This window comes from Pistacia vera, unplaced genomic scaffold, assembly GCF_008641045.1.
Source record: "Pistacia vera cultivar Batoury unplaced genomic scaffold, PisVer_v2 Contig713, whole genome shotgun sequence".
Lineage (NCBI taxonomy): Eukaryota > Viridiplantae > Streptophyta > Magnoliopsida > Sapindales > Anacardiaceae > Pistacia > Pistacia vera.
The window spans coordinates 149313-210260 of NW_022196572.1; the positions used below are offsets into that span (position 1 = coordinate 149313).

At 33.9% G+C, this 60948-nt stretch overlaps 4 protein-coding genes and 2 pseudogenes across 10 annotated transcripts; 3 read left to right on the forward strand and 3 right to left on the reverse strand.

The window, feature by feature from the left end:
- Positions 1–2318: 2318 nt before the first annotated feature.
- Positions 2319–10991, reverse strand: LOC116114552 (calcium-transporting ATPase 4, plasma membrane-type-like). The gene is made up of 13 exons (XM_031400697.1): positions 10821–10991; positions 10226–10284; positions 7632–7684; positions 7514–7543; positions 7160–7232; positions 6444–6571; positions 6234–6315; positions 5742–5874; positions 5540–5578; positions 5425–5457; positions 3221–3392; positions 2837–3135; positions 2319–2627 (listed from the first exon to the last, which is right to left on the reverse strand). Exons 1-13 carry the CDS (start codon positions 10989–10991, stop codon positions 2319–2321), a joined length of 1581 nt encoding a protein of 526 aa, XP_031256557.1.
- Positions 10992–26114: 15123 nt separating this feature from the next.
- LOC116114544 (uncharacterized protein At2g39795, mitochondrial) lies at positions 26115–34087 on the reverse strand. Of its 2 annotated transcripts, XR_004125568.1 has the most exons (4): positions 33900–34087; positions 32911–33242; positions 32528–32698; positions 26391–26504 (listed from the first exon to the last, which is right to left on the reverse strand). XR_004125568.1 is itself a non-coding variant. In XM_031400691.1 (3 exons), exons 1-3 carry the CDS (start codon positions 34011–34013, stop codon positions 26339–26341), a joined length of 612 nt encoding a protein of 203 aa, XP_031256551.1. In that variant the 5' UTR covers positions 34014–34087; the 3' UTR covers positions 26115–26338. The 2 variants fall into 2 exon arrangements, 1 of the variants encoding a protein (XP_031256551.1); XM_031400691.1 differs by lacking the exon at positions 32528–32698 and having other exon boundaries at positions 26115–26504.
- Positions 34088–35218: 1131 nt separating this feature from the next.
- Positions 35219–40407, forward strand: LOC116114565 (tRNA-splicing endonuclease subunit Sen54-like). Of its 6 annotated transcripts, none has more exons than XM_031400710.1 (5): positions 35219–35346; positions 37467–37588; positions 37663–37794; positions 38419–38835; positions 40138–40407. In XM_031400710.1, exons 2-5 carry the CDS (start codon positions 37467–37469, stop codon positions 40274–40276), a joined length of 810 nt encoding a protein of 269 aa, XP_031256570.1. In that variant the 5' UTR covers positions 35219–35346; the 3' UTR covers positions 40277–40407. The 6 variants fall into 6 exon arrangements, with proteins under 6 accessions (XP_031256570.1, XP_031256572.1, XP_031256571.1 ...); XM_031400712.1 differs by having other exon boundaries at positions 35244–35342; XM_031400711.1 differs by lacking the exon at positions 35219–35346 and adding an exon at positions 35380–36957.
- Positions 40408–42309: 1902 nt separating this feature from the next.
- Positions 42310–44238, reverse strand: LOC116114553 (annotated as a pseudogene).
- Positions 44239–50012: 5774 nt separating this feature from the next.
- Positions 50013–52108, forward strand: LOC116114554. Its single transcript, XM_031400699.1, has 2 exons — positions 50013–50110; positions 51349–52108. Exons 1-2 carry the CDS (start codon positions 50013–50015, stop codon positions 52106–52108), a joined length of 858 nt encoding a protein of 285 aa, XP_031256559.1.
- A 4515-nt stretch (positions 52109–56623) lies between these two features.
- On the forward strand, positions 56624–58052 carry LOC116114555 (annotated as a pseudogene).
- Positions 58053–60948: the final 2896 nt, after the last annotated feature.

A 60948-nucleotide genomic window follows, 5' to 3' on the forward strand; every position in this document is an offset into this window, starting at 1 on the left:
TGCGCACAAGTCTCTGAATGTCTTTAGGAGATTGACATTTCCCTTCAATGAACTTACTTTTGACAAATTGTCCAATAACATCAGCGGAGGCTTGCCGATGCTCACTTAAAATATGTCTCAAATCACGTGTGCTAAGAATATATTTTCCGGACTCCGCCAACCTTCTACAATAAACCCGCCATTTGCACTTTCGGCAACGATATGCAACCATCACAACCGATGAATTAGACTTTTTGGTGATGCACTCAAAATTACCTCTCAAGGCAATAAGCTTTAGCTTCCTCACCACTTCCTGTTTGTTGTCAAATAAATACCCTATGCGCAACTCATATCCATCTGTAAAAACATGAGCTGATTCACTACTACCTGCAATTACCCCCTTTGAACCTGCATAAAAGACCATAATATTTTCTTCCTCACAAACTACCCCTTCTGCATAATCTGTATATAAAGGAATCTCTACATCTGCGGGAACATATACGGGGTCCTCCTCCTCAACATTTTTATTCTACCACACATAACAAACCTCTTCTACAGTGTCCTCCTCACCACCTACTCTTGATTTTTCAACTAAGAAATCAATGCTCTCGTAGTTTAAATTAAAACCAGCATTCTCTTCGCCGACTTCCTTGTTATCCCCTTCCTTTGAACCAACTTCCAACGGTTTATCTACAAAAGAAACCTTTAAAATCGGCCTTGAACCATTATCACCCACATCAATCATATATAACTTCACACCTTCATCCGACTTTAATATAGTAGGAGATACCTTATAATGTTCAGGAACTCTGCTTAAAACATACTTCACAACGATATCACTACGTGAGCAACTCAAATCACCTCTTCTAATTATTTCATCAATCAACTCATCAAAACTAACCTCTATGCTCACAACAATTGGTATAACTTCTTTGCTCTTCCCAATCCACTTCCAACAACTTTCTTCCTCCACCCACTCACTAAAATATTCAAAAAAGCATCTATAGAGTCGCTTGAGCGATCTAGTGTATCGTTTACTGGATCGCTTAAGTGATATAATGGATCACTTAAGCGATCTTCTACCATTTACCTGATCGCTTAAGCGATCTGCTGCCATACACTAGACTTATAGCAGATCGCTTAAGCGATCTTCTGTCATTTACCTGATCGCTTAAGTGATCTGCTGCTATATACCAGACTTATAGCAAATCGCTTAAGCGATCTTCTGTCATATACCTGATCGCTTAAGCGATCTATGATCTGCTGCATTATACTAGACATACTAGATCGCTTAAGCGATCCATCATATCTAGAACACATTTTTAGTCATCTCTACCTATAATCGGTGCTACCACGATCAGCTACCCATAATGCAAGAAAATATTCAACAAATTTGACTCCTTTCAACTGGCATTACATCAAACAAAACCCAACAACCTAAACAACTAAATCAAAATCATAACTCAAACTAATCCATCATTAAATCTTTGTAAATCGAAATATAAAATGGAAATGGGAGATATACATACCTAGACGAAATGTCAAAAGGAGATGAGAAGGAGGATCTGTGACAGAGAAGATGTTAATGACGGAGGAAGAAGATAGTGTTAATGGCGGGAAGAATGAGATGTACAGGAAAAAGGAAAAAGAAGATGTGCAGGAAGAAGATGTAGACGAAACTTAGAAGAAACAACAACCAGGGGAGGGATGCGTTTATGGCGGGAGGAAAAAGAAAAAGGAATTTGGGTTTGCTTGCAAGAAATTTCACTCTTTGGGGACATATTATAATTTTTAAAAGATTACTCAATACTTCATTAGTCTTAATTAATCACTAATCATGTTTAATTAATCTTAATCAATAATAAAACTATTTACTTAACACTTTCAAACTACATGGTCTTTTAAATAAATTTGAACTTGATTTACCCTTTTAATAAAATGTCCCGTAAGAAATGTGAAAAACATAGCTTTCTCTTATCCACTGAAATTATATTTAACGAATTACATCATATTTATTCTTCTTACTCTCTAATATAACAAAAATTACCACACTCAATTCCTCAATCCCATCATCCAAAGGCAAATTTGCACTTTTTTTTTTAATTTATTATTAATTTGGTCCAAAAAGTTTACTGCAGTGATGGAAAAAAAATGTCTTCAGCAAATTTCCAATCTTCTCAATATTGTTTATAATTAGAGCATAGCCAAGAAAGATTCGTAAAACATACCAGCAGCCACATCAGTTGGGATTCAAGTTAGGATTCTAACTTTGTATATATAAAATCTGAAATATTTCCCTTTCAAGTTGCTTTCAAAAACTCTTCTTATGCTTCCCTTCTTCAAGCTAAATCTGGACCACTGGGAAGCAGATCATAGCCATTATGGTGTTGGCGTTTAGGTGAATTGTTTTTGACTGGGATGAACTTTATAACAACCGCAAGAGGCATGCTGATCGCTCCAATTACAACACTGAGTACCCATAGTTGCCAGCTTAGAGGTACAGTGCTGGCAAAAGTTCCCAGGAATTCAACTATGATAACTTGAAATGCCACTGTCACTACAATAATTCCGATGAACATCCAGCTACTGAAAATGCCCCTAAATACGTTTATCTTCTCCATCTCACGACTGTTTATTTCGTTAAACACCTGAAGAAAGGTATACAAAACTCATTAATGAAAATGGAACCATCATACATTGAAACATTGGTGTGTGAAGTAGCATATTGTACTCAAAACAGTTTCCTCTAAGAAGAAACAATATCAGGAAATTTTCAGATTAGTCAATATGGTGCAATTGCAGCAATCAAGCAAGAGGATATTAATTAGAGACAATAGGCTTAATTAGATATTTGCACCTGGCAGAACACGAACGAGTTGAATATCACAGTATTGAGTACATCAGTAGCATCAGAACCAGTAAGCCCCAGTAGCTTCGTCCCTTTGAAATAGAGAGCCAGAAGGATGATCAGTTGGTAAATACTCTGACCAATGATATTCCTCCACATAATGTTGGTGATAAAACTTTCACCCCTCCCCACCGGGGGTCTTTTCATTAGTCCATCATTTGGAGGTTCTGTAGCCAAAGCCAATGCTCCGAGAGTATCCATAATCATGTTGACCCAGAGCAACTGCACAGCCGTGAGAGGAGCAGATCCTGAAAGTCGGGTGGAAGATAATGTTGACAATGCATAATACTTGTAATGGTACTATATAAATAAATAAAAGGTTAGTTAACGAACCTGAGATGCATGCCGAGAAAAAATTGATGAAAAGTGCAACAACATTAACTGTTAGCTGGAACTGCACAAACTTTTGAATGTTTATGTATACTGCACGTCCCCATTTGGCCACATTTACAATAGTTGAAAAATTATCATCTAAGATGATAACATCAGCATTTTCCTTAGCTACCTGTAAATAACATCCATAAAGAGGCAACAAGTTTATGAATGATATGAAACCTGAAGACCATGAGATGAATGTAATACCTATTATGGCAGATTACCCTTATACAAGATCATATGTATAAAGAAAATCATCAGTTCTATTCATAGTTTATAAAGGTTTAGTAGCCTTAAAATACTTCTGGTAGACATTTGCCAAAACCGAAGGAAAATGAGTTCCTAGGCATGCACTTGAAGACCAAAATATGATTTGAGAAATTGATAGCGTACTTAAAAGAATTTAATAACAGTAATTACCAAATACCAATTATAATTGTTCAAGTTATTTCATAGAGCAAACGACATGTTCCCCTCAAGGTTTAGCGAAATCCCAAGTTGATACCCCTGGTTGTATTTATTCTAGTTCCTATCCTTAAACTAACACCATTTCCTTTATTCTAACAGTTGAAGGGTAAAAGCGTCAAAATAACCTCACATCTCAAATTTTTCTCAACTCACAACCATTGCCAATGCCGCCCGTTTTTCATGGATCCTAGCTGGATTTCTCACCCAAACTGATGGAAATCATCACCCTAAGCCTAATTCCTTTGCCCCCTAACCTGACCAACCGGTTTCTTGGCCAGATATGGTCTGTTTTTTCGCGAATTTTCCAATCGTGCGATCCACAACTCAAACCTGATTTGGCCTATTCTCGTGCCGTTGGCCTTCCCCGACCCCACCGCTGACATCCTCACCCTCCATTGACCAAAACCCCGAAGGTTCCCACCTGTCTCCTCCCACCGATCACCGACTTCCATTACGTTAGGGTTTCGGATTTCTCAGCCAAATTCCGGCCAATTCTGGTAGCCAAAACTCCCCCCGCCTCCACTCTTGGCATCAGCGGTGCCTTCTCTTCAAAACCCCCATAACCCCTCCTAGTAACTCGTTGATCGACGTCCACGATAGCACTGCCTGCAGCCGCATTTGGGTTGTTTTTCTTGTTGTTTTGGCTTTGATTTGACTAGATTTTGGTTTGATTTGAAGTTTGTTTGAGTTGTGGATTGATTCTACAAACCCCCTGGCCATTTTCCCGATTTTCGGACATCACCTCACCTACCCCCTGCACAACGCCCACCAACTGTTCAACCATTTGCCCCAACCAATCGCGCGAACACAAACCTAACGGCAACCAATGATTGGCTAGGGCAATGAGGTGGCCGATGGGGAATAAAGGAGTTTTGGTGTGGAGGGGATGGGGTAGCTAATGGTGGCAGCTGGGTACAATTGCGATGGAGTTAGGTCGGTTGGCCTAAAAGCAACAGTCTCAAGGAAGTGGTTTGGAATGGGTGGTTCAAGGGCATTTTGGTAATTGCAGCCACTGCATCTCCCAACAGTCACTAACCGCTAGTTTAAGAGTGAGAATCTAGAATAAATGCAACCAAGGGTATCAACTTATGATTTCACTAAAGCTCGGACGGGAATATGTCGTTTACTCTATTTCATATTATAACTTAATGAGAGCTCCTTTTACTAAAAAAACTGCTATACTACTGGCAGATAAGAGATCCTCTCATTCTGTGAATCATATCATGCAATTGATATTAGAATTGGGGAAAAAAATAAAATTGTAAATAAATGACTCCAAAAGGTGCTTACACTGATGATCACATAAATTTTAGAAAGAGAGTTGGGCACAGTAAGTGAGGAAGGGAGTATTTCTAGTTCATATTGGCCTTAAAATTAGTCAAAATAACAAATGAGGAACAGAAACAAAAAACAAAAAAAAAAATTAAAATTTAAAATTTAAATAATTGATTTGAATTCGTATACAGGAATTATTCAAGCTGTCCCCCGTTAACCTATGGATTTTGAAATAAAAACCATGAAGCTGCTTGGCCAAAAGCCAACCACATTCAGATACTACTGCATATTAAAAAAGTTTATACATCTTTTACTAGTAGGTAGAAAAAGAGATCACGAAGATCTTATACATATTGGAAAAAGAACTCAAACATGTTTGGTCAAATAAACACAAACAAGTTTTATAAAGGAAAACTAACCTCTGGTCCTGCTGCCCATAGCGAGTCCAATATCTGCTTCATGCAAAGCAGGAGCATCGTTAGGCATCACCAGTCACTGCAACAACATCTCTAATGTATTCCTTAATTGAGTTACCAAGGTGTGCTTGTCCAAAGGCAAAGAGCGAGCCATTACCTATATTTAGAATAACAGTTCATATGTGTTAGCATCTTCTTATGCATGTAATTAGATATATAACTGCTGCTGCCTAACATTAAGGAAAAAACCTGAAGTTTTGGTGATGCGCTTCATCTCATCAGGGGACATATTACGAAATTCTGGTCCTTCTACAGCTCACCATCTGATGTAAGTATACCGCATCCTTTGCTTTTGCTTTAGCTGTATTAATGTTGTCTCCAGTAACCATGCGAACAGTAATTCCAGCTGCTAAACAAGTTTGAACTGCTTCCTGACTTCGGGCGAACTGGATCCTAATTCCAACAACGTATTAATGTATAGCCACTTTCAGGGATGCTGTTTTCATCAGAAGATTCATTAGATCTTGAAAGCCAGGCAAAGAGTTCTGAGAGCCAGAGGAAAGCTGTTTATTACATCTGTGATATATCCTACTTGTTCTTCAGATAGAGTAACCGTTTCTCCACTTTCACAATCACTTTGTCACATCCCAAACTATTTCTGATGCACCCTTACAAATGCTCTCATTCTGCCCCCGGACGAGCCACAAGAACGACATCTTCTTCCTGACTGAATTAAAAGGCTCCACTTAATTATCTTATATTCTCTGCGTTGGGCATCAAAGTCGCCACCCAAAATCAAGCCAAATTCCAACAGTGCTGATTTGTTGGTGTTCCCAAATGGAAGTTTTCCTTCTTTATCCTTCACCACTTCAGAATAGTATTTTGAAATATAGCCTGCAAGAAGATGTTTAATACTCTCTGGATGTTTCTGATTGAAAAATGTCTTCATACTTGTTACTTTGAATCTTTTAATTTTAGGCTATCCATATCTTACGACTACCATATGGTTGTGGTTAATGTACCTGTTTTATCAGTGCAAATGCAGTTAGCAGAAACCATTGTCTCACAAGCAGAGAGATGTCTTACTAGTGCACGATCACATAGTTTCTCATTGCAAAGGCAAGGCTCAATGTAACTGCCAATGGCAATCCTTCAGGGACGGCAACAACAATTATAGTACTGAGACAGCAAAGTAGTTATAAGCGCAATGCATCAGTTGAAGACCAATCTGTGTTTTATGTTTAATTGCTTTCTCTACCAGAAACCTTCAGTCAATACCAAAAATGTAATCACAGCAAAAGTTAAACCGATTTACCAATAATTGTAGCAACGCCATTTAGCTTCACCTGTAATGGGGTCTCATCTGCCCACCCTCATCAGAGTTTCCATCAAATTCCCCCATTCAGTCCTCATACCAACTGTTGTCACCAGCATCTTTCCTGAACCATCTTGAACTTAGTTCCCGAAGAAGAAAAGGTCTCTCATCTATTCACAGGCTCACTTTCCCCTGACAAGCTTGATTCATCAATCACCAAAGATGTCCGGATATAAGAATCCCATCGGCTGGAACTTGGTCACCTATAGATAGATGAACAACATCGCCAACAACCAAATCATAAATGGAAATTTTTTGTCTCCGTTCATCCCTAGTGACCTGAATAATAATCTTTTTCTTTCCCATCTAAATCTCTAAATTGCAAGGACTGCTGTAGTCACTGATAGCAGTAACCATAACTACCAAGAGTATACAAAGTATGATCCCCAGTCATCATACAAACCCTTTGGCCACCCTTCTGTGGCAAGTCCTACACCTATAGATGCCACAGCACAAACCATTAGTAAATTAGTGTTAGTCTGAAGTGCATCCCACACAAACATAAAAATGTTCTGGAGGTTTTTCTGTATAATGGTTGATGCCATAGATCTTTTGCTGATAGGTATATCACTTTCATGAAAACCTTCATTTAGTGAGACAGAAACTTCTGAGCAATCCCTTCAACTCCATTATAGTGTTTCAGGCCTTAATATCATGACCACGAACAATAAACGCTAGTTCATCTGGGTCTATAGTAAAACGGCTTCTTAGCCTCACCTGAAAGCTTGTATTCAGTTCGTCCAGCAGCTGCACAAGAACAAAAATGAACTAAGAAAATGGGACCCAAGGGCATAAGACAAATTTTTGATGAAACTATGAGAAGTTAAAATCATACCATCAATGAACTGCAGAGCTGCTTTTTGAACATAAAGAGCTACTCGTATCTTCCTGGGTAAGATGAAACAAAGGTACAGAGACACGATAATGAGGTCAAAGAAATAAGTTACTAAATAGCCAATGGCTGTATGTGTTAAAAAGCTTGCCACTTAATTGCAGTATGTTAGATAAGCTTGACAAACGAGTTCATTCTAACCTCCATGCTAAATCTCATACAATCCACGTTATCCTTGTGTTCTAAGGTACCTAATTTAGGCTCGGGCTATAACTGATCTTCAAAGTGATCAAGCTTGTTCTTTTTCTAAGAAAAAAGATGCGTTCAAGCTGTTCACGATAAATTAAATATATAAATGCTACATCGTTACACCACTGACAGTATAATGTAACTGAAATTGACAGCTGAAAAACCAATAACGACTGGAATAACAAAAAGTCTTGATTTAGCTTATCCTTCACGAGCTCATCGATCAATTTTAGACAGAGGGGTTATGTTTTCACAACTATTAAAAAATCCAGTAATCAATTGTTATTTCAGAATACAAGGAGTTGGAATATGCACATTTATAACATCATGAGAAACACACAGTCGGCCTTGATAAGTTAGAGGTGAGTGTCTACCAATTAAATCAACATTCTTGGGGTCACGAGAGATCACAGAGAGTAAAATAAAAGTTACGTACATAACTTTCTTCGAGCAAAAGATATATAATCGCATTATCACCAACACAAAGTGGAAGAAAGTAGCTAATCCACTCAAAAATGAATGTTTTCTGTGTTCACTAATATGATATTATCTTAAAGAAAATTACATAAAAACTTATATCATTTACAGTCCTTTTCAATGAATTTTTAAAACGAAAGTAATTCAATGTATTATCTTAACTATCAAAAATGGGAGGTTGAAAATCAGCATTTCTGACAACACTTATTAACCAAATTAATCAAAATATGACATAAAATATTTTATTACAATAATAATCAACTGAAACCTGTTTGAAAGACATTAAATCAATATATTCCATAAATCATGGTCAAAACATTTTCTAATAATGGTTTGCTTAGGTGACCATTGAAATGATCCCATTAGCCAACATAATGAAGTGCGAGAAGGGCACCATTAAAATAAGTGAAGGGTGATGAGAATGTGCCAAGAAGATGAAATTTGTATTAATAATGCTATACCCATAAACTCTTTTTACTAACTTTCTTTCAAAAAATCAAATATAATTAATTAGCTCATAATGAGTCTCATATATCCAACAATGAGCCATACCTAACTAAAGTAATCAATTACCAGCTCCATTAACGTGTGAGAAAAAAAGTTGTGAGAAATTGTCAACTTTCCTTTCTTCTATTGTATATATAAAAAATAAAAAATGGAACAAACACTACAACAGGACAAAGAACCTCATGTACCCATATGGGACGGAAAGTGACCTCACTATCAAAGTAGACAAAGGTGTCCCATTAACTGACCCGGTTAAGCTGAGGAAATTTCAAGGAAGGTTCGTGGGTAGCCGCCATTGGGAATTAAAAAGTCAAGAATGTGAATTAATAATCCCGCCGTGCCAAACAAGATATGCCTATTTTTTCCAAGTCTACCTGACAAGAACATGCGATCGTCTGGTTACCATACACAGAGTAGGGTAGCTCTTGCAACCAATTGCTTCTTAAATTCAAACTATGTATCAGTTTAATATATATAGAATCCCTTGACCATGAAAACTCAGAGACCGAAATTCCGGTAGAGATTGACGCCTAGAACTCCCCATTAAAAGTGCTACGTTTCTTTTCCATCAAAATATTGGCAATTAATAATCTTTCAAGATTAACTATGAAGGCTGCACGGTAATGGAGACTAAGTAGTCCAATTCCTTGTTACAACCATAAATAGAGACGAAACCGGAGTGTACTTCTAGTAACGTAATCGAGTTGCGATTGATATATAGATATGTATGAGGGTGGATAATACACATATCATTATAAAATACTCACCACAAAATATGATAAAACTGGAAACAAACTTGTCGAATTTTTAAATGTTTCAAGCCACCCAACTTTGTATTATTAACAAGCATTTGTTGTTATTTTTATATCTAATTATACTACATATGAGAATATAACATTATTGAGACCAACTTTTCATGGCATAGTGTGTAAATCTTATTATAAATTTTACAGTGACTATTTATATCTAACTCTCAGTAGAAAAGTATTAAATATCTTAATAGAATTTTTTATTTTTTTTAAGGGTTTCATATCATTTCATATTTATCATATAACGGTTATTTATAAAGAGAAACAAAAAAGCCTTATGCTTAAAAAAATAAGCAAGATTATTCATACCAAAAAAAAAAAAAATGCCCATTTTCTCATACTTAATATATATAGTTTAAAACTTTATAAATAATTTACTAAAATTTGTAAAGCTTTAATAAATTTCTAGTTTAAATTTCGAAAATATGTAAAACAATTATTTAAATGTTTTATAATATAAACAGAGAACAGTCTTAACTTGCCGCGAAATGAAATGGGACGAGTGGTTAAAACTTAAAACAAAGTGGACTTTTTTAGGACAAAGAACCGAGTCACCGATTTCTTGCAAAGTGGCAGCAGCTTATTGGACAGCCAGCACGTGATCTACGAGGGGACTTTAAAAGACAGAAAATCTAACCATATATTTATGCACAAACTCCGGGGATGGCGATTATTTCTACGTTTACAATTTAGAAGAATGTCAAAGAATTCGAACGGCCAACTAAGGGACGTGTATTTATGCACCAACAAACAAAAAACAAACCTCTGTTTGTTTGGCGAAAATACCGATAAGAGAAATAATTTATGCTAAGGTAAACTGGTAAAGTTTGCTTTGGTCTTTAGAAAAAAAAAAAGAAAAAAAATAAAAAAAAATAAAAATAAAAATTTAAAAAAAAAATATTTTTTATATAAGATTAGAAAATAGGTTTAATAAAAACGACAAACTAATTAATGCGCATTTAATTAGAGAAACATGAGGTAGAGAGAGATCAGCCTGCTTTCTGACTGTTCCGTATTTTTCCGTTTGGTTGCCGAGAAAATTAAGGAAAGAAAAAAAGATTATGCTAAATGGTGGTGTAGTCTGCAGTGTTGAAAAATATAAAGTGAGATAAATAAAAAAAATAAAAATAAAGGTAGAAGTAAAGAGAACCTGTATACTGCGTTTTTTCTTCTCGGCCTCAGCACGTTTGACGAGATCCGCGACGTTACGGAACCTTCTACGGCGGTTCTTCACGATAGAGACCAAAGATCTCCACCGTCTCAAGGCTTCCTCTGAGGGATTCTTAGGCTCCAAATCAAAGTCTTTCAAAAGACCGTCCATATTTTTGAATATTCTGCTCCCTCTTGAGCTTGTTTTTAAGCTAAACGGAGTTCTTCCCGCAGTTTCTTTTCGTCTAAACTATTAGGCCAAATCGATAATAAGAAAAAAAGCGAGTCAAGAATGGCAGAGGACCACAGGACGCAGAGGTTAGTGAATAAGCGCTAGCGTTTGCTCCGTCACTGTGAGAGAGAGTGTTCCGTAATGTGCAGCCATTTATCCTTCTACAGCCATTTGACTTGTTAACTATTTGGTTCGTGGCCCAATGAACCGCACCGAAGAAAGAAAAAAAAAAAAACCTTTATTATAACGAAGAGTAAACAACCTTTTCCCCCCCAAATAATGGTTTAATTACCTTTTCACCCACAAACTTTTAAAATACAATTTTATCATCCTAGTTTATATTTCGTTTCCGATTATGGCATCGTTGTGATCTCACACAACCACCATTCTCTTCCCCAATCATCATTCACCCAAACCTCTCAAACTTTATTCCTATCAACCCCACCAATCGCCAACAATCTAGCAATTAGGGTTTGCACAACTGTCTCTCCCAAGTCAAATTCCAATCAATCACAATCACCAAAATCCAGTATTTTACCACCAAAAGACTCATTGGCCTCCTCTCTTCAAAAATCTGAACAATCTCGACCAAGTTTGCTCTCTGTTCGTCATGAGAATATAAATTAGGGTAATAAAATAGTATTTTAAAAGTCTATAAGTGGAAAAATGTCATTAAGTCATTATTTGAATAGAAAAAAAGTAATAAACACTTATGATAAATGTCTTTTTTTATGTCGTGGGGATATCCATATGCCATCAACATATAACATTAAGTGTAATATTAGGCCACAACCCAATTTTACAACTTTCTCTCACAACTCTTATGTTAAGTCATTATTTGGATAGATAAAAGTAGTAAACTCTTATGATAAATGTCTTTTTTTTAGTCATAGTGATATCCATATGTCATCAACATATAACATTAACAGTAATATTAGGTCAACATCCTAATTTTACAACTTTTTCTCATAATTCTCGATGTAATACATCGCAATTAGTCAACTTGCAAATGGGTCAGGCCTGCTTGCTATAGGTTTCGTTATCCATTTACGAGTTAACAAATTACGAGCTATCACGTCAGAAGTTATGAGAAAAAATTATGAGATTAGGTTGCAGACTTAAAATTACTGAACATTAACATCAAACGACAACGAACGAAAGACATATGTAGTATCAAAATTGAAGGGTTCAAATTTTTTAAAATAAATAATTAAATGATTTCACACTATATCCATTGTTGTACCGTACTCTTTGTGAGGTTGTTATCTTCTCCGTATTATGTTTTAAGGGAGAAAAACTTTATTTTCAATTAACTGGTCTGAATCCTATATTTTAAAATACTAAGATTTATTTCTCTAAAAATTGATAAATATTTACATAATTTATTAATTAGGATAATATTTCTATTTAAAAATCAAAATACTCCTTATTTTGATATTGTTAGAAGTATTAATTAATTAAATAATAATATAATATAAAATATAAAACTTTATTACCTTTTCTTAATTCAAGGGGATTATATCTTAGTATTTTAAATCTCAAGACTCAGACTAGGAGACCTAAACCGTATTAACTCTTTTATCAAGATCTAAATTAGGTACATTATTTAAAATTGATTTTTTTTTTAAATTGGTATTTTATTAATGTTCATATATTAATTTTGACATTATAGAAGAAATACTATTCCTAGTCGCACCCTATCAACTAGGCTTGATAATGTTACTAAAAGAAATCTCTTTCTATTTTTAATGTTTAATATCTTATGGTATATATTGATTTACAATAAAATAAAATTATATATATAATTTTAATGTAGAAATGTGATGATTACTGTGTTTATAAATCAAATAATTTAGGGCATTTATGAGAGTTGTTACTATTTGAAGAAGTTTTTTTTGGAAGTTAAACTACAATAGATATCACAAGTTCAATATTTTAAGAATTATGATACTGCTCTTTTATTAACACGTCATTTGTCTATATTTATTAAGCATTTAATAAGTTGATTTTTTATACTCATTCAATTATGACATATTAGTTTGTATAAATGAAAAGTTTGTATAATTTTTTTTATATTTATTATTATTATTCATATTTTAATATATCACTTTATATTATCAGTAAAACTCTCTTTAACAATGCCGAATTTTGGGGAACATTATAGGCTTTGATTGGTTGGTTTTTGGGAATACTACTTTTAGTATTTCTAAAAAAGTTAAACAGTAAAATACCTAAAAATTCACAATATTATTCAATTTTTTTAAACCCCTTAAATTTGTTAATTTAATTAAATACCCCTAAATATTTTTTTAAAAATTGTAAAATCACCCTAACAATCCACATTTACCAGATTCCGGCCACCACTGCTGGAAAATAGACAGAATCTAGTAGGATGGCGCACTATCGGCTGAATCTGGCCGGTAGTGCACCGATCTAGCATTTTTCGGCCAGATCTATGGTGGATCTGGCCGGAAAAGGCCAGATCTTAGGCCAAAGATCTGGCCGTTGACGGGACCAATCGGTAACGACGGCCAACAAATGGTCGTCGTTGACCATCAATGACGACCGTTTGTTGGTCATATTTGACGAGCAAATACGACCAGATCTAGCCGTCAATGGCCAGATCTAGCCGTAGATCTAGCCTTTGCCGGCCAAATCCACCGTGGATCTAGTCGGAAAAGGCCATATCGACGCACGACTAGCAAGATCCAGCCGGTCATGCGCCGATACGGTGACTCTGGCCACCCTCCGACGATGATGGCCGGCTGTCCATATTTGAGGGTGGGTTGGGGGTGTTTTTGTTAACTTTTAATGTTTTATTATAGGGGGTGTTTTGTAAAAAAACATAGGGGGTATTTTATTAATTTATAAATCTTACATCGTATGCCCGCCCAATTCAACTTTTTTTTAACTTTTTTCAAAAAAAATTTCCCAAAAACACAAAATTGTGAACCAAACGGAGCCATAAATTTTTATTGTTGGGGGTGTTTAGCTAAATTAACAAACCTATGGGATTAAAAAAAATATTTTGTGTTGAATATAATATAATTAGATTTTAAGAATATTGAAACAAATATGTATTTTAAGTAGAATAGGAATAAGATAGGATATGAATAGTCTACTAAACACACCCTAGGTGTAATGAGTTAGGATTTGAGTGTATTGAGTTAGGGGTTTAAAGTTAAGTTCAAGACTATTGTGGGTATAAGGGTGTTTGTGGTGCATTGAGTTTTGTGACAATTAAATATAAGTGTCAATGGCTTCGTTTGTTTCAACTTTCATAATACTACTTTTAGTATTCCCAAAAAAGTTAAACAGTAAAATACCCAAAAACTTTGATTTTTTGGGAATACTACTCTCAATATTATTCAACTTTTTTTAAACCCTTTAAATTTGATAATTTAATTAAATACCCCTAAATATTTTTTTAAAAATTATAAAAACACCCCAGTAATTTATATTTACCAGATTCCGGCCACCACTGCCGAAAAGTGGTCGGAATCTGTTAGAATGGCGCACTATCGGCTGAATCTGGCCGGTAGTGCGCCGATCTAGCCTTTTCCGATCAGATCCACAGTGGATCTGGCCGAAAAAGGCCAGATCTAAGGCCAAAGATCTGGCCGTTGACGGTCAGATCTTTGGCCGTAATAGTTTATAACGACGGCCAACAAACGGTCGTCGTTAACCATCGTTGATGGTCGTTGTTGACGAGCAAATACGACCAGATCTGGCCGTTGACAGCCAGATCTGGCCGTAGATCTGGCCTTTGTCGGCCAGATCCACTGGCCACCGTGGATCTGGCCGGCAAAGGCCATATCAGCGCACGACCGGCAAGATCCAGCCGGTCATGCGCCAATACGGTGAACCCGGCCACCCTCCGGCGGTGGTGGCCGGCTGTCCGTATTTGACATTGGGTTGGGGGTGTTTTTGTTAACTTTTAAGATTTTATTATGGGGGTATTTTGTAAATAAATAAATATAGGGGGTATTTTATTAATTTATAAATCCTACATCGTAATACCCGCCCAATTCAACTTTTTTTTAACTTTTTTCAGAAAACTTTTCCCAAAAACACCCAATTGTGAACCAAACGAAGCCAATGTGTGTCATGTGTATTGGATTCGCTCTGGTTGCAAGGTGTATTTAATACAGGATGTTATTTGGATTAGTTGATCTTTATCCGGATCAAAAACTTTTTTAGAAAAGTAAATTTACAAATTTACCCTTCAATAAAATAAATATATTTTTGTCTCTTAAACCCTGCCTTTTGGAGGGAAAACAATTCCCTCCATTGATATTATGGAAAGATGAGAGAGAAGTAATAATTATTTCAATATTTCCAAGATAGAAGTTGGAAAGTTGAAATTAATTTATTGTAATTAATTTTTTTTTTTTAGAAAAAACAAAAACAAAAACAAAACATATAAACTCTTTCCTTAAGATTATATCAGCTACATTTAAGGGCATAGCTAGAAACTCATTCTAAGGGGTCAAGACATTAACTAAATTTAATAATATAATTGTAAATAAACTTATAATAAATAATATATTGGATATAAGTTATATAAAAATATGAGTATTTATTTATAATTCTCTTTATAATTAATATATTTATGATTATGTTTGACGATATGGAATAAATTTATAATACTTTGACGAGTGTAAAACAAAACCAAGAAAATTTACTAATGAACAAGTTATTAAGTCAACACAAATAACAACACCTCCAAATTAAACTATAATAAAATTTCTACTCATAAAATATTCAAAGATTTATCTAGCTTTTATAGTAAAATATTATTACTTTTGTTGTAATTTCTCTTTTATGTTTCAACCCCTTAAAATACATATTTTTAATATTTATCTTTTTTTTCATAATTTCAATATTTTGATATGATTTATCTGTGGGTAGTCTAGATGGTTAGAATGAATTGGGGATAGTATGGATAGACACACAATCTCAGGTTCGATTCTCCATATGAGCATCTGCAATTTAAGTGGGGGGCATATATATATATATGTTAAAGGATATACTCCATGGATATTGGGGTTAATATCTATATGAAATCCTCTAGTGGGTCTGTCTAGTGAACTTGTCAAATACAAGCGCCCATGCGTTGCACCAAGTTGTCACCAAACAACTTTAACATGTAATATTTGTTACTATCTTTCGATAGGGTCATTCAATGACAGTCTTACTGTATTATTTGTGCCTTTACTTTAGGATAATATTAAGGCTACGAACAATTTTAGAATGACCATCTTATATGATGATAGGGTCCTTACAGTCAAAATTTAAAATGCTTGATACCCAAAGAATGGGTGCAAGGATTGCAAAATTTATTTGCAAGGAGATTGGTGAATTGTGTAAGTTGTTAGAGTCTAATTAAATGCTTGATATTCCATTGCTCTAAAATATTAAAATTTTATTTGCAAGGAGGTTTGTGAATCATGTAACATGTATCTATCATTCTAAGATACAATAATAATCTATATATGATGATAGAGATGAGCTTCTTGAGCTAATTACATGCAGAAAAAGCAGATAGACCAAATGCATATCACAATTGATGATTATGATGAATATTGCCACTATGTCGCTGGACTTGTTGGATTAGGCTTATTAAAGCTTTTCCATGCATCTGCTGGGAAGGAAGATATGGATCCAGAAGATCTTCCCAATTAAATGGGTGTAATTCTTCAGGTATTCATTATATGGAGCAACAATGTGCTTTTTTACCAGCCTCAACTTTTGATTTGAAATGCTAAAGCTTGACTGGATCTACAACAACAGAAAGTAAACATTATTTGAGATTATCTGGAGACACCAAAGTCGCAGATGTTTTGGCCTTATAATATCTAGAATGAATATGTCAACAAACTAGAGGTGTATTCTCCTTTACATGTTTTGTCTTTTTTTGTTGTTTCATTATCATGTCTAACTGACTTTCTTAAAATGATTTTTGCGCCTTGAGGACTTAAATTATGACGAAAACTCTGTCAAGGCGGTAGAAAGCTTGAATGACACGAGGAAGATTGTTTGAAATACATGTATGCATTACGAGATCCAGCTATTTTCTCTCAGGTAGCAAAGCTTGAATATGAGATTGTGATTGGTTTACTAGGGTGACTGATGGCATTTGCTGAGCTTGTCATGTCGTGTAATTAAACTAAATAATATTCGTATCTAGCATTTGCCAGTCTTGTACTCTACCATACATGTTTTCTTTGAATTGGATTCTTGCTATTTTAACCTTCAAAGGATATATATATATAATTATATATATATATTATATATATATATCTATATATAATATAATGTTTTACAATTTTACGAATTGGATTCTTATTTTTCGGATAGTAGTAATGCTAATATTTATGTGGGTTTAAATCGAAAAAATTTAAATATAAATGCCACTTTAGTGTTGCAGCAAATATAAGGACAAAGTGGCAATTTTAAAGGTTGTAAATTTTTAAAAATCCAACAGTAATTCCATTCATTTAAAACATTATTTTTAATTAAAAAAAAAACTGGAAAGACAAATAGATAATTTATATTCTCATATATAGTTAATGGTATATTAGTATTTTTTTATTTATAGAGTGGGTATATTGGTAATTAATTATGTTGATATGACATAAAATGATACAAAAATTATGAAGTCAAATATTTAAGAGTATTTTTGTCTTTTCAATAAAAAAGTAACAAAAAAGCACTAATGAAACATGACGGAGGGTGGGAAAGTGTTGTTTTGAAACTTAATGGGTGGGAAATGTTATTTTTCCAAACTTTGGGTGGGAAAATGCCGTTCTCCCCAAAAGGATTTATCTACTTCTGGTTCTGCTGTATTTCATTATGGATAAACTCTATCCATAATAATACATGTGCGACAAGGTATTTACAAGTTAATTGAGTAAATTATCAATAATGCAGAAATAGTTAATTAAGGGGATGTTTGTCTAAGCTTATAAGCTGATCAAACTTACTTATAAGCCATAAAATTAAGCTGACCTGTTTGTTTATAATTTTTTTGAACTTATAAGTTGAGTTTATAAGTTAAAAAAAATAAGTTGGGGGAGAGGTACTTTTTTTTTTTTGGTTATAAGTACTTTACTTATAAGCTAGTTTGACCAAGTATATTACCACATTGTCCTTATTTAATTTTAAAATTCTATAGTATGTCCTTGTTTAATGTAGTACCTTTTTTAGTAATTTTATAATAAAATGTACTTATAAACCACATTTTACCAAACACGTCAATTACTTATCAGTCACTTATAAGTACTTTAATCAAACACGTAATTGCTTAAAATTTCAAATACTTATAAGTTAATTTTAGTTTATAAGCAATTGTTGCTTATAAGCTAATTTTAATTAAGTTTATTATCAATCAATCATAAAAGAATTAATTTGGGTATTGCCGCTGTTGTGGAAATATGATTTTTAGAAATAAGAATTTGAAAATTTCTCTAAAAGGTCGTTTGTTTACTTAACGAGGGATCATTGTAAACACTAAATAAATATATTTACTCATTTTAATAATTTATCCCATCTTTTTTTTTTTTTTTTTTTTTTTTTTGCAATTTGTTGAACTTTTCTGATATTAAAGTAAAAAAACGAATATTTTATGATAATTTTCGAAATAAATGATATTTGCAAGGTTACTTCAGTATTTTATTATAAGCTAGATGCTTGCAACATAAAATAAATAAAACTACAAGTATTGCCACTAAGGTAAGAAACTTAAATTAAGAGTTTTTTTTTTTTTTTTTAATTTACTCTCCTATGATAGAATAGAAAAAAATATATATTCTAAACCTACTAGATTATTAAAAAAAAAAAAAAAAGGGGGAGATATATAGTCTTTAATTGAAATAATTATTCGGTATTTGTCATGGACTATTTACTTTACATATAAAAAGGGGGATATAAATAGGTAGCCCATATCGAACATTAAGTCCTCAACTTTCGCACTAACAAAAAAAAAAAAAAAAAAAAAGTAGCTTTTAAACATTAAAGTTAAATCTTCATTCAACCAATTGCTTTCTTTTAATACAACTTGCGCATAAAATAAAGAAGATCTTCACTTTTGAAATTCATTAAAGTCTCCACTAAAATTTATGAAAATCTTCACAATCAAGAAACAATAATCTTTAATTAAGATGTTGGTGTGCGCATGTGGGTCAGCGTGAGTAACCACATAATTTTAATAATTCAAACAACTGGGAGACAGAATGTCGTAATACAATGACACATGTTGTCCCTATATTTTATCTAATTTGATCCTTTTTAATTAAAAAAATCCTATTAAAAGCCTTAAAACATTTAAATAAACCCTATATATTTTAAAAAGTAATCCTTTTTATCAAAATTTTAATTATTTATCTCATACTTTGTTAATTTTTTTTTTATGGATTTAAATAACAATCATTGATAAATTAATATCTTTAGGATTATGAAAATTTATCAATTAATCTATATATTATTTAATTGCATAAATTAATAATTTATTAATTTATTCAGACAATTTTTTTTTTTTTTCAAAACATTGAACTTAATGCATTTATCTACTGTGTATAATTAATGTAGTATAAAGAATAGTTGTCCTTTAGTTAGAAGTTAATGTGGTATAAGGAATAATTCAAAAACCTCCTAATTGAGTCATGTATATATATAATTTTGATCTCTAAAGAGATTATTAATTTATATATCAAGTGATACTTATGTATTTCTTTTGAAATCTATTATCTTATAAATTTAGCGAATTATTAATTTATTATATTGGTCCCAAGTCGGGACCGACCAAAAAAATTATTTAATCCAGATTATTAATTTATTGATTATTAGTTTATTGAGGTTTAACATTATATATATATATATCAAAATAAAAAAACAGAGAAATTTATCAATATTTCATTTTATAATCAAATTAGTTATTGATCTCTTCAATAATTTGATAATTGTATTGTATAAGTTTCTCAAAACAATGTGTGTGTGTATATATATATATATATACATTGTTTTGAGAAACTTATACAATACAATTATCAAATTATTGAAGAGATCAATAACTAATTTAATTATAAAATGAAATATTGATAAATTTCTCTGTTTTTTTATTTTTTTATTTTTTTTACTAATAAAACGTTTTTTCATTCAACACTATAAGTAATTTAGAAAATCTTTAACATATGAGGTGTACAAAATGATTTGAGTTATTTATCCATAAATACTACTATTGGGTGAATGATTTAATTTTCTTAACCTTGCTTCTCAAAAACAATAACACATTTGTTTTGTTCTAAAAAAAACTAATAAAATAAAAAAAAGGAGAAGAAGAAGAAGAAAGCAAGTTGAACCAAAATTGTTAAAAACATGCATTAAAATTAATTCAAAATAAAGTTTTATAATGTAGATAAAAATTAAAGTTTTTTAAATGATTATATGCGTTAGATATATCTATTACTTTTGGTTTGTCCTATTTAATAATTTTCAACAAAGAATAAAATTGAAATTAAAAAAGTGGTCAAATAAAATAAAAGGTCAGGAACCAAAAGCATCACTGAGTTATAATTAATTATTGGCACGTAGTTGTCCATTATCAAACCAATTAGTAGGGGTGTTTAAAAGAACCGGTTGGAACTGGAACTGACAGGTACTCTGAGTTTGGTTCTGGTTCCTACCTAGAACTAATCGTCAATGGGTAGGTTCTGGTTCCAAATTTTTGGAACCGTTACTGTACGGTTCCGGTTCCGGTTCTTATAGTTAAGAACCAAGAACTGAGACTAATATAAAATAAAATTAAAGATTAGGGGGGTTAATAAAAATTTTTGTAGAAAAAGTAATGTGAATACATTTATATTTATATTTCATAATATTTAAAGTAAGTTGGTTTGACTTTTGAGAATTTACCTTTACAAAGTAATGGAGTTTGCAATTTTGAATTTATAATTTGTAATTTTATTTTTGTTAATTAGTGCCAAGTGGGGTGGTATTTGTAAGTTTTTAAGGGTTTTTTTGCCATTTTAAAAACTTTTGGGGGGGTCATGAATTATACAGGGTACCCAGAACCGGAATCAGAACCATTGTTACAGGTTCTGGTTCTGGATACCTAGGAACCGGAACCGTCGGTTCCGGTTCTGATTCCAAATTTCAAGGAACCATCGGTTCTGGTTCCGATTCTGATTCTTTCAAAAAGTGCAGGGTATCCAGAACCGAACACCCCTACTAATTAGGCAAGAGTTGAGGCGGAGAAGTAGAGGAAGTCATGTTACCATCAACCCGACCACATTAACTATGTCTTTTGTGTGTTTTTAATGTTTCCCCAATAACATGCTTTACTCATCATCAAACATCATTTATCATTTTTATTTATAAATAGGAAAGTGTTAAGCTGATATGTACAAATTTAACCTTTAGTAAAATAAAATTATTTTTTGCTCCTAAGCCTTGTTTTTTGGAGGGAAAACAATTCACACTATTGACATTATGAAAGGATGAGAAAGAAATAATTATTATTTCAAAGTTTCCAAGAATAGAAGTTGAAAAGTAGGAATTAATTTATTGGAAAGTTGGAATGTAAGAATTAATTTATTGTAATAATTAAATTGCTTTATAAAAAAAAAAAAAAAAATGTAAAGGTACACCGTATTATCACCCAAAGTTGCAATTGTAATCCTTATTGCAAGTACTATAATTCAAATGTCTAACTTATTGCTTCTTCATAAGATGCGTAACTTATTGCTTTAATGTAGATGGTCTAACAACTTATACTTTATGCAATTAAATAAAAATAATTTAAGATTAGTAAATCTTGATCAGTGTGATTTGCCTGCAGAAAGAGTAGCCCAGTCAAGAAAAATCAAAGAGTCCGACCTGAAAAACTAATTAAACATGGTTTTGTTATCAAAAAACAAACAATAGATAAAATCATAATTTTAGTACACCGACGGACATTGGAACTATGACATATATGAAATCTGGTCAATTGAAATGATTTTCATTACTTACTTGAGGCACAGGAAAATTTAAACATAAACAACCTACTAGATGCCAACTACCAACCAAAAAAAGGACTTTCATGTCAGATTACTGACAAAGCAAATCGTAAGGTCCAACACTTTATAATACATCAGAACGTTTTATACAAAATGTACTCCTTAGTATTTAGAGTTTAAACCATACAAGCAAACGGAGAGACTGGACAAATTAATCATAATCAACAATTCAAGAGTCTTACTTAGTAGATACTTCGACAGTTGTTTTAGTAGAAAAAAAATCCCAAAATAAGGGAGGAAAATCACATCATTATAAACCTCAATTTCAGTCACCCCTAATAACACTACATGAATTCACACATAATAAGAGGAGAGACTATAGGACAATTTATCCAACTTAACCTCTAAAATTACAAACCACCAATATACAAGAGCATCAGCAGAACGAATCCAATCATTTTTTCTTTATTCCTTTCCAATTCTGGCAACAAAACCGCATAGTAGAAGTGTGGTCGGTATTGATTATAGAGCTAACAAAATGTAACAAATTTCAACTTGTGGCAAATTATAACTAAATTGACATTAACTTTTGAATTTACATTAAAGCCTAGACCACTATGCATTTATGAAGAGCAAGTGATTTTCCTGCAATAGAATATAGATTTTGTTTGACATTGAATTTTTATCACAAATATCTTGATTATAATTAAACTTATAATTGTTGGCATGAATTACATATATAATAACTCTTATCATATAATTAAATAAAAATATTAGATTCGTTCTTGGTAACAAATCTAATAGTTTACAACAAATCCAAAATTTTGAAAATATCTCATAGAAATTTGATTTACAGACTTAATGAAGAGAGAGAACCATTATCTCTCTCATCATTAAATCACTTTTTTAGTTCATAATTCATCAAGGGCAAATATTGTTAGTGTATGCCCTAGGAACCAATTGTGTTGTCGATTCCAGGGTATTATGTTTTATATATATATGTTCATGTATTTTGTATATACATTTTTATCTTATTAATAAAAAAAAGTGTTCTTATTTCACATGTAACTTATTGCTTTATATATATATATAACATGTGAAATGACTAGATGATATAAATCTTTAGAAAATTAAAATCATAAAAGTATTCCCTACATAGGTAATATTAATTAGATAATACATAGTAGACATGCTGAATGTCTTCGTTGAATATCCTGTGATGATATTAGTATATGTAATTATAAAAGTTATATCACTATGATATTAGCTTGAAAGGTTACTTGAAAGGTTGTTTCATGGTGACACGTTCAGTGTGTATTGATTGTCAATTTGATATAAGATTAAGACAAGGATTTTGACATACCATGAATTAATTCTTAATTGAGATTAGACAAAAGAAGAATTTAATTAAGCAACACATATGATTATAAAAGAGTTCGTTGGAGTATATCTTTACTGTGACTTAGGAGTTATGGAAAATTGGTAGATGCCTACCATATTTGATGGGAGTTTCGGTCATAAAGAATTATGACGAAACATATCGGAATAGACAACGATATTAGGTCTACAGCTAAGTCACAGTGAACCTAAGAGGCCACACATAAAAAACTAAGGAGAATGGAGAAATAGCTAAAGAGAATTGGTTATCCAAGATTGGCTAGCTTACCAAGGTAATAAAGACATTTATATTATCATCATTGAATTAGACCCAATGGAGGGTTATATTTGTAATTATGAACAATTTAAAAGATTAAATTGTTAAATGAAATTAAGTGTAATTCTAAGTTCATAATTAATTATTTTCTTTATATTAAATTAGATTTAATAGTGGGTTGTAATTGTAAATATATAAACAATTTAAGAGTTAAATTGTTAATTATGATTAAATGTTAATCTAATGTTATTATTTAAAAAAGTTTAATAACTTCGTAATAATTTTGGAATTATTTACAACTCCAAAACAATTATAGAATTTTTTAAAGAAGTTCAAAACAATTATTGAATTGTTTACAAGGCTATATATATAAAGAAAATGATATATCAATTTTAGGGTAGAGATAAAAAATTCCTGAGAACTTTAAATATCTCTTTTGACCTAATTCTTCTTTTACCTTAGGGTGGATACTCTTTTGTTTAATTTTTCTTGAAATTAAAAGTCTTTAAGGTTACTAAAGACTTAAGGTAACAAGGTATACCTTACTTGTTTTCAATTTGATTGAAAATTTATGCAAAATAATAATATATATACTATAGTATCACATGTATCATTCTTCGTGCATTCTAACTTTCAAATATGTTTTTTTATACATAGATTATCCTATAAAAAGTCAAATAGATCTCTATTTTATCCGGATAAATTAATCCAACAAGCATTTTTGTTATAAATATATCATTTGAAAGTTTGTTTGTTTGTTTTAGAGGATGATGGTTAAAGCTGTCATTAATTGATTGATAAACATGTAATCTGACGAATGGAATTGTGTTGCAACCTGTGAGTAAGTGGTTGTCCAATATCATTTATCAAATAAACAAGTTCCAATTTCAAAAGCGCTTTTATAATGGGCTTACCTAAAAGGCTGTTTGGGTTATTAAAAACAAAAAAAAAAAAAAAAAAACTCCACCCAGTTTATCAATATCCTCCTGTACTAGTTAATAGTTATACATCTTTTATTTATTTTTTATTTTTTTAAAAGTTTCTTATTGATATAAAAAATAACCTCAAAGTTTAATTAGGTCTTTTTGTTTTACACGTCTTTTCCCTATTTCAAACTTGATGTATGAGTGTATTTATATTTAATATCGCCATTTCTAGTAATTTTCATTAAAACTAAACTTGTTAAAATTAAAAAAAAATAAAAATAAAAATTTAAAAGTAGGGCAATTTGATAAATTAGATGGAAGCTAAAAATCACTTCCTAGAAATAAGAATTACTTCCATAGACCCATAAATATATTCATATTTGTTTCATAGAGTATTTCTTTTATTTGAAAAGTGATTTTTAACCCTATTTATTTAATAATTGGTTATCACTTTTTATTAAAAAAAAAAATATGGATACACAATAAATTTCGAAAATATTTAATTAAGAAAAACTGGTTTTAGATGATATTAATTAGAATTCGGTGTTCATAATCTTTATCACAAACGGTTTGTGAAGCAAACTAACAACCAAGTGAATTCTTAAATTAATATATTTATGTTTAACAATTTTTTTATTTTCTTCTAGACGCCATCTCCCAACTGCCATAGCACAGACGGTCCTTCATAAATATATGCCAGAACTATCCAATTCAAAAATCACAAATCCTCTTTTATGAATATGTGTTTCATTCCTTTATGAAAAATCATACACATTGTTGATTGTTTATGATAAAAGGTCGGGGGCTAATGATAATATAAGTGGGATTAGAAAATCTCAACACTTAACTATTAGTTTTGGATTATATTAGTTTTGTTGATATAATAATGGGTGCTGTAAAAAAGGTTTTTTGCACAAATAGATAAGACATTTATTGTTATAATAAAAAAAAGCACATCTATTGTTACCTTAGGTATTTAACATATGGAACATTTTTTCTATCACCATACCAGAAGCTTTACAATTAACTTATGTTTTCACCTCGATTGAAGGCTTTAATTTTAAATTTGAAAACACTGGGATATAAAGGTAAAATGGGGAGAAGAACCTGAGAGCTTGGCATTTCTCACAACTAAAACTGTCTTAAACAAAATATGACTAAATTTGGTAGCGAAACGGAGCAAGCTTGAAGGGTTTCATGTGGAAAATACGCCACAAAAACAACCAAGTGTCAAAAGGAACAAGAAAAGCTAAAACGATAATTCATTGAAGACTTGAAGGAAACTCAATCATATAACCCATTCAAACTCAATTCTACTAAAAACAAGGTCATATAATACACAGGATCATATCGATCATAGAAAAAGGATCAATTTTGTACTGCAGGGCAGGCTGCAAGCGTGAAACACCAATAATCAATGTAGGCAATTTTAGCAGTACATATAGCCAATGATAAAACTACGGTCAGAGTATAAAAACAGGGAAAAGTAACTTGTTGCCGCAAACTATAAGCTCTGGGTTGAAAAAAAATGTCCCAATTTCGAGATGATGATACAACTCTTGATTATGTAAACATTTTGGTTTATAATTAGAATTTGAGCTCAGTTTGAATTAATTTCAGCTACAATCCTTTTCAAATAAAAAGGGATGCTGCAAATGTTAAAAGAAATAAAATTTATAACGTAAACCCTTCACCGATATCTCATATATGTCACTCGCCTTTAGCCACCAAAGATTCAAGTTTTTGCAACCAGTTCACATATTGGCCTTGCTCCTTTTTATGCAAGTGGAGGAGAAGGAAGTTGGTTAGACTTTCTCCAATTCCTCTGGCAACTAGATATTCCTTGAGCGCACCTTGTAACTGACGGTCCAAAGTGCTGCAATTAATAAGACAAACATGTGAGTCTCCGAACAATATCACTTGAAGACGATGTTTAATTAAAATAAAAAAGTTATTTCATGTGAGTTACAGAAACCAACACAAAGATTAAATGATCATAACACGGCTGGGTCAGTTATTACACACACAGAAGAAAGTAACATGTCTGCAGTGACATTAAAGAAAGAAATCAAAATGGAGCGCTGATAGAAACCCAAAGGCTTCTACTGCAAAAGTTCACTCACAGACCACCACCCAGATCACTATGAACTCCAATGGTCACTAGCCCAGAATTTCCAGTCACACAAGAACAGTTTTAATACTTCACACAATTGAAAACACAAGCAATGCTGAGTAATTTCAATATCTATATTTAATAACAACTTTGTGACATTCCTATTCGAATAACCAATCATCCACAACTAAAATTAAACATAATCAAAAGGTAAACATAAACCAGCTCATCTAAGATGAGTCTGCATACAATAAAGAAACCCGCTGCACTTCGAGGGCCAGCACCTCCCCAACCCCTTTTCCTTTTACAAAATCGATGATGATGAAAGATCATTCCCATTGCTTTTTATTCTTCGTACTCTCTTGATATAACTGAATTCAGCTCCCCAACAAATCAGCATTTGCACTTGTCACTCTCCCATAAACCCAATACCACCCACCATCACGCATATAACCTGACCTTAGTCCCTCATCCCCCTTTTTACACCTTTATTTTTCCTCCCATATACTAAAATGTTGTTGGTCTCATTATTACCTGTGATGAAATCCATCGATATGTCTTCCCACACTTGATTTGGAATGGGTAACGGTTGCAACAGCCCAGTCGGACTCAAAGCCTGATATTTATTCTTTTGGCAAACCTCACATGCTTCAACAAATGTGCGGATATCTTTCTTCATACCCTCCCAATACACTACATTGGCCAAGAGTTTATAAGTGCGAAAAAAACCTGAATGTCCTCCAATGGGAGATAAGTGAAACTCTTGTAATAAGGTCTGAATATGAGCCCCTGTGCGTGGCATGACCAACCTGTCATGGTACATCAATTGGTTCCCCACTAGTTTATAAGGTAGTCGGCTAGCTGGGTGAATAAGCAGCTTTTGAACTATTTTCCTCAACTTGGCATCCTGGTGGACCGCATTTTCCAGATCCTTTATGCCTACAAAACAGCCTATTGATAAAATATTAAGTAGCCCAACCTCAAGCCTTCTAGAAAGTGCGTCAGCCACCTTATTCTCCTGACCAGGTTTATATTGAATGTCAAAGCGGAGCCCCATCAGTTTCATCACCCACTTTTGCTGGTCCTCACTCAACAACCTCTGTTCATTTAGGAAGTGTAAACTCCTTTGATCCGTTTTTATCACAAAATGTTTGCCTAATAAATAGTGCCGCCATTTCTAGATTGCCATGACCATGGCCATAAGCTCCCTCTCATACACTGACTTAAGTCTGGACTGTAACGACAACCCTTTACTCAAGAATGCCAATGGCCTGCCTTCTTGCATCAGAACAACCCCTAAACCATGTCCTGACGCATCTATCTCAATCACGAATTCCTTGGAAAAATCTGGCATAGCTAAAACTAGTACTAAAGTCATGATCTGCTTCAATTCTTCGAATGCCCTCTGTGCGTCACTGTTCCATTTAAATGAGTCTTCCTTTAATAGTGCAATTAGAGGAATCGCAATTTTTCCATACCCATTGACAAATCGTCGATAATACCCTGTCAAGCCAAGGAATCCCCAAAGAGTTCTTAAATCTTTTGGAACTGGCCATTGAAGAATACTGTCAATTTTGGAAGAGTCAATTGCTATTCCTTCCGACAATATAATGTGCCCTAGATACTCGAGTTTTTGCTGCCCAAAGAAACATTTTTCGTGGTTGGCAACTAACTGATTCTCGTGAAGTGTTTGCAGGGTGATCATTAAGTATTGCACATGCTCTTCCATGGTCGTACTATACACGAGAATGTCATCAAAAAACACCAAAATAAACTTCCTCAAGTATGGCGAAAAATATCATTCATTAGTGCTTAGAAAGTTACCAGCGCGTTGGTTAATCCGAAGGGCATGACTAGGAATTCATAATGCCCTTCATGGGTCCTAAAGGAAGTCTTAAGGGTGTCTTCCTCTCTCACTCTGATTTGGTGGTACCCCGATTTCAAATCCAATTTGAAGAAGACTGTAGCCCCCCCCCCCCCCCCCCCCCCCCCCCCCCCACCCCTCAAAAAAAATAAAAATAAAAAATTCATCAAATAACTCATCCACCGCGGGGATTGGAAATTTGTCCGGAACTGTTAATTTCTTTAAAGCTCGATAGTCGACACAAAACCTCTATCCGCCATCTTTCTTCTTGACAAGTAACACTGGACTAGAAAATGGGCTTACACTCGGTTTGATAATGCCTGAAGCTAACATTTCTCTGACAATTCGCTCGATCTCATTTTTTGGGTAGTAGGGATAGCAGTAAGGTCCGATATTTGGTGGTTGGGCGTTGGGTAAGAGCCGAATGGCGTATTCATGGTTCCTAATGGGGGGTAATCCAGCTAAGGGTTTAAAAACCGACTGAAACAGCTCCAATAATTTCAGCAGTCTATTGTCCATGTCGTCCCCATCATCTGGCTGTTTTTGCAAGGAGCCAAATTCCATTGGATAGCCCTTCCTTCTGTGTTGTCTTTAACATTGCTTTCAAGGATACCAACGTCTTGCTCAATGCCGAATCCCCACAGAGTGTCACAGTTTTGCCCTTATCCTTTAATCTCATTACTTGGTTCTTCCAATCTATCGTTGTTTCCCCCGGCGTCTCTAACCAAGCCATGCCCAACACCACATCCGAGCTGTTCATGTTGAATGGGAAAAAATCCAACACAGCTGAGACTCCCTGAAGATCAATACAAATTTCTCGGCACTCACCCTCACTTCTCACCCGATAACCATCCCTTACTCACTCCAAATGACTGCGTCCCAGTGATAGGAAATTTTAATTTCTCAACTACTCCTCTACTAATAAAATTATGAGACACTCCACTATCAATCAAAAGTCAAAACAATTAATTCCGTATCCTGAATCTTACCCTTTAATTTCATGGTTCTTGGTCCGTTGATCTCGACTACAGAACTGAGTGACAACTCAACGTCATCCTAGGTAGCTTCCTCAGATTCCTCGTTCGTTTCTCCCACCCTAACAAGCTCGGTTTCTTCCTCCTCTTCATCCACGAGGATGACTTGAAATTGTCTTTCTCCACAACGGTGACCAGGAAATTTTTTTTGCATCACACCTAAAGCACAAACCTCTCTCTTTTTTCTTCTGGATCTCATTCTCAATCATGTGTTTAAAGGGAAACTCTCTGCGATTAGAAAGACTCTGCTCTATGGGTTGATTCACCATGGAGCTGCTACCTCTTTGGCTGTTGGTTGGGTTAGCATTTGGGAATTGTCGCTGTTGATCCTACGGAATGCTTGATTTGGGTGTATTTGTGAATAAGGGCTGGTAGATTTGCGACCTAAACCCATTGCTATTGAATCCTAATTGGCGACCCGAACCCATCCCAAAGGAACTGACGCCTCTATTTGTTCCATTAAACCCACCAAATCGTGTCCCTTTATTCAGCCCATTTTTAATTTCATCTAAAGCCCAATTTTTTTCTTCAATCTTTTGGGCTAACTTTATCAATTGGACCAAAGTTTCAAGCCTACCCAACCTTACCTCAGCTTTGATCTCGGGTTTAAGCCCATTAATAAAAGCAACCCACAAAATGTCTTCCCTAACCTCACGTAATGGAGCAGATGTTGCCTCAAACTTACGACGATATTCCTCAACAATTCCTGATTATTTGATCGCCATTAGAGCTTCGTAAGGACCTTCCTCTTGAGACCCACTGAACCTATGGATAAGAACGAGTTTGAAAGTGGCCCACGAATTCAACAGGGCTTGAACTTCCATCCATTGAAACCAATTCACAGGGTCACCTTTCATGCATACCGCAATTGTGTTTAATCGATCTTCCTCCTCTGTGATTCTATACACGCTGAAGTACCTCTCGATCCTAAATAGCCAACCATATGGATCATCTCCTGAAAAAAGCGGTATATCCAGTTTTCGACCACCATACTCTGGTCTTCCTCACCCATGATTATCGTGATTGTCATTTCCCCCTCCCTGGTTTAGATCGTTCCTCCCATGTAATTCAGCCGATCCACTCCATTCTCCCCTTCTAGCTTCTTCTTTATCTTTTCGTCTCATCCACGCTTGCATATCCACCAGACAATCTCTGATCGTACCCAATTCTCTTTCAATATTATCAACCCTATTCTCCATTCTAGTACCAAATATAAGCTTACTTTGATACCACTTTGATAGAAACCCGAGGCTTCTCCTGCAAAAGTTTACTCACAGACCACCACCCAGATCACTCTGAACTCCAATTGTCACTAGCCCAGAATTTCCAATCACACAAGAACAATTTTAACACTTCACACAATTGAAAACACCAGCAATGCTGAGTAATCTCAATATCTATATTTAATACAACTTTGTGACATTCCTAATCGAATAACAAATCATCCACAACTAAAATTAAACATAATCAAAAGGTAAGCATAAACCCGCTCACCTAAGATGAGTCTGCATACAATAAAGAAACCCGCTGGACTTCAAGGGCCAGCACCTCCCCAACCCCTTTTCCTTTTACAAAATTAATGATGATGAAAGATCTTTCCCATTGCCTTTTATTCTTTGTACTATCTTGCTATATCTGAATTCAACTCCCCAACAAATCAACATTTGCCACTTGTCACTCTCCCATATACCCAATACCACCCACCATCACGCATATAACCTGACCTTAGTCCCTCATCCCCTTTTTTACACCTTTATTTTTCTTCCCATATACTAAAGTGTTGTTGGTCTCATCAAGCGCCCACTGATTGTCCAGATTTTATGTATATGATAATTACTGGAATTTATATACGGATTATATAACCTTAAAACAAATTTATTCAATTCTTGTTTACATGTCTCCACTTAGCATCCATAGCAGTTGATTTTCATTTAATGTACAATAAAGATTTAAAAAATGATGAAAACTGCTAGATGTCATTAATAAGAAATAGTAATTCTCCCCTTCTATTACTACAACCTGATACAGACAAGCATAGAAAGGACATCCAATCAAAATTTAGTTGTTATCTACGGGCCACAAATTTATGAGATGAGCAAGAAAAAAAACATTGGTATTGCAATAATATACCATATTTGATTCATATCAGATATGATAAGTAGTATAGTTTCTTTACAAACCCAATCTATGACTTAAATGTTACTGAGCTTCAATACCCCCAAACCAAGATGCAATGTGTTCTATTTATCCTCTCAAAGAATCCAATATCAAGAACCACTAAATTAGATACGATTTAACTCTATTAGCATAAAGCATAAAATTGATAAAATATTATCTAAGCCAAGCATTTAGCATCCCTCTTCTCCAACAATAGCAAATAAATCAAGATGCGTTCGAAGTCAAGGCCCATAATAACTAACTCAAAGAATATCATGACATGAATCCAAAAAATTTAAATTACAACGACAAGCCAAGGAAAGCAAAGAAGAGGCAGAGTTGACAGAATCCAAGCACACCTACTTAATCTAGTTGGGAAAATTACATTCATAGAGAAATAAATAAATAAAAAGGAAGCTACTGACAAGGGTAGGGGAAAAAAGAAAACCAAAGCCAATTTTGATCTAGGCACCACTAGCATGTTTACCCTGCTTTTCAGAACAAAGGTGTATAAAAGCGACCTACAAGATTGAAGACATTTACAATTTTTAATAACTGTAACAAATTCATCTTTAGGTGATAATAGGGAATGGACCATCCCACCTACATGCTATCGATAACATGTACTAAAACCTTCCCTTAGAAAAGTTCTTCATTCAACACAATAGCTAAACCGAACTTGTGCCTTCTCCATGTAACCAACATTGGAAGAAAAATTCTTTAATTCTTACCTGAGAGGTTTCCTGAACTGGCCATGGTAGAAGAGGGGCAAAAACACACCAGAACCATCTCACTGACTAATTTCCTAAGACGATGTATAGCACTAAGCTAAAGAGAACCCCAATTGCATCCTAGCAAGTCCTCTTGAAATGAGCAATGAAGGATAGTGGAGTGAAGCATGACTCTCAGTGCAAAACATGAGAACAAAACAAACAAAGAACATTTAGCAGTGTTTTCATCTTAAAGATTTTTTCTTTAAATCACATTATATATTTTATTCATTATTTCGCCTTAGTGAATAAGCATACCAGTTGACACAACTGATAAACAACAAAAACTCGTCAGGTCACGAAGATTGGCAGCTAGTTCTGTTCATAATACAACAAAATTTTACCTGAACATAGGGCCTCTGTAGACTGAAGGACCAGGACAAGTTGCTGATTGGAGATAACATGCACTATGGATGTCAAACTCAGATCTGCCACCATCCATCTCACTAACTCCACAATCAAAATGCAACATCGAGCTCAACCCTGGCTTTTTTACACATACTTTCATCAAAACTTCCCTTGGAAAAATACCCTCTCTTGCAAAGGTATCTGGCCCCAGCATAGCTGAAACCGCAATTTCCTCTCCTGACTCACATTTCCTCCGCAAAACCACATCTTGGGACTGTGGTGCATCATATTCCAGCGTAAAACCCCCCACGGGACCATTTTGAATATCCTGCAAATACAATGACAAATATATAAATAAGAAAACGATCAAGAATTCTTGAATTATTTACAAAAGACAGACCAGTTTCACTCTCTATGTAGTGGCTAGATGGTCCAAGGTTCAAATGTAGAAGGCTTAGCCAAGTTGAGTATGACAAAATTACTACCACCACATCCATAAAGGAATCTTGCATATGAATTCATTTTCCTTCATATATAATTAAATTCCATATATAATTAAATTCCATATCGGTTATAATTCTAACCATCAAAAGGAAGTCTTTCCCACTTATGTAACTGAGAAGATGTAACTAGGGTAATTATCATTAACGTTCATCATGAAACTCCACTCAAAATACTGGGATTTGTTTCAAACAAATTCCTCCGTTACTTGTCAGATACCTGAATATATGACATTAAAATATAGGAAACAAATTTGGACAATTTTTATTATGAGTACAGTGGATATTTATGCTCCATTTTGAACATAAGCTTTTAGTATCATAATAAAAACAAAAAAAAAATTGCCCCCTTACTTATCCCACATGAAGCAAACAAGTTCCATTTCATTCATCAAGTAAGATATTTACAATTATCATTTCACGATAAATAATGAACCCATCTTTAAAATTATAAATTGGTAGAAGATTTTGAAAAAAAAAAAAACCTGAAAGCGTTTGAAGGAGAGCTCGTGCGTAATCTCAGACTGCAAGACTTTAAGCAAATTTAGATCCGCAGGAGCTTTGCGTCCTTTACTCAATATTCTTGTCGCTCTAACCATTTTCAAGCTTACTAAGCTCCTCTTTTCCAACTTAACGGTTCCCTGCCTTCGAGATTTTCTATTTTTCCTAACGAGTTTTAGAGTAATGACGGGTATCGTTTGGGTCTCCACTAGTAATTTAGTTGATCAATTATCAACTGGGATGTAAACTAGCATTAACTGTGTTATTTATTTCAAAGAGTACGTCTTATATAAATAAAGAATATTTTTAATATTTTTATTGATTTTTAAATATAAAGAGTAAATATTTTATTCAAATGTAATAGAATCCTGAAATTTTCTTTAAATTTTAGGAAAGAGAATATATTTTTTCAAGAAAAAAACTTAATAGAAAAGATAAATTATAAATAAAGGTATAAAAATTTGTAATTTATTATTTAAAATTAAGATAAAGAGCATCTTCAATGATGCTCTTTATTTTAAAGAACATTTTTCATATAAATAAAGAGTATCTTTAATAATTTTAAAATATAAAGAATACAATTTTTATTTAAATCTAATATACTCTTTAAATTTAACGAAGATGCTCTTTATTTTTAAGAAAAAGATTTTAATGAGAGAGATAATTAATAAATAAAATGCATAAAAACTTATAGTTTATTAATTAAAATTAGGATAGAGAGTGAACTCACTCGCTAATTTATATTTTAAAGATAAAGAATCTATTGGACTCTTATTTTCATCGATAAACTCTTTATAATAAAGAGTTTGAGTCATATAAAAAATCATTTGAAGATGTTCATAAACTCTTTATTATAAAGAGTTTATTCATAAAAATAAGAGTGCAACAGATTCTTTATCTTTAAAATATAAATTAGAGAGTAAATTTGACTCTCCACATTTAGAGAGTCAAATTTCACTCTCTATCCTAATTTTAATTAATAAACTACAAGTTTTTATATATTTTATTTATTAATTCTCTCTCCCATTAAGTCTCTTTCTTAAAAATAAAGAGCATCTTCATTAAATTTAAAATGTTTATTGGATTTGAATAAAAATTGTATTATTTATATTTTAAAATTAATGAAGATGCTCTTCAAAATAAAGAANAGTAATGTCACTTAACCCCGAACCAAACTGACCCTTAGTAGTTAGAATAAAACTACACATACAAAACGGGTTCATATCCGCAGGTGGATTCGTACCCTACCCGTTTTATTTTACACATACTCGGCCCAACCTGTTTATTTTACGGGTGGGCCGGTATACCCACAGATACCCGAAGAAAAAACAAAAATCCCAAAATCTAATTCAATTCGTAACCACTCTCAACTCAAGTCTCCACCTTCGACCTAACATCTCTCCTCATTCTCCGTCGCCGCCGAGGAAGTTGGTTAAGACTCTTGTCTCTTATTTTTTTGTGTTTTTTATTTGTTGTCCAGATTCTTCTGTTTTTGTTTACTGAATATAGTGAATAGATTTAGCTTGAAGAATTAGTCTGTGTGTTAAACCCTGTGGTTTGCTCCCACAAGGTTTGGACTTTGATTCATTGTGGAATCTACCTTTTGACAGATTATAGGCTACCTTTTAAAAGATTTTAGGTTTTGACATTGGCCCTAGTTTCAGACTTGAGTTTGCTAAGCGGGTTAATGGGATTTTCAGTTTAGAGAAAATAACGATGAGATTAGTGATTTCATCAAAATGTTATGAACTCACTTTTCTTTAGCGGATTGTTTCAGGCATTGTTGCTAGGGTAAGTTACCTACCCTGAGGTTTCACAAAAATCTTAGTTACACACGTGTGGTAGTGAAAATCAGCTGAGACTTGGCTCCACGTTTTCATAAATTGTCACTCACCTCCCCTCACCTATGTTTTCTAAGAGAAATGATTGACGGAAGTTGTAAAAGTGCTATTTTGCCCTTTTGAAAAAAGAAAAAAAGAAAAAAGAAGAAGAAAACATATAGGTATAGCCGACATAGGCCAGTGGCGCAACCAACAAAGTGCTGGCCTCAATTTGGCCTAGCATGGTCAGATTGGAGCCATGTTAACCACACCTAGCATGGCGTTTATTTGGGCACATTGGCCCATATCGATCGATGGAGAAAACTGATTGATCTGGGCTGGCCTGGCCAGATCGACGCCATGGCAGCTTGACATGGCCTCAATCGGGCCGTGTTAGGCCAGATTGAGGCTAGTGGAGCTAGCCTCTATTGCCTATGCTGCCATAAACCCAATTTTACTTAAACAAAGTAGCCACCGCGCCTACTGCTGAGTTCGTGTTTGAAGAAAGTTGTGTACCTGAGTTTTGGCGTTTTAATTTTTTTTTTTTTTTTAAGAAAATATCTCCACCACCTCCTTCCTTCTCAGCCACCGGAAGCTCCACCACTCTCCTCACCGTGGCACTTCACTCCCATCCCTCTCCCACGCAAATCGCAGTAGCCCATCCCTTTCTTTGTAACGTCCCCCAAACCTGATGGTCTTCTCCTTTCCTCTTCTCATCTTAATTTCCGCTCCTCTGTCGCCGCCTCCAGAACCACCTAAACCAAAGCCTCTCTCTGTCCTCCTAAATCCCTCTCCTTCCTCTCTCATCCTTCAAACATTCCTTCCCCACAACGATTAAAGCCTCTCATTCTTTATTTTTCCATCAAATCAACCAAAATCCAACAAATCTCCGCCGCCATTTCTCTTGACAATCTTCACAACACCACCACAGTCGGAAAAAGCCGATCCTTTTCGTCGTCCCTGACCTTCACACCCAAGTGCTCTCAAAGCACCTCCCGGTTTTGTCGAAAAGTTTATCGAGCTCAAGGCCATAGGCGCTCTCTAGCCACTTTTTAATACCGCATGTGTAAACAAAACAGATGGGTTTTTTAATGTATTTTTTATTCTCACTTGCTGCTGGCCGCACTCCAAGTTAGAGGACTCTAACATAAGTTCATAACCGACCAATCTTCACTTGGCTGTTGCCGCCGCTGTTATTCCTGTCAAGATATTGTTCCCGTCGGTACCCTCCTCTGACATTGTCAATTGTCGGCCGTCAGCCTAATACGTAGTTCTTTTTTTTTTTTTTTTTTTTTGGGTTTCTTAAGAAAAAAATTGGATTAAATTTGTTTTAGGTTTTTGAGAAATCAGATTCTGTTATAAATTTAAGGGTGTTAGAATGAGATTAAAATTTATTTTCTTACTTTTTTTTTTTTTTATGTGAATTGATTCATTGGAAATATACAATTGGTAATTTGAATACATTAAGCATATTATCCGATCGTCCCTTCTTGAATTTTGAATTTTTATTTTTTAGATTTTCGTCAAGCAGTTTAAAACTCCAATGAATTCAAATGCTTTGCCTAGTAACTTCATCCAATGATCAAAAAGCCGCAAGTTTTACATTTTTTGCCAAAACTTCATAAAGAAAACTTTGAGTCAATTCCCGATCTGTTGCTTGTTCATTGACCGGCATTTCTCCAATTACAAATCTCTGTTGTTACAAAATCAAATTTTATGTTTATTGTTCAGATGATTGGTACAATGCAAGAAAACGTCTATGAAACTTGTTCAGAAGAAATCAGCGATGATGCCGACCAAAATGATGATGAAGAAGATTATTGTATGGGTTCTATATCCAAGTTACAATTCAGGTACGAAAATTATCTCTTCATTACAAAATTAGTTTTAGAATCAATCTGATTGCTTTCATGCAATTTGTTTCCAGGAAAGATATTTCTATGGCTCGTTGGAATGATGAATTAGGGATGGCTGAGGTTGTGGAAAAGAAGGGTAAGATGTGGACAACAACAGCAATTATTCGGAATGGCAAGACGTATTGCTTAATTGAGGAGACTTTGTAGGTCAAACTCTTGTTATTGTTTGCTTGCAAGTTAGTGTTACAAGTTTGCTTTATAGATTGTATATGTGGTCATGGATACAGAATTCGATGTTACCTACTGGCTGACTAACTATTTAAGAAAATGGCTAAAGGCTTAGTAGAATTATAGGATTGTTCTTTAGAAGCAGTTTTCAAATGAAAACTATTTTGTAAAGTACCCTTTTTTTTGTTTTCTTTTTCTTATAGGAAACATAGAGAATACTTAAAATTGCTTGTTGAAAAATCCTATCAAATACTCTTTCTGAATGAATCTATTTGAGAAGTTTATTTTTACTTAAAACATTTATTTTTACTTAAAACATAGTTGCTTTAAAAAAAAAAATTATCAAGTGCTTCTTTAAGAAGTACACTCAATGCTTTTATGATATACTATATATTTGTCAGAAGAGCTCTTTGAAATATAAGTCTTCCAATGCATACAAATAGTAAGTGAAGAGTAGCATAATTTAGTAACAAACAACAAAAAAGTTAGTTGGTATGGAATAATTTAGAATCAGAAGTACTAATTACAACTGATGCCTTTTATCTTACCATGTCAGATATTCTGGTTGGCTTAGTAAACTTTTAACTTTTTCCTTGCAGGTTTTTGGCTGAAATTGGGGCATTGCATCTGTTGGATGATAATGATTCGAGTCTTCCTTTAAAATATATATATGAGAAGGTTGCAAAAGAGAAGAATGGATGTTCTTGGGAGCTTTTTGAGGTTTATAGGCACCTAAAATATCTTGGTTACATAGTGGGGCGACATGGTGTTCCCTGGACTATGAAAATCAATAAAGGTAAAAATGTTGACATCATCAGGGACTCTGTTTCTCTTCAGGGCACTCAAGAAAGAAATGAAGATATGGATTTCGAATCAAGGAAAGCTGGTTCTATTATTGATTTATTCAGTAATTTACAGATTAATGAAATGGGGCCAGTTTTTGATGTTTATCTTCCAAATAGAAAGTTTAAAAAGTCTTGTCCTGGTGATCCAAGCTTTGTGCTATACTTAACGAGGTAAATATATATTGGTGATTTTTAAGAGCTTGAATGAGTGTTTTGGAAGTGGTGAATGAATGAGAAATATTTTATGTTGCATTTCTGAATTTTCATCAGTTTCCCCTAAAAAATTCTGTTAACCAGGTACATTTCTGCCCTGTTTTATGGCAGAGAAAATAAAGATGTTTGAGAAGCATGTTTATCATGAACCAAAAAAATAAATATATGTGACAATCTATGTGCTAACCTACTAGGTCATCAACATCTAAAGGACTTTACTCATTGTGGCATTAACGTTGTTTGTACTGTTTTAGTTTTGAAAAATATTTGCATAAAATACACAACATCTTGTTTTTCAACTTCAAAAGCTTGTCAAGTTTCATTTTGAGGAGGCACACTAAGCGAATCCTTTGTCGACTTTGTTAGAAATCATTCCATTAGAGCATATTTGAATTATGGATTATCAAACTGTAATTTTACCTATGAAGATTTACATCCCTTATTTTGTTAAAATTGATGAGAAAATAATTTTCTTTTTAATTTGTGATATCTGTATCCTGCATAATGAGAATTAGAACTGGCTTCAAAAGATTATACTTGCTTGTGTGAGAATTTAATATCTTCTTTTTCATGAGAAGTTTTTCAATTGGTTCAACACTTATTTTATCATTCATGTGAAGATGGAGGACAATAATGTTCTTCATTTGGCTTTTTTGCTCACTCTTGCATTTTGAGTTGTGCACAAGTGTTTACTTGCTTGGAAATTTGGACTGCTATATATTCATTTAAAAACATGCATTTCTAGAGCTTTATATGGGGAAGGCTTGTGTAATTACTACCCATTGATCTTACATGGAAAGCATATGAATCTGCAAGAATTTTTTACTTTTATTGACAAACCCTTTGAGTTTGGATGTTGAATCATATAGCTTCGTTTTCTTAGATGGGTAATTGGTTTTGAAAAAAAAAAAAAAATATATAAATAAGATAATGTGCATTATTGTTACTGTCATATGTTAAAGTACTTAGTTTAACATTTAATTAAAATAAGGCTGTTTTTTACTGCCTGTTTTCTGAAATTGACATCTGGAAACTAAAGGAGGAAGTACATACGTGTTTAGGAAAAATGTAAGATCTTTATTCAAGAAGCCATCTTATGCTGCAAGTGAAGGTATCATTAGTTGTCAATTTGCGTTGAGCTTTAGGATACATCTTTACTAGTTCTTACTGATTTCTTACAGAAGCATGTTGATTTATTGCTTAATAAGTTTTACATGTCCAATCATTTTAATCTTTTCCTTGACTTGTCTTCTCGATTAGGGTTTGTCCACCATCCAAAGCCGAAATTGAAGTTCTTGAGAGACAGTGTGGCAGCATTCCACTGAAGTTTTGTCATGTGGAGCATGGTCAAGTCAGTTTTTTTTCCTTTGATAGGGTGGAGCTTCCCATTTTGCCTTGACTTTTCGTTTGCTGCAGTGTTGAGCTGCTACATGAAACGAAATCACTAGCTCAAGCGATTCTTGAGTAGAGTGCTGCGGTAGATTGTTATTTTTGTCCTTAAAATTTGTACATATTTATGGCTGTTGTGGACCTGATCTCTGTTTTAAAAACCGGATCGGTTGGACCGGGACCTGGGGCCTTCTTCGGGTCGGTTCACTCTTTTTAACTATTTGAAGTTTAAAATAGAACAAACGCACCCTTGATTATAACCATCAGTCCCTGAAGGTTTCAAATCTAGCAAACACATCCTCTGGCCAAATGCAAATCGGCAATGACCTCCCCTTTTCCGGCGACCTTCCACCTTCCCTTACTGTCGGAAACCACCTTCTGAGTTCTGACTTTCTCCGGCGTTGTCACGCTTCATCTCCAGCAATCCAGTTGCCGCGAGATTTTTCTTCCATTTCCCAGCGTCGATCGGCCTTCTCCGGAATCGACAGGCTTCCTCAGCCACCGATCTACCTTCTCCCAAGCTCCCTTGTCGTCGTTCACGAAGATCCAGTCATCTCACCAAAAAAAGCAACCGCGACTAGTGACTTTCCCACCGATCTGCCATTTTCGGGCGATGCCTCTACTTGCTAGCTGCTGATTCGCCCTTCCCATCATCCGATCTACCCTCCTTGGTGTGTCGCCGCTGCTCTCCCAATCGATCGTCGATTTGCATTTGGTCAGGGTTGTGTTTGTTAGATTTCAAACCTTAGGGTTTGATGGTAATTATTAGGGGTGTTTTTGTTAGATTTTAAACCTATCAAACCATCGGTTCAACCGGCGGTCCAACCGGTTGGACCGGTTGAACCGTGACCTGGCCATCAGAGCGGTTTGCCCTCCGGTCCGGTTTTTAAAACAATGGACCTGATTGGCATCTGTGTATACAGTTTCACCTCATCTATACATAGGTGAAATTTCTTCTCCATGTTCTTTAATTTATATTTGGGTTGTTTATTCAAATTTCAAAATGAATACAAAGTTGTAGCACGGAGAAGTTTTGTTGACCTAGAAAAGAGTTATTACCCTCATTAAAGCTCACCTTTCATCTTTTGTACCATCATATTTTTTATTTTGTTGTAAATAAAAATTGGGAGATGAAAAACAATTAGGTGCTTATTCAAAAATCTTGTGCTAATTTAATCTTATGCTTTGAAACATTTGAATTCTGGCTTTAGTGACTTTCTTATAAGGGTTTCAGATTCTTTATCAGATTTCTTAGAAGTTCAAATACGCAAGTGTTGATTGTTGGCAAGAACAGCATTATATTTATTAAAAATTAAAGTAAAAAGGAGTTTCCTTTTTGGATTTTTCCAAAGGAAGAATTAGAGGAGTGAATGTAAAGCATGATCAAATTTTATGGTAAAATTAAGATAACTGCGGCTATAGGTGAGAATATATAAACAATATACTGGGGAAGAGTCTGAGTTTCTTGTATGTGATTTTTGGATTGTTGCTAATGGATGAACCCGGGGAATGAGATCTTGTATTCATTTTGCCAATGAGGTAAGTTTGAAAACTGATTGTATATCGTCAAAACATTATAACTAGAAATAGATGAAATGCGTTGAAATGTTTAGTTTTCAGCTGGTGCACAGCTTTTTCTTTTAAATTACTTCTTTTTGAACTAAATTAATTCAGTTCACTGATCAGTTGGTTAAAATGCAGTTGAGAGAGTGAGTACTGGTTATTTGGCATATTTCTCTGTTTCATAGGCTTCTTGATTTTTTATATAGCTGACTAATCAGTTGGAGGACTACTTTTTGTTTCAGTAATCCATCCTGAAAATGATCCTATATCTGGTTACTGTTTTGGTAAGTGTTTGTGAATTTTAGCAGTCGGAGCATAATTTCAGTGAAGTTTCAAAACATGATTACTCACAAGCGTCAGTTATAAAGCTTAATTGAAAAACATCAAAGTTACACTATATGATTGCTACTTCAGTTATAGTAAAGACTTTTGCTTAATATTCCATTCATTTACTAAACATTATCAGTTGCTGTCCCAAATCTATCTAGTGATATGAGCAATAAAAGATTCCAACTCCAGGCTAGCAACTCCACCTTTAGCAACAGATTTCTGCATGCACTCTCTCAGTTCATTGGCCCTTCGCCTCATCTCATCCCCTTCCTCCGACACCATCAACCTTCTAACAGCTTCTTTAATAGCTGATGATTTGATTATATCCTCACTTTGTGCCCATTCCCCGACCATCAGACCAATTTTAAGCAATTTTGTTATCAGCACAGCATTTTTGGGTTGGTCTGAGTGCATGGGCCATGCTGCCATTGGGACACCCATGCTAATGCTCTCCAAGTATGAGTTCCAGCCACAGTGACTCATGAAACCGCCAGTGGAAGAGTGCCCCAAAATGTCCAGTTGGGGTGCCCAATCTCTTACAATCATTCCAACTCCTTCCATTGTTACCTCAAACCCTTCTGGAAGTTCCATTCTCCTACATTTTTCTGTGAAAATATCACCTTTATCTGCATCTCTCAGTACCCATATGAACTTAGGATCGCTTTGTTCGAAACCAGTAGCAATCTCTTCTATCTGTTCATCTGTCATTGAATTTGTGGTCCCAGAAGATATGTAGATAACAGAGTTTGGTTCTTGTTTGTCTAGGCAGTTCAAGCATTTATCTAGGCTATTTGAGTTCCTGTACTTGCAGACTGCTACCGGGTTTAATGGTCGGATTGCCCATTGCTTTTTGTCTCCATTTATCTGTTCTAGAAGATCAATCTAAGTATGTTCTATTGATTTGCTTGTGATGTGGAGATCTCCAGCTCTAATTTTCAGGAATTCTACTTGATAAGCAATGCAATTCATGATTTATATTGTTATGAAAACTCGCAACAACAAGAGATACCCAGTTGATCGCAACAGGATTGGATAGGATGTGTACGTGATTATAAATAACCAGCTAGGAATAGATTGAAGAATCCGTAATGTGAAAACACAAGCCTACGTCCACTGTTATCTTATTACTTATACTCGGATTACACACAAGGTGATTACAAGAAGATCATGCGTAATAACGAGCTAAGACTCTCTCTAAGTGATTTCCTGTGTTTGTGTGAATAATCCATCTTCCAAAATGGAGGTGGTGCCCTCCTTTTATACACACCGTCAAATAGTGGTTGGGGGTTAGTATTACAGGGTGGATAGCACGCATAATCCCCCTGATCTGAGTTAGCCCCTGCCTATGCTTAAGTCTGAACACCAATGCTTAATACTGATGAGCTTGTTGGTGAAGTCACCTGATATTGGAGCGACATGTGGGACGGTATGGTATATAGACAAGTGGCACAAATCTGGCCGTCGAAAAATCATGCAAAACAATTTCGAAGGTGAAACAACCTTCAAGAGATGGAGGGTTGTTTGGTATTTCAGCTTCAACTTGGAAAGGCCTTCCTAAAGCTTCCCGTAGATTGAAGAACTGAGTGAAGGCATAGATGCCATGGAAAGCATAGGTTTCTGCATTAAGTATAGAAGCAGCATCCTGAGCAACTGATGCCATCAGAGCATCATGGATGATCACTATTCTATTTGCTTTGGGAGAGAGCTTATGTAATGGTACTGCAATGGGCTGGCGAAGGTGAAAAGAGGCATCCAAAGATGGCTGGAGATGAATAGGAAACTTGACGGATGCATGAGGATGGGGCGTACGTAGGGGAGGCGAAAGGAGGAATCGGGAAGTCATGGAATTGGATTCGGTTGATATCAAGAGGATTGATGCCATGTACACGAACCTTAGCCTGGCGATTATGAATGGTAGAGCATACGTAATGAACTAGGACGTTATGGGATAAAATGAGGAAAGATAATTTCAAGAAGCTGGTTGAACTGGCTTTGTGCTGGACAGGGCACCATAATCACTATAACCGGAACTTGTTTGACGCCATTTTCGTTGTGTTTTTGAAAGTTTTGGCTATCCATTGCTGCTAAGTTTACTTATGGGAGCATCTGCTTGTCAGCTTATTGATATCAGGACAATGTTCAGCTTCCTTTATTGGATTTAAAAAAGGCTTTTGGTTCGGTTAACTTCGTGGTCAGCCTTTAGAAGTTCCTTTCCTGCTTCCTTGCTCAATTTTAGATTTTTTTACTTTAAACTTCTTGTTGATTTAACTTTGTCCTATATACTATAAAATTGGTTTCTAAAATGATATTGGAGAGTAATTAAAATGAGGAAGTTTATGAAGTAATTTTTGTAATTAAAAACTCATTGACTTGATTGTTGAAATTAGTGTCATCAATCAGGTATGGCTTCCTCTTTTATGAGATAACGAGAAGAAATTAGAAGCCATGATTTCTCATTATTAAATAACTTAAAATTTGCCAGTCTAACATCTAGTTGATTTGATCCACACCCCAATTGTGCTTATCCTTATTTTGCATACGGATTCGATGTCTAATCACCCATTTTCTAAAAGGGGTAACTTCATAAATCACCTTTGAATGTTTAAAAATTATCGGCTAAAGTGTTAAGTATTGTTATACTATTCAAAACCATTCCTGACATTTCATAAAAGTATTTAAATACCAGTATTTTTGTACCTTTATTTTAACATATTTATTGAAAATCGTTAAGTTAAATTATAAATTATAAGGTAAAATTCCATAATATTATGTTAAATTGAATTATATTTTTATCTTTTACAATATTAAAAATTAAATCTAATTTTTATTTATTTATTTACTTATTTTCTTTTCTCCTCTCTTCTTCCTCCTCATTTCTATTTCTGTTCTTCAAAACCCTAAATATTTTAACATTGTGGATCAAATGGTGGTAGAATTATCAGCTGAGCATGGCATCGTCACATGTCGTTCGGCTTTGTGGCACAACAATTCATTTGTTTCATTGGTGTTTGAACATCGTGGAGTGTGGACAGTGGTGGATCTAGGATTTATGTCTATGGGGGGCCTCCGCCGCTCCGCCATTATTTGCCAAATAACTAGTGAAAACTTTAAAAAATCATCAAACCTTAATAAAAAAAAAAAAATTACAATATTAAGAACCTGAGAAAAAAGAATATACAATAACATAATATTTTCTTACTTGAATAAATCTATGAGAAGCAAAATTTTGAGTAAAAGTGTTGAGTAAACCTTGAACAAAACCTTCTTTTAATATTTTTATTTTTGGCTTTCAAAGATTATAATATAAATTTTTATAGCGTTAATCAAACCTATCCTAATTAAACTAAAATCAACTAAAACTTAAATCAAGTCAATGTTGCGTTGACTTTTAATATGAATTAATAAAAGAGGGAAAATTTTTTTAGTATAAATATAGATGGTAACTCAAATTTCTTTAATAATTTTGAACAACTGAACGGTGACGTTTAAAATGTAGAAAAGTGGTGGATGAAAGGTGAAGAATAACGTCCTTTAAAATATAGTTAAAGGTTTTAATTTGAGAAAACAGATTCATTCTTAGACAGAAAATACAAAATAAACTCACAAGATTAATATCTTTTTTTCTCAAATTAGAATAAAAAACCTAAAAAAGAAAAATAATAATTCAATCCTTATATATATTAAATTGAAATGAACAATAAGCATACCTAAAATCTATAAAATAGAAAACAGAGCAAATTATGACACTTTGAGTAGTGAAAATTTAATAATTTCAGTCTTCAAAAATTTTAAGAGCGAATAACATGAGAAAGAGAAAGAGAGAGCAAAGAATTTGAGGATAAAATCATAAAAAACAGGTAAAGTCGTATAGAAAAACACTGAAGAGAGTTTTAAACTTTTAATATGATGTGGGCTTGGAGTATATATATATATATATAAAACAAGTTTTTTTTTTTTTGTAGACCTAGATATATAGTATGTATAATAGTTCTTCTTTTTTAAAAATTTGAAGGTGGGTCTGGGTATATATGTTAATTAACAATTTTTTATTTCCTGTATATTAATAATTTTTTTTTTTCAAATTTGGGCCTACCCTCAAAGGGGCTAAATCCGCCCCTGAGTGTGGACAAAATGGTGTTTGCTTTTAATTGCTTTGTTTTAGTGGATTTGATTGTTGTGTTTAAATGAAAATACACTTAACATTAAATGATTATATATTTATATTTTATTACACAATCAAATCCATTAAAGATAATTAGATCCCACCATAACTTATTGGGGATACACTGATAGATCCAGAAAATTTGTTTAGGGTGGGCCAAAATGAAAACTAATTACATATTAATATTTTTATCCATTAATATTTTTGTTAGGGTGGGTCAAAATCCAAAATTATATATATTAATATTTAAAAAAAAAATTTGAGGCCCACCCAAAAGTGGGCTGGATCCGCCCCTGGTGGGATAATATCTCAACTCACACTTCTTTATATTCCATAATACAATGGTGTGTTTGAAAGGAGGAATCGAATATTACTTGATATGATTCGATCTATGATGCGTTTTCCTGTTCTACCGCATTGTTTTGGAGCTATACCCTAAAGGCTACGACTCACATACTAAATTGTGTATTGTCAAAGTTTGTAGACAATAATTGGGAAGACCTACTTGCATGTTGCTGCGCACAGCAGGTTGTGCCTCATGGACCAACATGTAATTCTACAAATCTCAAAGGGGTAAAATTTATTTTACTTGGTCTATTTTGTTGGGATATCGCCGTGATTGCACAACAGAATGAAACAAAAATTCTCGATGATTCTCACAAAAACCAAAAATCAGGGAGTAGATTAGATGTGTTTACATGCAAAACAAAACCATACAAGATTTAGTTTTATACCTCCGTTGGCGGCTCCTTCTCTTTGATCTTTGAATGTTTTCGCAAATAGATTCAAGGATAGAATCGAACTCACAGTATCCACACGAAAGCACCTAAAAAGAGACAAGAAAAATCTACTATTGGATTGATTAAATGCGGTCTAGAAATTTCGTAAACAGGAGCGACTATGTGTATTGTTTCATTGTAATAGTGACAGTGCACATACCAAGAATTATGTGTTATTTTAGTCCTTGAGTCAAGTGTCCTTTTATAGGCACACTTGACCTAACCCTAATCCACATAGGAATAGGATTATGCTTATTCCTTAGAGGAATAGGTTTATCATGTGTTTTATATGTAATTTTGCTAATCCTATTCCAAGAAGGAATAAACATAGGCGACAACCTCAGCAAACTTACCAAAACACCCTTTATACCCAAAATGACCAAAATGCCCCTTTCACTGAAATTCTCAAACCATTTTCTTGACTCAGTTTATTAAAGAGATTTAAATTTTCATCACCAATCCCTTAAATTATGCAACATCAAAATTTTAGTAACATGACAATCCACTTTATAAACATCAAGGCTTTGGTATTCTACATCCTAATGTGTGTGACTTGTAGACTCCTTAGCATGTTGGCAGTGAATGGAATCGTGATTGACATCAATCAATTATCTCTCTGCACACATACCAAGATTGGTCTCTAGCAAGACATCATTGCCACCTAACAAATAGAGATTCAGGAAAAACTATAACATGTCAACAGTATGGTTACTGTGCAATTAAATCCTTTCATCACTTGTTATCTCATCAAGGCTGAGGTATAGAAGTAGTGTCATCCTCAGATATGTCTTTGATATGTTGGTGTTTGGTTTTGGACCAACAAGCAAACTAAATTGGATTAAGTGACAACTCAATCCCACAACTTCCTAGTTGTTGCCATTTAACCAAACTACGTGGTGAGATAACTTCTCTTATAACTAGAGTGATGAATTCTTTGTTGATCCACCATAGTCTCAATATACTTCTCGATGCAGCCAATCACTATTGTTCTGATAGCCTTAATCAGGACTACTTTGGGCTAGTGTCAAACTACATTGATTGGTATACAAGGCGATCCGGTGATCTCACGTCTAAAGATCACATGTACCACCATCCGTTAGATGATTTATTCCATAAACACTAGGTTTACCATCTATATGGAATCCTCTGGTGGGTTATATCCAGTGAACTTGCTTTTGACAAGCACTTATGTGTTGTACCAGATTGTCATCAAACAACCTTTATATGTGAGATCTGTCACTACCTCTCAGTAGGGTTTATTGTATTATCTGTGCCTTTAGTCAGAATAATATTGAGGCTATGAACATTTCTAGAATGACCACTATATGTGCACATAGGATCCTTACAATCAAGACTTAAAACACTTGATATGCTCGTCATGGTTCCACCATTCTAAGGACACATATATCATAACGTAAGTAAACAAATTCCATGATATAGAAAATTTGCCTTTATTAATGTATAAACATGATGTTCAAAGAGTCAATTACAAGATTATGATTGGCTCTAGGGCACGTATTCTAACATATTCAAAATTGCTGTTTTGAATGTATGCTATGTCTTGATGTATGACTAAGCATGGTGCCCAGTACATGAGCTTTTAACCTATGGATGTATTTAAATCTTTTGGGTATGTATGGTTGTAATTTTAATTTAATTAAAAAGGCATGCGTGTCCTGCCTTTCTCTCTATCTTTTCGATGTACATTTTCTTTTCATCTCACTCCCCTTGAATGTAACTCGAGGTTTCTAAATTTATTAATGTAAAATTAGCGTAGTTTTAGTTTTATTGTAAATTTGAGAGATGTAATTTGCAATGTACTTGAAGATGGAGCAAGGGAGCTGCGATCATACTTGAAGACTCAAGAAGTTTTTAATACATGACCCTAGATTGACTCACTGGTTCCTCTAGGCTTGAGGAAACCAATATTAGTTAGGCCATGTACCGACAAGTTTATTTTATGCTATAGTATGCATTCTAGGTTGATTATATATTTACATATATGTCAAAATACTACAACAATAAATGGCGGGATCGTTAATGATTAAAACTCCTCAATAAAAGTATATTAAGTTGAAAATAATCCAAAGCCTTTCATCCCTATTTGTTTAATCAAATTGCTATTCATTGAAACCTTGTTTGCCAAAGCGAAAGGTACACTTCTACTAGTGGGAGGTTAAATTTCATTGGAGTTTTCCTTAATAGTGATGGGTTCGACTTAAGTAATACATATCTTGCTTGTTCTCCAAAGCGAAGGTTGAAAGATATTGCATTAGAGACATAGTAGAGAAGTGTATTTATTTGTGTACATGGTGACATGTAGTGTCTACTCTACTGATACTAAGAATTGCACTTGAGGATGATGGTTGGTGCCATTGAATTGTACAATTGGTTTGTTGGCTTAACTTACATTTGAGGTTGTTGGTCGACTAGTGTAAATTAAGTTTGCTGACCTACCAAATCAACATATTTTGGCTTGTTCACCAAAGCTAAAGTTTGAAATGGGCAAGATGGGTTCTCGCTCCACTAGGTTGACCAACGAGCCTTCTCGAGTTTAATAGTGAGAGCTATTAGCTTGAGTGAAATAGTGGGAACATTTATTTGATTAAAGACCTAATTAAATAAATTTATAAACATGATAATGACTTTGTTTATTTTGTACTTGTATATTCATAAAGTGAGCAATAACAGCCTATCACTGTGATCGATAACTGAAATAGAAAATAGGGTTGATGGTTCAAATTTCATAGATTGGTATCGAAATCTTAGGATTGTACTTAAGTCTGAAAGGAAATTATATACCATCAATCAATCCGTCTGCTCATCAACTTGATGCCACTCAGGAAGAAAAAGATAGTTATTAAAAGTATCTTAAGGATGTTGACACTGTCCAATGTATTATACTAGCATCGATGACACCTGGATTTCAAAAACAACAAGAAAAGATGGATGTTGCTGCAATTATTATACATCTCAAGGAGCTATTTCAAGAACAAGCTTGTCACGAGAGGTATGAGGTGTCAAAGCAACTATTTAGGATTCGAATGGCAGAGGATGCCTCAGTTAGTCCTCACACGTACTCAAGATGACTGGGTATAAACAGACTTGAGACTTTGGGCTTTGGTTTGGACATTGAGTTGCAAGTTGATTTAATCTTACAGTCCTTACTTGATTCATATTCGTAGTTCATAATGAATTTCAATATGAACGGAATGATGAAGACCCTTGCTAAGCTCCAACTATGTTAGAGACAGTAGAGCAGGACATAAAGAAGTCCAAACCAGTGTAATTAACAAATTGTATGTTGAATGAGCTGGGTTTAGTTAATTTTGAGAAATACATTTAGTTTTTTGTTGAGTTTAATAAATGGGTTTGAAATTAGAAGATGAGATTCCTAGTTTTTTATTTTTTATTTTTTTATGTGGGTTTTGATTTAATCTTGTTTATGTTGACGTATGAGTTAATTAGTTGTTGTTTTAAGTTTGGTTTGATAAATTTTTGTTAGTTATTGAGTTAATTTTGAATGGGTTTAAAGAATTGATGAAACCCTAAGTTGTTGAGATTTGGGGATTTGATTTAATTGTGATATATTGGTTAATTGCTTGATATTTAGAGCTAGATTTGATGAGTTTTCATGGGTTTATGAGTTGAATTTTATTGGGTTAGTAGAAATTGTTTGAAAAACCTAAGTTATAAGCTTTGGGTCTTCGGTTTATAGTAGATGATTTTGATAAATTAAGTTTTAACTGTTGTTTAAGTTGAAGAATTGGAAGGTTTTAAGGTTAGCCCCTGTTAATTCTTGAATTTTGTGTTGGGATTTTTGGATTTGTAATTGCAAATTACAAATTATTTTCTTTTTTCAGTTATGGATAAGTTTGTAATCCAAAGAAAGTTTTCTAATGAGGAACCATCAATTGAAAAAAAAATAAGACATCACGATAGTATTCATAATAAGCCTATGAAATTTAGCTCAAGACAAACATATGTTGAGCTTAACTTGAGTAGCCTTCTTGTAGATCCTAGATTAGGGATTAAAATTTTAGAATAGCATCCTAATGATAGAGACAAAATGAGAAGGGCCTACTTGCAAAAAGGATCTTGCCAACCACACAATCATAATCTTAAAAAGCGAAAAATTGGGAATTTAATGCGTCGTTTTAAACCTAATTGGTATAAAGAATATGCAAATTGGTTGAAGTACAGTGTAGAAAAAAAGGTTGCTTTTTGTTTGTGTTGTTATCTTTCTAGACTTGAGATTGGAAAACAAGCAGGCGATGACTCCTTTATTAGTGAAGGTTCTGATGCTTGGAATAAAAAAGATAGATTGGATATTCATGTTAATGATACTAGTGCTTCTTGCGATATATCTGTGAAAGAGCAAAAGATTGTTTTGTTACGTTATGTTGACAATAAAGGACATGTAGTTGAGAGATTTCTTGGCATTATTCATGTTAATGATTCAAAGGCTTCTTCTCTTAAGCTGTCAATTGATTTATTATTTTCCAAGCATGGATTAAGTATATCAAGGGTAAGAGAGCAAGGTTATTATAGAGCTAGTAACATGAGAGGTGAGTTTAGTGGGTTAAAAAGTTTGATCATGAGGGAGAATGAATCAACATATTATATTCATTGTTTTGCTCATCAACTTCAAATTACTCTTGTTACTATTGCAAAAAACGATGTTCAAGTAAGAAGTATTTTTAACATGTTAGTTGATCTAGTAAAGGTTGTTGGAGCTTTTTGTAAGTGGCGAGATATCTTTCGAGAATGTCAAGTTGCTCATGTCTCTGAAGCATATGCAAATGGTAAACTTACAAGTGGACGTGGACTGAATCAAGAAGCTATGCTTAAAAGAGCAGGAGATACACGTTGGGGTTTACACTATGGTACGCTTGCATCTTTGATTGTTATGTTTCCATCCGTGGTAGATGTTCTTGATTATGTTGTTGATGATGGTTTAGATCCTAAACAAAGAGCTCAAGCTTCTACTTTGTTAAAGTTTATATAGTCTTTTGATTTCATATTTAGCTTACATTTGATGAAGACTCTGTTAGGCATTACAAATGAATTATCAAATGCCTTACAAAGAAAAGATCAAGATATTGCTAATGCAATGAAACTATTGAAGTTATCAAAACAAAGACTACAAATGTTAAGAGATGATGGATGGGATGGTTTGTTAACTAAAGTTTCTTCATTTTGTAAAGAAAACAATATTTTTGACTCAGATATGAATGACAATTTTCAAATGAAAGGGCTATCGCAATGCAAAGTTCATCAAGTTACAAATTTACATCATTATAAGGTGGAATGTTTTTATGCTACCATTAGTTTACAACTCCAAGAGCTTAATAGTCGTTTTAATAAGTTGAATACAAAGTTGCTTCTTTGTGTAGCATTTTTAAGTCCAAATGATTCATTTTATGCTTTTGACATAGAGAAAATCATCCGTCTTTCTCAGTTTTATCCATGTGACTTTTCATCAATAATGGAGCTTGTGTTACTGGACAATCAGTTGTATATTTATATTCTTGATATGTGCTCTAATAATGATTTTTTTGACATTATATGGAACTAGTGCTCTTGCTAAAAGGTTGGTTGAAACAAAGAAGAACATGGTGTATCACTTGGTTTATTTACTTGTGAAATTAATATTGATATTATCTATTGTAACTTGAAGCATTAAAAGAGCATTTTCTGCGATAAAGATTGTGAAAACTCAACTATGAAATCGAATAGGAGATCAATTTTTAAATGATTGTCTTATTACATATATTAAGAGAGAGATATTTGATAGTATTGTCAATGAACCAACTATACAATGTTTTTAGGATATGAAAAATCGTCAAAGAAAGCTATAGAACTGATAATTTGGTATGTATAATTTTTAAAATTAAATTTTTAGATTAAATATTTTTATGTTTATTACTTCAAAATATATTTTATTGTAAATTTATTAACTTAGATCTTTTGAACCCACTAACTAAAAATACTGGCTACGTCCCTGGTCATACTTAAGTGACTTTGGCCATTGGGAGGTGTCATATCTCGAATGTGCAAAATGCCTTTGGCCACACTCCACTGTGTAGCTAACCTCAAGGTTTACCATTTTAAGTGGCATGTGCCACTCTAATGAGAACTTAACTTACTGGTATTTTTTGCGAGATCATGGTTTTGCAACAGACTTTTATTCACACTCCTCTTCTTGGCCAACTCTACCCCTCATGCTGTCAACTTGAGCGTTTGTCCTACTTCAAGGGAACTCGTTGTCGGTGTGCGATCAATAAAGTCTTGGCGTTTTTCTAATGTGCGGCCATCTTCTTCGCCATCCTCTGCTTTGATGTTGACGCTATCCCAGTAAAAGAGTTGGGGCTCTTATCAATCTTATATGACCAAGATTGCTCTGGCTCACGTTACAGGGTTTGTAATGTTAATTTTCCTTGATCAGTCTATAGTGCTTGCTCTCTCAAATCAAGTCTCTGGTGTGCTCAAAGGCTATACTCCCGAACCACAATAAAGTAACATTTTATTGATACTATGCTCAAGAATAAGGAAACATTTATTCATCAAAATCCCGGCCTAAATATTTTGCGGCCAATAGTGACAAACTCTACCAACCATATTTTAAAAAGATCACTAGTAATCTTTTCTCAGCATCTCAACGTTCCAGGGTCGTTTCACTACCTCACCGTTGACGTGGCCTAGCCTGTACGTCCCCGCTCAAATTACCCTTTTGACAGGGTAAGGGTTTGTCTTCCCAGTTATGACCTAATATGCTTTCTGGGAAATCCTGAATGTTTAGGGTGATTTTGTGCAAAACCGAATCTCCTTCAAAGAATTTTCTTGGCTTGACTCTAGCGCCATAGTAGCGAGTAATCTTCTCTTGGTGTGCTATGACTCTGAGAGCTGATTGTGCCTGTCGTTCTTCTAGTAGGTCTATCTCTTAAGAAAGCAGATTTATATTTTCATCCTCACTAAAGTGCTAAGTTCTCAGGTAGGGCAAACCTATTTCGACGGGAATGACAACTTCTGCTCCAAAGGCCAGATCAAAAGGAGTTTCTTTGGTAGTAGTGCTATAAGTGGTTTTATAGGCCTACAAGGCTTGTTGTGGCTCGTCGACCTATGCACATTCAGGGTGTGGTTTATGGCTTTGTTGGTCGCCTGTACTTGCTGGTGTGCTTTAGGATGCGATGGGGAAGATAATTTATGGTCAATTCTAAGTTCTTGGGTAACTGTTTGAATGTGGATATTTTAACTGGTAAGAAATGAGTTTGCTTTATGTTGGAATTGTTTGAATGTGGATATTTTAACTGGTATGAAATGAGTTTGCTTTATGTTGGAATTGTTTGAGTTCTTTTGCTATTTAGTTTACTTTTTGATACTGTGGAAAAATACATTTTATTTCATAGATATGAATTATGATATGTTTTTTTTGGTTGCAATCTTGTTTGTAGAAAAGAAACTAGTTAGAGAAGTTGTTACCACATCCTTTAAACAATAGAAAATTGAGTATTGATGGCAGTGGGTCCACTAGGGTGGTTGGCAGTGGAGCGGCTGGGCATTCACCAACCCCAAACCCACTCTATTCCCCGATTTAATTATATATAAACTATATAAATAATCACACTAAACATAAATGACATTATAATTAAGGAAACCATTACTATATAGTATTAATGTTCTAAATAAAAATAACCATAATGTATTGTAGCAATAGTAAAAAGTAAGAAGTCATAACCAAAACAATTAAGAATAAAAACTAAATTGTTAAATAATTTCTAATGTGTTGTACCATCATTTATTTCCTGGCGTCTTTCTGATTTCTTTTCATGAGAAATCATTAAGACTTCATTCTTTTAAAATGTGAAATAAAAAAATATGCATTAATTATAAAAATTATATTTTATAATAAAAATATTTTATATTTAATTTTATAACGGGGAATAAAGTGTGTTTTGGGGTGGGGAGTGCTAAATCCATCCCCTTTCCATTTCAACATGGGGAATTAATTTGCTCCTCATATCCACCTCATTCCCTAAATTAACCCCCCCACGAGTACCCAAACCGGTGAGGCATTTTCTCATCTCTAAAATTGAGTTAATTAGAATTATTTTCTTGGAGGCATTCGCTAAGTACAAAGCTAGTACCTTGAATAATTGATATAGCAATTTGCCTCTGTTATTACTTATTTATATTGGTATCTTTTCCCTATCTAATTAACACTTGGTCAATTAATTTAAACAATAAAACTTTAACTGAATATCTATAACATGATAAATTTTTATTTCAAACACCTAAATTGAAACATTGTTATTTAGTGATATTTTAGGAGAGAAATTACAATCGTTTTAATCTTTCCATTGTTAATTGAATTCGACCAACGTGAGGCTCGAGAAGGTTAGTTATATATTTTCATAAATGTGCCAATTGATGTAGCACGTTTATATCACTTATCACATGATCTTATCATTAATGTGATGTTGATAAATCAATTGCTATATCACTTAGACACTTATCTTTTAAGAGTGGTATTATTATTTTAACTGTATTTAAATTCAAATTATACACCTCTTAAAAGAAATTAAATGTTTTATGGAACATTCTTTCTAATAAAAATTTATGTGCTTTTAATTATTTATAAATTTTTTATTTAAAAATTAACAATAAGTTTCTATTGAGGTTTAGTTTAATTGGACCGCTTGAATAAAGAATTCTCTTTTTATGAAATTTCAATGAGATGTAAATAAATATTTTTACTTTTCATCCAAAAACTTGAGCTTGTGTAACCTTTTACAAAAATTTACGTCACTATCAACTTTTAAGACCCTAAACATTGAACTTCTCATATTCAAATTTACAATGCATTAAAAAAAAAAAAATAAAAAAATCTTTAGAATTAACAGTAGCACACATGGGCTGGACCAGCATTTATTCAAAGTCATTTTACACTTAAATAGGTCCATTAATTGTGATAGAAATAGTGGAATAATTTTAGACTTTTTATTAATAATAATGTTAGGTTTACAATATTCTCTTACAACTTTTAATATGACAGCTCATCATTAGTTAGCTTGTAAATGGACAAACGAGACGTATACAAGCAGACAAGACTTATTTTATAAGTTGAGCAATGACGAACTACTACATCGAGTTTGTAAGAGAATGTTGTAAGATTGAGTTGTGAACCTAACATTACTCTTTCATTAATGCATGAAAAGCCTAAAATTTATTGACAAATTATAAAGTGTGATCCATGTGATGACATCGACACTCAAATGTTGTAATATAACAGCTCATCATTAGTTAGTAGAAACCTCGTCTAACAAATACACATACTTATGATGTGATCCATGTGATGACATCGACACTCAAATACAAAATTATGGTCCTAAAAAAAATAAATACGCAACATTCATATTAAAACATTCCACGCAACTATATAATATTCATGGGGAAAGATCGCAAGACCATTTTATATAAACCAAACACAATTGAATCACTACATCAAAGCCATTTTGAATCAATGACTAACCATCAAGACAACCAAAACCATAGCCAAAATAGTCTCAGGGTGAATCGACAAGAAGAAGAAGTGGTTGTTGTGATGGTGCCACTTCCAGCTCAAGGCCATCTCAATCAACTCCTCCAACTTGCCCGCCTCATTCTCTCATATAATATTCCCGTTCATTACGTTGGCGCCGCCTCCCACAACCACCAGGCCAAGCTTCGGGTCCAAGGCTGGAACCCTCGCATCTCTTTCAACATCCATTTTCATGACTTTGAAATTCCTCCAATCTTGTCTCCTCTTCTTGACCCCAACGAATAATGCAAATTTCCATCTCATCTACAACCATGTTTCGATGTCTCAAAGCGGCTTCGGGCTCCTCTGGCTCAACTTTTACGTGCGCTTTCTTCACAGGCGAGAAGAGTGATTGTCATTCATGACTCCATGATGGGCTCTGCGATTCAAGAAGTTCGTTTAATCCCCAGTGTAGAAGCTTATTGTTTCCATAGCGTGTCAGCTTTTGCTGTTGTACATATGGGAAACAATGGGCAACTCCGTAGAGGCCAATGATGTAATCCCAAAAGACATCCCATCCCTAGAATGTTGCTTCACCAATGAGTTCTTGGATTCCATTGCTTTTGAATACGACTACCGGAAGTTCAATTCTGGATTTATTTATAACACATGCAGACTGATAGAAGGCGCTTCCATGGATTTGCTTGAGAGAGTAACCGTGGCCGAAAACATTAAGAATTGGGCTTTAGGGCCATTCAACCCAGTTATAATACCTCAGAATAAAAGCTCGAATAGCAGGAATTTTTGCTTGGAATGGCTAGATAAATAAGCATCAAACTCAGTGATATATGTGTCTTTTGGGACAACAAGTACCACGAACAATGAGCAGATCAAAGAGCTTGCCTTTGGCTTGAAGCAAAGCAATCAAAAGTTCATTTGGGTACTGAGAGATGCGGACAAAGGAGATGTTTTCAACGGAGAAGAGAGAAGAGCTGAGCTCCCAATAGGGTATGAAGATTCTGTAAAGGATATGGGATTTATAGTGAGAGAGTGGGCACCTCAACTGGAAATTTTAGCTCATCCTGCAACAGGCGGATTCATGAGTCACTGTGGCTGGAATTCTTGCATGGAGAGTATAAGCATGGGAGTTCCAATAGGGGCATGGCCAATGCACTCTGATCAGCCCAGAAACACAGTGCTTATAACACAAGTGCTAAAAGTTGGCATTGTTGTTAGGGACTGGGCTCACAGACAAGAGATAGTGACATCAAATATGGTCGAAACAGCTGTGAAAAGATTAATGGGATGTAAAGAGGGAGATGAGATGCGGAAGAAAGCTGCAGAATATGGTAGCAAAGTGCGACAATCAATGGGTGAAGGTGGAGTTTCTCGCTTGGAGTTTGATTCCTTCATTGCTCATATCACTAGATAATTAAGTTGGTTTGTTGTCACTAGCTAGATCTGAAATTTCGTTTTACTGTGTTAGTTTTTTATTCAATGAAGTGGATGGAGTTCAGGATGTACTCCTTTTGTTGTGAGGTAGCGAGATTACATGAGTAATTGACTTTATCTGATATCAAGAAACGTTATAAATTACGAAATAGATGAACCTGATGGTGAGATTGAAATTTATTTAACCCATCTTTCTTTTAAATTACCTGCTTTTGAGATATATTAATTTCCAGCAGTAATATATATATATATATATATAGACACGGGGCCTGACCCAAGAATGAAACTTACGAGGTGAAAGGTTAAGGTAACAATTAACATAAATATAAATAAAAATAAATGCAAATATTTGTATTAACAAAATTCTCATTAACTAATATATTTATAATTGTCCTCTATAAGATTTCATTTTTTGAAAATATTGAATAATGACTTCATTATCAATACTATTAAATACATCATTCTCTATATACACAACTAAACATTCAATTATTAATCACTCATTCCATTTCACAAACGATTCTTCAAAATTCATTGCTGAAAATGCTCTCTCTATACTAGTAGTGGCAACCGGTAAAATCAATGCTAATTTTATCAACAGATAAACTAATGGAAACACTCTATTCTTTGTAGTTTCAACCATCGCTCTTGCAAGATCTCCAATCCCATTCAATTCCATAAATTTGACATTAGAACATACATCCAAAATGTAAATATCAAATTGAGAATCAAGTGTTATGAGTTCTACGTTAGAAAAATATTTTGGATAAAGTTCAGTAAGACGCATCAATTTTTGCTTATCAAAAGCAATAAAATTTTCATTTGGACATAAGCATGCCAAACAAATAAGTAATTCAGTGTTTACCTCATTGAAACAATTATTCAACTCTTGAAGTTGCATATCTAAGACACTATAAAATACTTCAATACAATAATTATGCACGTTTGTGATACTTTTAGTCTTCCGTTGTGATTGCCCTTGAATAAAAAATTTGTCATCTTTATTTGGAATATCAATGTCATGTTTGGTACAAAAAGAACAAACTTTGCTAAGTAAATTCTCTCATCCACTATCACTAATCAATTGTACAACTAGCTTACACGCTTTAACCAAATTCACAACATTTACAATATCTTGATCTTTTTTTTGTAGTGCTTAAGAAAATTCATTTGTAAAGCTAAGTAAATCTTTCATCATAAATAGACTAAACATAAAATTAAATGATTGCATTAATTTCAATATATTATTAGAGAAAAATAGGGATTGAAGAGATGGAGTGGGGCACGCTGGGCAAGAGAAAAAGTTGGGATTGGGAAAAAAAGGGAATGATATTATTAGAGAAAGTAAAAAATTTTAATTAATTTAATTTACTGTAATTTTGTAATTTAGTTTTTTTATGGGGAAAAATTTAACAAATTAAAAAAAAAAAAATCAAATTGGTCACTTGACCCCATGTGGGTCCGCCCCTATATATATATTCATGGCCCTATGACCGATCCTAGCCAATTTGGGATTGGACCTTGCCCTGCCCACCTCTACTGGGAATGTTTAGGAAAATGTGTTTGGTTAGGTTGTAATAAATTGGTGGGTATGTTATATTGATATATTTGGTTAGAAGGATAAATTGGTGGGCATGTTTATAGATTACTAAATAGCCCTCCTTTTTAAATATTAATACAATACTATTTTTATTATTATTTCTTGAATTATTTTATTTAACCCCTTACATTTGAAATTTTGCTAAAACATAGTCATATAAAAGTTTAATTTGTAACAAAATCACCTCCACTCACCCCAAGCTACTGCTAGCCGTTGGCCACCATTGCTGACCACTGCCGGCAGTCTCCATAACGGTGGATGACCAACTAGATCTAACCGGTTGTGCATCGATCTAGTCATTTTCGGCAAGATCAATGGCCGAAAACGGCCAGATGGTTGTGGATCTGGCTGGAAATGGTTAGAACTATTCTGGCCATTTCAGATTAGTATGTGTTAACGACAATATCTGTGGCCATTGTGTGCCATTGATTTGGCCATTAATTGCCAGATATATTTTGGCGTCATGCACCGAAAATCTAGGCGTTAATGACTAGATCTATTCCGTTTCTATTCCAATTAGAATAGATATGGTCGTTTTCAGCCATTGATCTGGCTGGACAATGGTTGGCCAACAGCCGACGGTGGTGGCTAGTAGGCAGCGGTGGTCTTGGGTGGCCTACAATTTGTTTTAAATATAAGGGTATTATTGTCCAAAAACTAAATTAGTTAGGGGTAAAATTTTAATGGCAAGTTCATGTAAATTAATTTCAAAATATGGGCAATATTGTTCAAAAAATTTAATAGTTAAGGGTGAAATTGTAACAAAATTAAGGTTACCAAGTAATTTTAACCCTAAACCCTAAACCCTAAACCCTAAACCTAAGAAAATGGAGGTATTCAGATTACCACCTATATAACCAATAGTAATTACTATTAGTTTTGGAATATATCTAAAATCTTATATTACTTAACAACAAAACGTGGTAATATAAGTAATATAAGCTGACATTACCTTAGTAATGGAGGATAACCCCCAACCAAACAACCCCTAAAATGCTCATGACTATAGAACTCCATTAGAAGCTAGAATGACTCCACCTAAAATCCAACCATATAGATCCCTTATGTGCAGAAAATTTGGATTGAGGAAGTGACAAAGGAAATGCACGAGGATGTTTCACTACAACATTATGCATTTCTAGCCATGGTGTTCATTGTAGCAGTGACAATTAGGATTTGAGAGAGATAAGAGAAAGATCAGAAAAGAGAAAAATTACTGAGATCTAACTATATTATTATTGAAGTTAGTTACAAGTCATGTTTATATAGCAGGAGC

Coding starts and splice junctions, on each gene's coding strand:
- LOC116114554 (XM_031400699.1), top strand. CDS start 50,013: ATGACACCTGGATTTCAAAAACAACAAGAAAAGATGGATGTTGCTGCA. Junction 50,111..51,348: donor GAACAAGCTTGTCACGAGAG/GTATGAGGTGTC, acceptor TTATCTTTCTAG/ACTTGAGATTGGAAAACAAG.
- LOC116114565 (XM_031400709.1), top strand. CDS start 37,452: ATGTTTATTGTTCAGATGATTGGTACAATGCAAGAAAACGTCTATGAA. Junction 37,589..37,662: donor ATATCCAAGTTACAATTCAG/GTACGAAAATTA, acceptor ATTTGTTTCCAG/GAAAGATATTTCTATGGCTC. Junction 38,836..40,137: donor TTTGTGCTATACTTAACGAG/GTAAATATATAT, acceptor CTTCTCGATTAG/GGTTTGTCCACCATCCAAAG.
- LOC116114552 (XM_031400697.1), bottom strand. CDS start 10,991: ATGGACGGTCTTTTGAAAGACTTTGATTTGGAGCCTAAGAATCCCTCA. Junction 7,544..7,631: donor AGCTCTGCAGTTCATTGATG/GTATGATTTTAA, acceptor GTTCTTGTGCAG/CTGCTGGACGAACTGAATAC. Junction 6,572..7,159: donor TCATACTTTGTATACTCTTG/GTAGTTATGGTT, acceptor CCGTCCCTGAAG/GATTGCCATTGGCAGTTACA.
- LOC116114544 (XM_031400691.1), bottom strand. CDS start 34,013: ATGGTTAGAGCGACAAGAATATTGAGTAAAGGACGCAAAGCTCCTGCG. Junction 33,243..33,899: donor TCTCCTTCAAACGCTTTCAG/GTTTTTTTTTTT, acceptor TTGTATTTGCAG/GATATTCAAAATGGTCCCGT. Junction 26,505..32,910: donor TACAGAGGCCCTATGTTCAG/GTAAAATTTTGT, acceptor TATTAATTGCAG/CACTTTGGACCGTCAGTTAC.